At 32.3% G+C, this 51,044-nt stretch overlaps 6 protein-coding genes and 3 pseudogenes across 7 annotated transcripts; 5 read left to right on the plus strand and 4 right to left on the minus strand.

The window, feature by feature from the left end:
- The first annotated feature begins 3,017 nt into the window (after window positions 1–3,017).
- On the plus strand, window positions 3,018–3,555 carry LOC120161154 (nuclear transcription factor Y subunit B-4-like). The gene has a single exon (XM_039171414.1). The coding sequence runs from the start codon at window positions 3,018–3,020 to the stop codon at window positions 3,546–3,548; it is 531 nt and encodes a 176-aa protein (XP_039027345.1). The 3' UTR covers window positions 3,549–3,555.
- A 5,562-nt stretch (window positions 3,556–9,117) lies between these two features.
- Window positions 9,118–10,446, minus strand: LOC120161008 (transcription termination factor MTERF8, chloroplastic-like). The gene has a single exon (XM_039171317.1). The coding sequence runs from the start codon at window positions 10,372–10,374 to the stop codon at window positions 9,175–9,177; it is 1,200 nt and encodes a 399-aa protein (XP_039027248.1). The 5' UTR covers window positions 10,375–10,446; the 3' UTR covers window positions 9,118–9,174.
- Window positions 10,447–11,195: 749 nt separating this feature from the next.
- LOC120161223 lies at window positions 11,196–15,754 on the minus strand (annotated as a pseudogene).
- Window positions 15,755–17,811: 2,057 nt separating this feature from the next.
- LOC120161357 (OVARIAN TUMOR DOMAIN-containing deubiquitinating enzyme 5-like) lies at window positions 17,812–20,123 on the minus strand. 2 transcript variants are annotated; one of them, XM_039171632.1, is made up of 3 exons: window positions 20,065–20,123; window positions 19,202–19,302; window positions 17,812–18,844 (listed from the first exon to the last, which is right to left on the minus strand). In XM_039171632.1, the coding sequence occupies exons 2-3, from the start codon at window positions 19,300–19,302 to the stop codon at window positions 17,956–17,958; spliced, it is 990 nt and encodes a 329-aa protein (XP_039027563.1). In that variant the 5' UTR covers window positions 20,065–20,123; the 3' UTR covers window positions 17,812–17,955. The 2 variants fall into 2 exon arrangements, with proteins under 2 accessions (XP_039027563.1, XP_039027564.1); XM_039171633.1 differs by having other exon boundaries at window positions 19,202–19,312; window positions 20,065–20,119.
- A 3,402-nt stretch (window positions 20,124–23,525) lies between these two features.
- On the plus strand, window positions 23,526–24,111 carry LOC120161016 (glutaredoxin-C11-like). Its single transcript, XM_039171323.1, has one exon. The coding sequence runs from the start codon at window positions 23,571–23,573 to the stop codon at window positions 23,877–23,879; it is 309 nt and encodes a 102-aa protein (XP_039027254.1). The 5' UTR covers window positions 23,526–23,570; the 3' UTR covers window positions 23,880–24,111.
- A 2,579-nt stretch (window positions 24,112–26,690) lies between these two features.
- LOC120161192 lies at window positions 26,691–27,278 on the plus strand (annotated as a pseudogene).
- Window positions 27,279–28,812: 1,534 nt separating this feature from the next.
- LOC120161026 (membrane-anchored ubiquitin-fold protein 3-like) lies at window positions 28,813–31,689 on the plus strand. Its single transcript, XM_039171328.1, has 5 exons — window positions 28,813–28,910; window positions 29,303–29,444; window positions 30,022–30,231; window positions 30,736–30,906; window positions 31,587–31,689. The coding sequence occupies exons 3-5, from the start codon at window positions 30,105–30,107 to the stop codon at window positions 31,640–31,642; spliced, it is 354 nt and encodes a 117-aa protein (XP_039027259.1). The 5' UTR covers window positions 28,813–28,910; window positions 29,303–29,444; window positions 30,022–30,104; the 3' UTR covers window positions 31,643–31,689.
- Window positions 31,690–38,702: 7,013 nt separating this feature from the next.
- On the plus strand, window positions 38,703–39,152 carry LOC120161091. Its single transcript, XM_039171375.1, has one exon. The coding sequence runs from the start codon at window positions 38,703–38,705 to the stop codon at window positions 39,150–39,152; it is 450 nt and encodes a 149-aa protein (XP_039027306.1).
- Window positions 39,153–47,608: 8,456 nt separating this feature from the next.
- On the minus strand, window positions 47,609–49,816 carry LOC120161014 (annotated as a pseudogene).
- Between the last annotated feature and the right edge of the window lie 1,228 nt (window positions 49,817–51,044).

Below are 51,044 nucleotides of genomic sequence, written 5' to 3' on the forward strand. Positions count from 1 at the left end.
TCTAAATTTAACCCTAATCTTATCTAGAATGAAGAGAATGAAGAACTCTAGGAGAATGAAAGAGAGTACTCCGAGTGGGTATAAAACCTATGACCTAAGGGAATATGAAATAACAAAGATTAGCAACTTGATCACCCAACCAAACGCGCTTGCTCAATTTTTAATCTTATCTTTAATTAATTATTTTTAGTTAATATATAATAGTTCTACTACGCTCGGAAAGTTGAATTTAAATAACTCAATTTAAATACAATTTACTACATAAATGATAAGAATAAAATTTGTATTATACATAAATTAACTAATATTTATTATTTAATTTGACTATCTATTTTTCTTTTTGTATTGCAAAAGAGTCACATTAACCTACATTCTTAACACGTCATCTCCTGCGGCATCAGCCCCTAACAGGGGATTAGTTTATTTGGAGGTACAGTTAAGATAGTGAGCTCGTCCGAGGAGTTAGAAAATTTATTTTGAGGTGATAAAATAAAAAATTTTATAATTTTTTTGAGTGTATGAAAATAAATAAGAAGTGTCAGTTTATGTTTACAAGTACCCATATATTTTAAAATATATTTATTTTATTTTTAAATATTTTTATATTAAATTTATAAAAAATATATATTTTCTAAAAAAATTTGGGGTGTCAAATTAATACACTGGCTCTGCCACTAGACGCCACGTTGATCAATTAATCTCCGCACTTGTTTCCTTCGTACCAAATGTGTCTAACTTCATATGCCCATCATTTTCTTCGAAGTTTTTTACAATCGCTTACTAACACATTATTTGATCAGTATTTCTCAATTAGTTTACCGTTCAGGACATCGGCCACCCATTTCATATCCATCTCTAAAATAAGTTTATTTGAAAAAGGTAATGATATTATCATCAACAAAAATCATGAGTATTTTAATAAAATAATCTTTATAAATCTTAAAACGAAGATACCTTAATTTAAAAAAAAAAAAAAACACCAAAGGAGCAAAAGCATACATTTGTTTAGTGAAAAAAATGATGTACAAAATCATGTTCATTGAGTAGCTTTGAAGTAAATTACACACCTACATCATGAAGGGACGTTACTTTTATATTAAAAGATGAATTTTTATAATTTTAAAAAATTAAAAGTATAAAATTTTAAAAATAAAAATAAATTATCAATTAAAAATATATGATAATTTGAAATTTACATTAAAAAAAAGCTATCTCCAATCACTCTTCTATATTCATTCCTAACCATCATGTAATATTGATATATATTATGGTAATATTAAATTCAGGGTCGGATATATTCTCATTGATTATATATTTATTGCATTAGTTAATGAGACAATTGAAGGAATATATACAAAGGTGTGCACATGATTTCGCCTCTTTTCCAAACTGTTGATTCACATTCTTTGCCACTGTAGTTTTATATTCTTTCTTCCTATATCTACTCTAAAAAATTTCATTATATTTGACAAATCTTTGATTATGTACTTGAATTAATATCAAATAACTTTTATATCTCAATCCGTACGTTAACGTCCAACTCATATGACATTTAATTTTTAATAGTCGAGGGGCTCAACAAAGCAACTCCCTATAATCGGAGAACCATTTTATAACTTTTAATGCTCAGAGACTCAACAAAATAATTCTCTATAATATGGGGACCATTTGTGTACTTTATCCTTTCTTTATTAAATTCTACTAGGAAATAGGTAGCTCGATTTATATTTATTTGAAAATTGAAAACTCATTTTTCTAAATGATAATAAATATTATTATGATGTTTTTTCTCATATTTTTATAGAATATTTAAATAGAATAAAAAATAAAGTATCAAACGTGATATTAATAAATATTTATATAAAATTTTTACTACTTCACTTGTAGTTATTCGCAAAGTAATTTTTTTTAAAAATAAAAAATGTTAAATATTATTTAATTATAAAACAAAATATTTATTTATCCTTATTTTATTTTTAAAATTTAAGATTACGTTGATCTAATTATATTTTTACAATAGATTCAGAACTACAACTAAAGATCCGAAAAAAATATTTAAATTCAAATATCTTTTCTAAACTATTCTCTATCCAAGTTTATATATGCAAACAACTTCCATCATCAATCAATAAATAATTAAGAAGATAAATCTCATGCTTAGTACTATAAATAGTATGCATCATCGTGTTGGGTTTGGTGTTCTTATATATATACATATAATAATAATATGATCATCAAGATTAATGATCTTAATAATTTCTGTAGACTTTTTTAAACTTTAATTGGTCTATACGTGGCACTATATACGAAGTCCAGAGTTTCAGGATCGTGTACCCGACCACATGACTTCACAAATTAAAAAGTAAGATAATTTCTTGTCGTGTATTGTGACATAATCTCATGTAAAAAAAAACCTAAATAGAAGGTAATCCAACTTTAGTAGTGTCTTAATTTTTAATTAACTCAGTCTCTTTTTTAGGTCATCAAATTTGGTTGCATAGCACACGTGCATATCTTAAAGTCCACAAGTTTCAAATTCGTGACATTTTTTAAGGTTTTCTAGTTCCAACTTATTGATAGCACTGAGTGTCAAGGACCATGAAGGGGGGCCATTGTCTATAAATGTAAGTTTAAGTCTTTTTCTTGTGCCTTTTAAGGATTAGATTGATGTTAGTAGCCTAGTACTTCAATATATAAATATTTATTATAAGAAAAAGAAAACCCTAGCTCATACCAACATTGATCAGTTATCTTTTATTGTGTCTCATATTGATTGAACTGCCACGTCGAATCGAATAAACTTTATCATATTATTATTTATATATGCATATACATTACATAATGCTTTTCTAGATGCTTATATATGGTTATATGCAATCTCAAGTTAGCAATTAGAAATGTATAATGCTTTTCTAGATGCTTATATATGGTTATATACAATCTCAAGTTAGCAATTAGAAGAGACGTGTCTGAGTTTAAGAGGATATTATAGTTTTTATCTTCTTTTTAATAGAGAGATGTCTGATAACATAGGTATTATTTTAGATAGGGAAGGCCTTGAGTACAACTTTGGTGCAGGCGCAGCAGCTGGTGGTAGTGTGGCCTCAGGTGAGGATGGCATCATCAAGGAACAAGACCAGATGCTTCCGATAGCGAACGTCGGCCGAATCATGAAGCAGATTCTACCCCCGAATGCGAAGATCTCCAAAGAAGCTAAAGAAACCATGCAAGAATGTGTGTCCGAGTTCATTAGCTTCGTCACCGGGGAGGCATCCGATAAGTGCCACAAGGAAAAGCGCAAGACCGTGAACGGGGACGATATTTGTTGGGCGATGGCGGCTCTAGGGTTCGATAACTACGCCGAGCATTTGAAAAGGTATTTGCATAGGTATAGGGAACAAGAAGGGGAGAGGGCTAGCTTGAATAGAGCTTCAGGGAACCAAGAAGAAAAGGAAGAAAGATCGAATTACAGATCTGTGATTCAATCAACGCCGTTGACGTTCAACGGCGTTGAGAGGATCAATAGCGCTCTTTCAAGGCCGTTTTAAAGGGATACCATAACATCATGGTAAATTGTTCACTTTGAAGACTTGAATTTAACATCATGTACTCCTATCTCATGTTTCTGATGTGTTGAGTCCAGTTCTTACATGTTTTTTTTTTCCAATTGGAGGTGTTTTGTTAAATCCCCAGAAGCCTAGATTCTGTTGTGTGTGAAATTTTTAGGGTTTTGTTTATGCTCTTACTTAAAAATTTCGATTTTAAGGTCAAATCTGCAACTGTTTTTTGACTGTTCTTCACCGGCAGCAGAGAGTAAAGATTACCGTTTTTAACTTATCCAAGAATAGGGTTTCTCTCCAAAAGTGGTAGATCTTGGGACCACACTTAGTATTTGAACACTTCTTTGTTTTGTCGTGAAAACCCACATCAGGTCTCGATCATGCTGCCGTTAATATTGAATATATAGTTTTCCAGCAACTGAGGATGACTGGAAGCCAAGGTTTTGGCTGTTACGATAATTTATATATACATCGTTGGCAGAAGATTCAGACAATGACTAAAGAATTAAACAAAGGAGAGAGTAAATAATAAGACTTTTTTTCTTCTGGGGTTTCTCATTTGGAATTTTTTGTTTAATTAGCCGTTTGAAAAGATACTGTTCCGAGGGAAAACGAAAGTGAAAGATACTGTTTGGTTTTTTTTCTTCTTGGAAATTCTTAAAAAGAAGAAGATGCGATTGGATTTCAGACAGGCAACAAATTAGTTGTCAAAACCTAGACAAATAGATCCTTTGGACCCAACACCATCTTTCATTTGTAATGAGATTAATTTCTTAACTAATAGTCAAGCCCTGCCGACCACCTTTAATTTAATCTAATTAAGTTAAACACCATTCATATGCCTTGACAATTAATTTAATTTCCCATTCATTCGAATCTCCCATTAATATGTTAAGCTGCATTGCACAAATCTTTGGTCAAAAATTAATCTAAGATGATTGTAAGATAATATATGTTCTAAAGATTCTTAATAATTTAAGGGTGAAATCTCACACAATTGGAAAAAGAAAACACTATGATATGTTCAACGATAGTGGGAAAGTTCATTTAAATATTTAGCGTTTTAAGTTTATAAGACTTATTGGTCCTTTCATTTTTTTCGTTTAGTTTATAAGACTTATACTCCACAAATAAACAGATGTGAGATGCTGACTGATGCCGTGCGTCTATTTAGCGTTTGCAAATGCCACTTATGTCAATAAATTTTACAAATACACTGACCAAAAATAGTGCACAAAATTGAACATATTTTTTAATCTTAAATAATATGAATAAATTAGGGTAAACTATACAGATAATCACTTATATTTGAGTAATTTTTTATTTTCTCCACTGGAGTTCTAAAAGCAACAAATTGATCACTAATTTTATTAATTTATAACAAATTGATCACTTGACGAACTGACGTTAACATGGATGACAAAAAAACTGAATTGGACTGTTAACCACTTACTTGACTTGATGACTGCTTATTTCTTCAACTTTAAATTAAAATATAATCTCATTTTACTCATTTTTATTTTAACCCACTTCTTCTACCGTCACCACGTATAGTCATCTTCAAGCTACAAAACATCATGGACACTATGTCCTCTTCAGTTTGTGAAACCTGAAACTCTGAACTAAAAAGATAGTTGAACAATAGTTTCAGAACTGAGAACATGATGCTACATGGTTTGTTGCCATTGTTTCAACCTCTATTAACCTTCCAATAAGAAATTAGCAACACAAATAAGCCAAAATATAGGGTAAGGAGAATTTTAATGTCTATTTGACGTAATTACATCTTTGTTGACCTCAGGATGATACTTCAAAGCATGTTTCCTATCAGTCTTTTTTATTTCACATAGAGCTGCAAGAAGAGAAACACACAAAATTTCATAAGTTAATTATTGTAACAAAATTTTATTGTTACGATAAAATGATAATAAACATAATTTTGTTAGTTTTGTTACAATATAATTTTCATGATGAGGTTATTCTAATAAACATAATAACAAGTCAAATTCGTCAAAATAAATATATCGTGATAAATTTAATATTTTTTTAGTGATAAACCAAAAAGGATACATGCATTTATTTTCTTATAATACCTGAAAAGAACTGGTGCAAACGGTCTTGGAGTAAAGCCAAAGCCACCGCCTTGGCAATATCTGAAACTGGGTTTTGATAATTTGTTTTGCTTTTGAACGATAATGAATGATTTTGGAAAAAAGTAAGGGACACAGATAAGAGCATTCAGTGTTAAAAGAATGATACAATCCATGAATATTCATGAATTAACCCTTTTCTATAGTGTCCAATTGCAAGCCAGGATATCATCAAAAGAAAAGTAGATAAAATTACAAAGGAACTGATAGGTACAAAGAACAAAAAATGTAAAGAATAGAAGGTCACATAGGTAAGGTTTTGGTGATAAATTTTAGTTCTAGCAAAGTTGCTTGGGGCCGTTTTGAAAAACTGGAGTTGAGAATGCAGCTCGCCAACCTTCTTACGTACACCTCCACACGAAAATGCAGCACTCACTCCCATACAACACGTGGATGTAATGTAATGGCTTCTCAAATTTTGGGCTTCTTGCAAAACGAAATAAATTACATCTTCAAAATTTTAGCCAGAGTTAAAGTATACATATGTATGTATATGTGAGTGTTATGACCTTGATGAGGTTGTGTTTGATTGAAAATGGTCCAAAAGGCACCGTGGATGTCCAGAATAAAGAAAGAAGTGGAGTTGGTTTGCTTGCTGAGATTGGTTACCACTTAAAGGAGCAGCTGGTTGTGGAGATTAACAAGGGCGTTTTGAGTTGGGTCGCACTCGAGGTCTGGGAGGTGTTAGCAGGGAACCCACCGCTATTTTTCCCACTCCTAACCCACGTATGCATCTCAAATTCATAGTTAATTGCCTCACAACGCTTGAAATGAAGGCCGAAAAACAGTCACTGTTGAAATATCATAATACAGCTTGATATATAATAGCATCCATCCATAAACCTAGCATGGAAGTCAGACTGCCTCCATATTAAGATTTGTTTGCTTTCAGAGCCGGTGAAAACCAACCCTTATGATATTGCAATCGAGTGGATATTATCGTCTTGTCTATGAAGAGAAGCGATGCAGTAGTAGAAGAGAACATGCGATGGAGTTTGAAGATGAGAGAGTGTCCATGATTTTTTGGAGCTTAAAGATGACTTTAAGTGCTATGGTAGATGTGGAAGTTGTGAGTTGAAATAAAAATGAATAAGATGAGATTGAGTTTTTATTTAAAGTTGAAGAGGTGACCAGCCAATGAGTTGGGTAAGCATTTAATGGTCCAGCTCAGGTTTTGTCACCTATATTAACGGTTGTTAATGACGTGTGATCAATTTGCTACAAATCAATAATGATAGTGATCAATTTATTATTTTTGAAACTTCAGTGAAAAAAATAAAAATTTACTCAAACATTAATGATTATTTAGGTAATTCATCTAATAAATTATTTAAACAGCAATGCATCTTATAGTGTGAATTATACAATACTTGTATCATTTAAACATAACGATAACGATCCTCCAATAAGTGGTCTCAATGGAGTGTTGTTTTCTTTTGGATCTTAAATTCTAGAAGTGCATCTGTATAGTATGTGTTATTAATAATTAAAAAAGATTATAAACATATATTATCTTAATCATCTCATCAGATTATATAAAAATACATAATAATAATAAGGTTAAATTATATATTTAGTACATAAACTATTACTTTTATCCTATTTTGGTACTTAAACCTTTTTTCCTCAAAACTATGTCTAACGTTAGTTTAAGTTTTATTTTGGTAATCTTTTATGGGTAAATTACATCATTCACCACTCAACTATCTTTTCACTTCTATTTTAGCAATCGAATTTATTTTTTAACACTTAAATTTCAAATTACTCCTATTTTAATCACTATAACTTATTTTTATTAATATGAGGGGTTTGTGATTTAGAGTTTGTGGTATAATTTTTGGGTTTGGGTATAATTTTAATTTTTTTATTTCTATTATATATTAATAAAATAATAATAAAAATGTCATATCATAAAAAATATTAATAAAATAAATTAGAGTGAAGAAAACAATAATAATTTGAAATTTGAGTAATTAAAGTGAAAAAAAATTAAACTTTAGTGACTGAAATAGGAGTGAGAAGATAATTGAGTGATGAATGATATAATTTATTAATAAAAAAAATACTAAGTACAAAAATTCCGTTACTTTTTTAATGGTAGGATACCAAAATGAAATATAAACTAAATGTTATATATGATTTAAAAAACTAAAGTTTAAGTATCAAAACAGAACAAATATAATAGTTTAGGTACTAATCATGTAGTTTACCCTAATAATAATGAGTAATGGACAATGCACTACGCCCCAATGCCACGCGCATAGGATGGGCTAGCGGAGCAGATGGGACGCCAACCGCCAAACCATATCCACGAAGGTTGTCATTTATTAGCCGCTTTGGATTTTCCGATATATTTTCTACAAAACCTAGAAGACACAAATATATATTTGGATAAACTACAATGAATATCATTACAATATTAGTTTCATCGTTAAATTTTAAAACATTTTAATTAAACATTTAATATTAATTTCAAATTTAATTAAAACGTTAAACTGTTAAATTGTTATCATTTTGATGATATTATAATTTGATGCCTACGTGAAAGTCAACAAATTTTTTTTTTATTTCATCTCATTATCTTTATAAAAATTGTAAATTTTTTCACTTATTTTTCGTCATCATTAGAAATTATCAATCTATGACATCTTTTACGATCATTAGAAATATAGATAATCTCATCTTATTATCTTTATAAAAATTGTAAATTTTTTCACTTATTTTTCGTCATCATTAAAAATTATCAATATATGACATCTTTTACGATCATTAGGAATATCGATAATCTCATCTTATTATCTTCTAACACTTATCAATATAGATTTTTCTAAAATATCTTTAAAACTCGTAAAATTAAATACAAAAAGACTATTATTTTCGAAGATTTAAGGAATTTGTTCAAAAAATTTGAATTGTGAAAAACATTCTTTTAAGAACATAAATTAACATATATTGAAAGAAACTTTATATAAACGTCATAACGGGAAATTTTTAGATAAATGAACATAAATTATAAATGACTATTATTATCGTCATGAGTGATCAAAACATCATAACATCAAATTTTTAGATAAATTTTCATCTTTTTAAAATGGATTTCGTGAAAGGTCGGTCCAAAAAAAAGAAAGAAACGTTTTGATATCACAAACGACGATAGGTGACGAACAACAATTTACTAACAATGACAACAGAAAGAGTTTACAATCTCTACATGAACTAAATTGAAAAGCAAATTGAAATTCAGAACCTTGTTAAGGATATATGAAAATTGAAGACATTTTATATCAGAATTTTCTTCCCCCACAACCATGTTTTTAATCTTAGATTAGCAGTGTCTATACATGAAATGCAAGTTGAAGTGGCACTAATTTGGTGCCTAAATAGCTAAATTCACCAATGCTTCATGGATACAATCAAAGTAAATTGATATTTACTAGCAATTGTTGATAAGTAAAGATAAAACATCAGAATCCCTGAGATTTCACCTTCCCTTGATACACACTCAACAATTCAGGCACATCCTCCTGGTATCTGCTCACAAACCTCTCCAAGAATCGTTTCTCGACCGGCAGCAACACGGTGGTCAAGCTGAAATCTTCTTTTATCAATCCCTTAGACAACAGGATTTGGAAAACAGAACACCTGGGGATTATCCTCTTCTCCAAGCTGAAGAACAAGACCACAGGGCATTCAGCTATGGCTCTCGATGGCCACCCCATTTCATTAACGAAATAATCCATGCTCTTCATGATTTTCTTCTCCGACAACATCATGGAATGAGGGTGTTTCCTAAATGCCGACAGAATATCGTCTTTAGACCAACCCCATCGCTTGTAAACCTCGAAACACTTGTCCCATATCGACTTGTTCCCTTTCCCAGAAAGGGCGTGAACTGCTAAAACAAATGTGGATTTCCTCGGCTCGAACCCCATTTCTTTGACCTCTCTCACGGTTTCGCAAAAGGATTCGTGCTTTTGCATCATGGCCTCGGGGAAATGGGTTAGTAAAAGGGAAACACAATTCTGGGGCACGCCTGATTCTTTCAAATAAGCTGTGTTGGGGATAAGACTCTTTGAAGGATCTTCGAGGAAGATCCATGTAGTGCGCTTTAAAGCAGAAACGATTTTTTCATCGGATAGCAAAACACTCTTGAGAAACTCGTAAGTGGGACTGATTTGGTTCTCTAAGCTTCGTGCCAAAAGGGTTGGGTCGGAGGAAAGAGTCCTCGCAAGCTCACTGCTTGACAACCCGATAGACCGGAAAAACTCGAGCTTTGGCAAAAGGATATTCTCGGGGTGGGCTAACAGAAGCAGCGGGCGCTTCCTGATGAGATTTGAGATCTGGGTTTTCGAGAATCCGTAGTTTCTCAACAGAGCTAAGACCAAATCGGGTTTCTCAGGGGACTGGAACTGTACCTTCTCGGAAACTGCAATGGCGGATTCTAAGGAAAGGCCGCATGAGTTTATAAGGTAAGTGACGGGGAAGGGGCGTTGCTTGGAAGTGGTTTTGGGTTTGAGAGGAGTCTCCTTTTGTAAAGAGACGAGTGTTGTCTTTACTTCGGCAAGGCTGCTTTTGAGTAGACGTGGCTTTCTGGAATGGAACGGTGAGGAATAGATTGATAGATAGTCCAGTCTTAGGGTTTGGAAATTTTGGTAGACAGCCATTGTAGCAGGTATTGAGTGGATGACGAAGACGATAAAGATAACGGTTAGATCAAATTTGGAAGCTCACTTCCAACTTCGCGCTGGGCTTCACTTTCGACAATCAAATCTCTGTCCTTTACAATCTTGTTTTTAATTTCTTTTTTTGAAATTATACGTATTTTTTATTTATTAGATAAAATAAATAAATTATTCACTTATTATTTTAAAAATCAAGTATAAATTATGATAAAATATTATTCGTTATTGTTATTAGGGAAAACTACGTGTTTAGTAATTTAATTATTCTCACAGTTTTATTTAAGTCATTTAATCATTTTTTTAAATCATATATAAAATTACATTTAGTTATGTTATAATTATCCGCCTTAAAAAAACAAAACCATTGAAAGTGACATTATATATATTTTTAATGATATATCATAATAACCGTTAATTTTTGAATGATGAGTCATCAAAATATAACTTTAATTATGATTTTAAAAATAATAATTGAATGATCAAAATAACGCCACAAAAATAATTACATCACTAAATATATAATTTATCCTTCATCAACCAATCAATGGAATATATAATATGAGTTGAATTCAAATTAATTATTTATTCTGTTATTGATTCAAAGAGAATCTTTTTATAGTAGACATTTGCACGCCTATAATATATAATAAGGGGAAAATTATGGTAAAATGTTTTTAAAAGAAAATATATATTTATATAAATTTAAAGATTTGCCTTTCTTTTGCTGTATACTTTTTCGACTTAAAAAAAGGGTAAAGCTGAAAAATGTCACTAAACTATTCTAAAATATTTTGTTTAGACAGAACCTCAGCATATCTAATCTCTTTTACAAATTGTGTAAATTTAGTCCAAATATTCTTATATGGTTTTTATAAGAGGGTGAATATGTTATATCATGTTAACTAGAAGCAATTTAGAAGAAGTTTGGGACCTTGTAATTGTAGGTTCGAATCTTTTCAGCACGAGCAACAGTCCCAACCTTCATATCAAGACATATGAGACCCAAACCAGTCCCTAATGTTTAATATCAGGAACAGGAAAAACAAAAAACAAAAAACAAAACAAAACAAGAAACAATCACAGAAGAGGAAATCCCATTTAGAAGAAAGCAAAAACAGAAAAGCGGTATCAGCATATTTTCAATGCCAGTCTGTCACAACTCCAAATCTACCGACATTTGGAGAGAATGGGAAACAACAAACAAGGAAATGGGAAAAACAATGGACTTTAACCGATGCCACTTCGTCACATAAGTGAGCATGATCATTGGAAGACTTGCAAAAGATTCCCATAGGTTCTCTTGATCATTGTAATGCTTATTTAATGGTATGTTAACTGCTACATAACTCAAAGTTATTAACGACGACGATGATCACCCAAGATTTACCGTACTACCATTGGACACACAATGGATAGTTGTTAATTGGTACTTGAATTGGAGGTATGGGAGTGGAATTGGTGGGGGGGGGGGGTTTGAAATTGGACATGAAAAGTCATCAACATTAACCCCCATGAAACTGCCCCTCATGTAACAAGAATATCAATGTTGAACCTGTGATTTCCGTTGATTCCATATCAACTCTTGCTGCTCCCTTACTTTTATTTCATACCCGTAATGAATGGACCAAAATGGAAGATAAAAACTACTTTTGAGAAAAATATGAAAGCAAGGATACTGATTACTTATCTTAGATAATAATTTATAATTACTGATTAAAATAAATAGCACTCTAAAACAACAAAAACAAAGACCACGAAAGCAGTATATGGTCAAGTTATGCCTGACAGTTTAGCTCGTAGCAACTGCAAAGCACTATTCTTGTTCTGAAGTTGGGCCCTTTCTTCAGTACAGAAGATGCAGATCCCAGTTGGTTTCTGGAAGAGATCAACCGCTGTCTCCACCCTGTTGACATTCTGCCCTGCACAATAATTAAGCATAAAGAAATTCTCCCAAAAATGGGGAAAAGGGAAATGAGACGAAGAACTACAGATTCACTTGATCATAGTTCAATCCATATTCAATGCATTTATGCCTCCAGCACCACCAGATCTTGCAGTTGTGAGTTCAATATCTTTTGGATCAATTTCCACCTCAACTTCATCAGCCTAAGCCAAAATTCATCTCAATCACAAATGAGCTCAAATGAAAAAGAATAAAAAAGGAGTTTGTTGAATGCAGCGACTAAAATGCAATCTAATGTTTCGTTAAACGAAGGCTTGTAATACACATTCAAAAGGCTAAATTAATTTATACCAATTCCTATACTCAAAACAAAATTGAGATGACATCTTTCACACACAAGATGTCTCAAGTCGAATATGATTCAGGTCTGTAATGTAATCTACCTCAGGCATGATGGCCACAGTTGCTGTAGAAGTGTGGACACGGCCCTGTGTCTCTGTTGAGGAACACGTTGAACCCTATGAACACCTGATTCATATTTCAATTTGCTGTAGACATGACTCCCTTTGACCTCTATAACGCAGGTTTTGAATCCTCCTTTCTCAGCCTTAAAAATACCAGAAATTTGACAGCCATGTCGAGAACAACAGCATGGATATTTTGCTGCTCTTCAAAAACACAAAGTATGAAATAGAAATACTTGCACACAATTTTAACTAAAACTTTCTAGCTATAAGTACTAAAAGTCATATTAACTACTATCAGTTGTGATTGGTTGGATAGGATAAGTAGCTAAAGGCACCCACGTATTTTAGCAAGATACTGAAAAGAAGGTACATTTACTATTACTACAGTAAGACGTACCTCAGAGCATGAAATTAGGGTGGATTTCCAAGAGTTCCGCTCACTGTACTTCTGATACATTATGAACTGGATATTGATACAAAGGATATTAAAGGTCCATTAAGATGTGTTTAAAAAAGCAAGGTTAGCTGATCTATGGTCAACATTTTGCAGAAAAATATATAGGTCAAAACAAAAAATCAAAATGAATCATTTGCCTAGTTCCATAAGCTGGTGATGCAGAAAATAAGTAGAAGCAGAAATTAAATGGTTTCCTGTTTCAACCCCAGAATTTTTTAAAAATATTTCCTTTATTTCAGTGTCATAAAGATAATAGCTGCTTTTAGATCACCTTAAAATATTCAACGATAAAAAATGTTTCCAAGCCATAAATCTGAAAGGATAAAAGAAACATGTACCTACAAGATCACCGGCCCATATTCCAGCCTCATCACCACCAGTACCGGCCCTCACTGGAATAAAGACAAGCATAATTCATTAAAGTGGGAATGTGAAGGAAAATTTCTTAAGATAATACATCTACAATTATCATCTATATCACATGAGAAATAAAACTTGTATGAAGACCAATGCTCAAGTAGATAGAAATATCAGACCAAGAGGAATGAATTTCTGACATGGACTACTGCTCAAAATGCAGCACAATGTGAAGTACAGAAAAGTACAGCCTGAATACTGTCAGACTAGAAATTTGTCACATAATTACCTTCTCAACAAGATTAAAAAAGATGATATATTACCTTCAAGCATTATATTTCTTGCATCAAGAAGATCACCAGGAAGCAGCAGCACCTGCCGACATACAAGCAATATAATAGCTTGAGAGACTAAAAGCAAAAATAGCATAATCAGCAACAATAAGACATATTCCACTGTAAGGCTCAAAATTGGTTAATACTCATCAATGAAAAATGTTATATAAATTGTAAAATAAACAATTAGTATCAATCTCATTCCAAACAATTGGAAGCCGATCAATGTAACTATTTTGTAATGCAAAGAAAAGTGATCAAAACTTCTATCATGCACTTGACTAAGTAGGCAATAGACACAAAGTTATTCAGTCGGACAGTGGCTCCTAGATATGGAAAAAAGTTATAGTGGTAGTGATATATAACTGAAGGTAGTGGGTAAAAACCTTAAGCTTCTCCTCAAGCTCTTTCATTTGACCAGATAAAGAGCTGATTTCAGATGATCTCAGCCATATCTTCATCTGTGCCATCCTCTTAAGCTGAAAAAAGAATAATTGCAAAAATACGAAAAAGGATTGACTAGCTTTTATCTTATTGAAAAAACTTCCTCAAAAAAATAATCATATAGCTGAACAATTTAAAATAAGATGATCGTCAAAATTACCTTTGGCCTCCTCTAACTGCTGCTCACAATCCTTAAATCTCCTGAATGTTGATACAACCTATCCATCGAGAAAATAGAACACAAATTCCATGCCAATGGAAACTATAATTAGAGATGAAAGAGATTAAGTGCAGTAGCCAGCTAAGAGGATGCAAGATGAAATCCAGTACCTCGTCCAGTTCTGCTACATATTAAGCCAGTTTTTGGTATTCAGTGGGATTTAAGACAATATCTGGATCAGCAAGCCTAACCTACAGCGTCATTGTTTAGAGAAACAGAAACATAAATAAACAATTGAATTGAGAGACTATAAATGGCATAAAGAACAATATTTTCAAACTTAAGGTAGAGAAACCTTGGATATTCTCCCAAATAATTCTTTAAGCAATCATCAGTACATTATAACCAGCTCATGCCAAAAACGAAAATTGCCTAAAGTGTAAGTGACAACTAAAGCTATCAGTGGCAGTAAAAGATAAACCTTCTAGTTTAGCGAACAATGGCTGGACAAATTTTCATTTATTAAAATGCATGGTTTTGGCCAATTCGGATTTCCGTTTGTTTTTTTACAAGTTGGCAAAGTTTGTCACATAAATACTGGATTAACCTAGTTGACTAACTTTCTCAGAGCAATTTTTATTCTCTGCAGAGCAAACCTACAGAAACTAATTTTGATTCCAAAAACTTAATTATCATCAGGGCGATCAATTTGACTAACACAACTAAAACACTCTCATTTTAACTTAATCGAAACTTATTTAACAATAAAATAAAGAAAAATTAGGAACTCTACCGATAATTCCTTCCAAGTCTTCTCCGCAGATTCCAGCTTCGTTATCAGGTACGGCTCCTGCCAAAAAAATCAATCAAAAAGAGAAAAACGAAACCAGCAAAAGCTTATCTTGAGCGAAATCTCAGCTCTTCTTTCTTCAGTTTAAAACGACAAAGTTCTTGTCAAACACACCGTCATACAAACGATCCTCGAATCTCCGAATGTAAGCCAAGGGCTGGCTAGCCTAAAACATCTCGACTGAGTAGTAAAACGGCGTCGAACAGGGAAGTGATTGAAAGTAGTAGAGAAAATTCGAGTTGCATAGCTCATTGCAACGCAGTTCATGGCTGCGGTTGCTGCCAATGTATCTCTAGATAAAGCCGATGTTTGAATAACTATGGCTGTTGCGGATAAAATGTGAAGAGAAGTAGTGAGGTTGGAGGGCGTCACCGAGGGGCCAAGGAAAAGACACGATGCCTTCACCGAAAACTCATCCAGACCCTTAACTGATAACGTTCCTCGCTTTTACCAAATATCACACGTGTGAAAATAATACCAATTAACTAATTTTTTTCTTGCATAAATTTCTTGGTTTAATTAAAAAATAAATACACAAATTAAATGTCTCGATAATTTTAGATGTCTAAAAGTTTTTTTTATGAATGTATGTGCCTAACATTTACTCCATTAGTATTTTAAGTGTTTGTTAAAAAAATTTATCAACCACTCAAAATAGGATTCTCAACTTATTTATAATTCTTTTAAATTTAAAATTATTATTTAAAAAATATCTTATTTTTTTCTAAAATATAAAAAAAATCCCTTAAAATTCATAAATTCAAAATATCAATTCCGTCACCGATCATCTTGTCGTCAATATTGTCATCGATCGCCTACCCACCAGTCATCGGACCCCACTCCCGACCATCCCTTTGCTGTCGCCCCTAAAAAAGGTTCAAACATAGAGGTATAAGCTTACTTGGTTAGCACCAACTTGAGTTTTTCTTAGTAGCATGGTATTAAAACTTGTGTAGAGAAAATAACTGAGGCTTGGTTCCTAATGAGCAACGGAACAAGTTGGTTCCTCACTTGGAGGGACATGTCTTGGTTAGGACCCCCAATAAGCTGCTGGCCTATAGACACAACCGGTACACCAGACTTGCACCCCATCTGCTGCAGCACTCTTTCAACCTGTCGCCGATTTTGAACTTTGTTGAGGTTCGTACACCATAGCATTGACCCCCAAAGCCACTTATCAGTCTTGAGGTGGTGTGGCTCATGCAACAAGTAGTCCGGCTATAGATCACCACTGGCCTGTCAGCCACCATCCTTGTAATCAGTTCCATTGTTATCTAGCAGAGAAGAGTATCGGAAATGGGTATTCAATGGACTTTAATGGGAGACTTCTGAAGTTTTAAACTGCTTAGCCCTGACGAGGAACCTAATCACCCTGGCGACCCTGTTTATACTCTCCGTGAACGGGAACAGAAAAGGAATATAGATCTTCATTCCTATAAATTGCCACTGATGATTTTGCGTAACAGTGCAAATACACAAAATGTGACAAATAAATACATTTAAAATGGCAGCACTGTCCTTGACATGCTCAGCATTCAACAATACTAAAAAATCAATGCAATTTAAGTGTAGGATGCAAATTTAGAACTTTCTTAAAAGCAAAACATCTTGTTGATATTTGATACTCAACAAGATTCATCACATGGTCAGCTAATGAATTATTTACTTTTCTTAGTGTCATTTGACCTTTCTTAGGACAGATCTTCAAGGACCTAAATGTTTCAAAAAAAAAAAAGGGTCATTTTCCTGTTAGGTTTCACTTTCATCTCATCATCTATTCACCAATGTTTTTAAAACCGAACCGGACCTTAAACCGGTGAAGGTACTGGTTCACTGATTCAACCGGATTAAACCGCGGTTGAACCGGTTTATATAAAATAATATTTTTTTTTAAATTTTACATAATATTCAAAGTAATATATATATAAATAGATATATATAACACTCTTTTTAAGTTCACAATATTAAAAGTTATAAAAATATCACAACTCATAACATATATAAGTTAAATACCATAATATTAAGTGAAACAAAATTATTCAAATCAACTACAACATAATATTTGAGGCTGAAAAAATCAGAAAATAAATTTGGAACTAAAAAAAATCATAACAAACGACGTCGTTAGGTTTAATTTTTTTTTTAAAAAAACAGAATCGTGTGAACCGGTTGAACCGCCGGTTCACACCGATTTTGCCGGTTCCCAACCGGTTTTACCGGTTCTTTAGCGGTTCATTGCAAAACTGATTTTGGAAGCTAATCGAACCGGACAGGCAACCGGTTCCCAGTTCAACCGACCGGTCCGGTTTTGATAACATTGCTATTCACATATGTGCATAGATTTTAGCACTAAATTATTAAGTTCGAGTATATTCACATCTCCAAAATACAGATATTTTAAAGAATTTCACATCACCTCTCACATTTTTCTTATTTACCAAATCATGCTAAAATAAGATAAATAAATAATGCATCAACAATTCAATCAAAACCAAGTTTCAAAGTATAGTTTAGAGCCAAAATTTGCTTGCTCCCTCAAAACATCAAGTTGTAGTAAACATGCACATGGAAAGGAACATTCCACAGATTACTATACTATACCTATCTGTTCAAATTTGGGATGATAGATGATAGAATTATAATGCTCTCCAAGCCCAAAGGCATGCTTATGGTATGACAACCTGAGAGTCCCTTCAGATGAAGAAGACCCTCTATCAGATTTGTACTCCTTTCCCATCTCCACATCAGGAAAAGATCCTGAAAATATCATGATGCGTTTTCTCAGGCAGTGAGTTAAAGCTCCAAGCTCTAACTGCCCTCCCCATGCAGCAGTCGACTCTACCTCTTTACAGTAGTTCTCGAATCTCTCTGCTAGTGAATCACCAGAATCTCCCTCTACGGTATTCTCTGACAGGAAAAAAGGAAGAAAATCGGATGCATGTTTCCTCATATAAGCAGCTGCCATTTCCCGTAGCTCTTGATAGGTATAGGGAGAAGAGCCCCCGGACAGAAGGGCCAGTTGATCTTCAACAGCTCGGTAGAGGCAGTGTCCATCTGGCTTTATTTCATTAATTGTGAATCCCAGGGGCTTGAGTTTTCTCTCCAATTTCTCACCTTCAATCATTCTATCACTCACAATGTTGCTCTGCTCGTCTTGAATCCTCTGTTCTCTAGCCGCCTCTTGCTGAGCTCTTTTCTCTCGTCTCTTGGCACCTTTGCTAGGCCTGGGATGATCCTGCTGCGGAGTTACAGACACCCCAGCTATGGCCTTCACTATGTTGTCGATATTGCTCTTATCATTTCCATTACTGTAGCCTAGTGAAGCAAGCTCTTCAGTGTGTTTTTCCTTGAGCTTGGCAGAGAGCTGAGAGATCTCTTCCTCCACCTGCTTCTTTTTGGTTTTCTGTTCAGCCTTGCTACCCTTTGCTGCTGCCTTTTTCATACTAATTTCCTTGTTTTGTAGCTCTGACATCTCTCTCCTGTAAAATAGGATGAGAAAAAAATAAGTAAAAAGGGGAAAAAAGATATTATTTAAGTTGAAAAGAAGAAGCCCCAACCAAACTTGCAATGGGCTAAACCCCAGCAAGCAATATGCAGTTTTTTTAGGGTTTAGGATTTAAGAATCAAATATGTTAAATCGAGCATATTAATATTTACATATTAGCCTTACTTCATATTAGCATCTAACCTTATTAAACCATCTACATTGTGCTAGGAAACAATCCAGATTACTTAACTAGATTAAATGTAAAAGCAAGGAACACATTAGTCAACCGTCCGAAACCATGAATAAAGTTACAGGTATGGTAAGAATATATGAAATATCATCATATTACCTATGCCTTGAAAGCATTTCATCACGAGTTTCCTGCTTTTGAGGCGTGCAGGCCAAACTTTCTTCACATGGTTTGTCATCTATGCCTTGAACATCCGCCATCTGAGCAAACCTAAAATCATGGTCAATGATAACATAGAGGAAATGGTAATGTTGAACTTGGGACCAAATCTACGCTAGTTTAAGCCACAATGATGCAGCTAAACAGAAGAAATAGCTATCTTTAATTTCAGCTTTCCGAATGCACATATGGTCAATTTTGCAACCAAAATAGATTATCCATGTATCCACAAGAGAACCGACCATTTAGCCAAAATAAGCTTTCTAGATGCTCTTCTAAACTAAACATATAACTCTTTCATTAAAACCAACTTCGAAAACACTGCTTAAAGATGTAACTTTCCTTTTTTGGAACTCTAAATCCATGCATTTGCTAAAACAATTCCAATTCAGTAGATGAAGTTTCCTGTGTGAGATTGATGAATTTCCTGATGTGAGTAAAGTACTCAATTTAACAGAACCCTAAATTCAAATTCCTATCGAAAAAGCAAATGTGGAAAAAAAAGAACCCACAATTTATTCCTTTTGAAACATGAACTAAACTAAAATCAAAGAGCAACTAGTAAAAAAATTCCACTTCGAATTATTTAATTTGAAACAAATCCTAGCAAGAATGGATGATCAGAAACTCAAAAAGTGAAACTCATCAAAAGTGTGATATAAAATTAGAGATTAGTTCCACAGAAATAAAAAAACAAAGAAGCTATAACATGTAATCGGCATTCCTTTGATAATTATCCTTTGTATCCTTCAAATTTTCCAGTGTAAACTAACAATAAAGGAATATAGATAGAAAGAGCAAACCTTTCAAAAGAAGCACGAAATTCGCTGAAGTTGGCTAGGGTTTTTACTTACAACCTATAAATTTTGAAGAAGACATGCCCACATTTTATTTATTTTATTTATGCAGACTTCGGTCCAGAAAAAGCTTAATTATACTTGAGACCCTCAAACTTTTGGAAAGAAATGAATATGGCTTCTGAACTTATTTTTCACCCAATATGTCCCTTAAACTGAGGGGGAAAATCAATTTGACTCTTTCACCAAAGTAAATTATCATTGAATATTATGTGATGATGTGATAATTCATGAAGTTGATATGATAATTTAAAATATTGATATAACAGTCTATAATGGATAATGTCGTGATAAAGAGATTTAATTGATTCTTTTTAAAAAATTAATTGATTAATTAACTTTTAAAAAAAATCAAAGACTTTCTTTAATTTTTAAGAAAAAATTAATATTTAAAACATATGGTGACATATTTCTCTCAATAACTCGAGTTTGAGTAATTTTATTTATAATATGTGCGTGAATTTTATCTAAGTAATTTTTTAAAATAAAATACCACAATCTATAAAATTATAAAATATTTAAAATAAAATCTAAAAATATTTAAAAATATAAAATTTGATTTTTTTATCGAAAAAGTCGTATATTGTTTTTCTAAGCATGAGTTTGCTATTATTTATTAAACATATTTTTAGTCAAAAATAATAATATTTTTATATTATTAATATTTTGAATACTTTGTATATACATTTAGGCACAATGACAATATAAATATAGTTTGTTATATAATCACACCAGGAATGGATGTGAAGAGTTCTCTTGGTAATAACTGCATATTTATTTTTTGTGAAAGTTGTTAAATTTAATTTAATATAAAGAATAAGAAAATCTATATATCCATTTTTTAGTATTAATATTTTTTCAACTTCTAAATGGATTGTTATTTTTGCAATTTGAGTTATGTAATTTTTTTAATAAATATTATAATATCTATTTTGAATTTTTATTTTTTAGTTTCTTCGTCAGTTACTGAATCATTTTTTTTTGACAAATATGAGGTAAGTACAATATAATATCTATTCAAAGAACACTTTCAACAATTTGACACTGAACACTCGTTTATTAATGAATCATACTTATATCATTTAAGTCATAAAATAAGGCAAGCATATTCAATCATTATTGTAGTCAAATCACTTTAAATTTTTTTCATATTTATGATTTAATCATATGTTTTTTTACTTAAGTAAAGAAGCATGTCAATATATATATATATATATATATATATATATATATATATATATATATATATATATATAGTCACTTCAATATATAATTCATATTTTAGACATATTCTATAGACACACAAACATGTTTTCATGTGGTAAATCTACACCTACCCATGGTATATTATACATATTATATATATGTTTTTAATTTCACATATATCAATCATCACCACACATGTCATATATTTTTATGTCATGCGTATACTAAAACATGCTTTCATTATCATACATTCATATCATCAACACTTATATAAAATATTACTGGATTAATCGAGACTTAAAATTTTTGCATCTGAACATAGTTAGAAAACACCATAAGTCATTTAAATCAATTGTATACACATATAATCATATTTAAGATGATTTGAAGAGTTATTCACAATTCCTAATACATCCTATAATAAGCTAGCATATAAAACGTTCTCACATTGCTTCTAAACTTCTGAATTTTTATTATTGTGGCCTTATGTTCAAGGGATATTAAAAAAAAATTAAATATGTAAAATTATTATAATGACTCTGAATCAATATTCGAGCGTTGATCCGATCTATAGATGGATCAATTTATAACTTGCTTTGAGCTTAATAGAAATTTTTTGAGCTTAATTAAGTAAGAATTAAGCTTGATTGACTATAAAAAGAGATCTTTAATCTTATGATGAAATACGACATAAATAATTAAGATATAATTATATTCTATCAGTCAAATAAATTTTAAAAAATAGAATTTATTGTAATTATATGAAGGTATAATTACTAGGATAATGATTTTAAAAGTAAAGCATCTAAATCCAAAAATGATAAACAATCTCCATAATTGAAATATTGGTCCTATGTTATAAGAAAGCACCTCCTATATAAAAGAATAAAAACAAAATAAATATATTTATACTATACATATATTGGGATCTAATACTTAGAATAACATAATGTAGGATGTAGAAGAAAGAAGCGGATGCAGCAACTGGCATGTCCATGGAGATTCGGATGGCAACGAGAGGGTGAAGTAAGTCGTCCTTTTTTATTTGGTCTCTTCAGCTTTTTTCACCAACTGTTGCTATAGTGTGCTGCCCTTTCCATTCTCTTCCAAGACAATTTGTAGGGATATGGATGGACCGAGAGAAGAGCGGGTGAGAAGGCCCCCTACAGATTTTAAACTCTTAAATATTTTAAATATATTTTTGTATATTTTCGATTAAAAATCTATCTTCACCTTCCTTAAAATTTTATTAAATTTTCATTCAATATAAAAATATTGTGTTTGTCCTGTACAGAGGTGGATAAGCCTCAATATATTCCTCTCCCAGTGGCAACGCAAACCTATCCTACATTCACAACTATTCCTTTTCCATTTTGCTTATCTAAGTCAGTTGATTCTATTCCAGGTTAATTGACCTTCAGAATAGACCACAGTGATTTATTTTTTACTTTAATATTTTGATATTATTAAAGTGTCATTATTCTTTGTCTCCTTTCTTATATTTAAAATCCTTTTCTGTAATGATTAATTATATTATATTTATTTGTGATGCCATATACCAGATAAACTTACTGATTATATTCCCAGCACAAATATCTACTTTTATAACATACAGGGTAGTGATCACTATCAAACAAGTCAGGGTTTTCTTAGGCATAATGATAGAGTGTACCTTAACGTTAGATTAAATAGTCATTTTGACATTTATTTTTGTTTTATAGCATTTCAACCACCAACGTTTCATTTTAGAGCAAAAAGATTTTTCTATTGATAAGAATCGTTAATCAATAAACATTCTAAAATAGGGACTTCTTTTATCTTAAAATAGGAGTTTTTTGCCCTAGAATGAAACGTCATAAGGTTAAAATGTTTCCAAAAAAAGAATAAACGCTTAAATGACTATTTAATCAAACGTTATAAGTTTTTTTACCTTAAAATGAAACATTAGAAGTCAAAATTTTCTAAAAAATATGAACAAAAATGATTATTTAGTCAAACATTAGGGACATTTTTTGTTATTATGCCTTTTTTTATCCAAACAAATATCTAAAGGAACTTCCTTCTTTTTATCCTTTTAGATTGCTTTTTGATTATGTTCTTTTTGATAATTTTTTGCATTAAACAAATGAATACAATTCTCTCCCTTGTCCTTTATAAATAAGAGTGTGTGAAATCTCATAGTCCATGAGAACTAAGCTTTGCCACACATATAACCTTCCTACATTGTTATTAACATCTTTTACGTAATGGATAGAGTACGAGAACTGGCATCGAAGAAGGCCGCCGTGATTTTCACCAAGAGCTCGTGTTGCATGTGCTATAGCATCAATACGCTTTTTTACGAGCTCGGTGCTAGCCCTGCGATTCACGAGCTCGACAAAGATACTTACGGGAGAGAAATGGAGAGGGCTCTTCGAGGGCTAGGGTGCGACCCCTCGGTCCCGGCCGTGTTCATCGGTGGGAGATTCGTAGGATCGTCAAAAGATGTCATATCCCTTCACGTTGATGGATCGCTGAAACAAATGCTCATAGATGCAAAGGCCATCTGGTTCTGACAATGATATCGAAAACAACTTTGCCTACTCAAAAAATGGCAAACTTAGTGCCCTACTGTGACAATAATAACCTAATACCTTGTTGGAAGGGAAAGAAATGTTGTATTAGGGGCTTTGCTTTTTTCTTGAGTTCCTTGAATACATTTTGTATGGAAAAAATGACACCTTGAAAATACCTAAACATGAATCTATATATACATGTTATCTTAAATGTTTACTGGTGCTTTCTTCCATTTCCATGGCACATTCGCACACATCAAGAAAATTGCAGACTAATGAAAGTAATGTGGCATTTCACTTTCTGGGATTCTTTCCTTTCAAAAACATGCATGGAATTGCATGGCCTTAATCAACTTTAGGATCAGATGGTGTTAGAGGGAATCCCCTATTGTAGAGGTCCGATATTTTTAGGCTTTAAGTTTTATATATAGTTTATCTTTATTATTTATTTATTTCAAAAAATATAAATGATAACATCAAATATGTATTTTAGTTTTATCATTTTTATGAAATAAAAAATAGAAAATTAGAAATAAAATTAAAGTAAATAATAAAAAATATATTGTACCGGATATACTAAAATTAAATATAAAATCAAATAACTCCAATTAATAAATATAATATTACTTAATTATTTACTTTTATAAATCAAATAGAACTACACTCATACATGCCAATATAAGCATAAATTTTAAAAAGAACTTTTAATTTTTCACAAGAATTGCTGGGACCCTCCTAACTATGCAACTTCATCGGTCTCACCATGAACATCCAATTAAATGTTGTTTTCACTTGCGTAATATTTTCTAATCAATAAAATTTCATATCCTCAAATATCATATTATCTTATCGTTGTGTGCGATATATTAACAATACTCGTATCTTATCATTAATATTCATATTATATTAACATACTATATCATCATGCATATAATATCATTCGTAACATATTATCATCATGCACATCATGTCATCAACATATACCATATTATGACCATGTAATAATTGTTTATTTTAGTTATTCATTTTAGTTGATCTTCATAATAGAATGAACACTCAAATAGGTATATGAAAATGAGTAAATAATATAACTATCCAATTATACCTAACAAGACTCCACAAACTTCCAAAATTATTTTTCTGAATATATTTATTTACTACATAATTTATCATGATCATCATTTTTTATGAATATTTTTCACTTGTTATAATGTCAACAAAACTTCTCATGTTATAAACTCGCATTAACTTATAGTCAATACGCACATCACATATTCATGTATGGATGTATTTCATTCATCATTGTAATATAACATGATGCTTTCAAACAAATGTAATATATACTTTAACATGCCAGAAAATCAATACACATGTTTTGGATCACTTTGATCAATAATTATCACAGAAACATAATGGTGATATAAGTACCTATTATTAAACAAAGTACTTAATCAAGAATTCAAATGCACCAAAACTAATTTCTCACATTAGATAGTATGACCAAATTTTAATTACAAAGCTCATTTACATGTAGATATGTATGTATCCACAATTAATTTCTTTACTGCCATACAAGATCGGGGTCAATATTTTGTCAAAATTCATAAACATATTAAGTCCATAAGTCATTAGTTTAATTTAATCAATCAAAATCAGATTATTACCAATCTCAACTTTAATTCTTTTTACGAGGTGACAGTTTCTCATGACATAGCTCTGTATATCAATTTATCTACCTGATCTTAGACCAAGAGTTACCTTACCTCGGATCAGCCATTGAAAATCTCTAGCTCATTCGGTAACTTAAATCAAAGACTTTTTTTTTTTAAGATGGTACTTTGTATTAAAAGGATAACAAAGAACACCCACCTCAAGGTCCTCATTAAAAAATTTTCCTAATCCTAAACGGAGGAAAAAGAGTGTATCTTAAGGTGGTAAGGAACAAACACACATAACATTGATACAAAGATCAAACCATTGCCCTACCACCAGAGCCAGCCCCAAACCAAAAAGAGGCCAACACACATACCGACAAGGATTAAAGAAGACACACTGAGCAATCAAACACAACCAGCAAAGGCAATGATAAGAGACTAAGTCACTACTAAAACCTGGTCAACCCTACTATTCTAATCTACGTGAATAAATACAATACACTCACCCGTCCCTCGGTCCATCTCTGTGCATGGATACTCATCCAGAAGCATAAACATTTATGTGGCAATGGATATACATGAACATATGAATTCATGCATGCATGATTGCTCTTCTTCTTTGTAAATCAATTTCTTTACCGTATTCTTTGCACTAAGATAGCAAGAAGATGAAGAATCTGTCCCGTTCTTGATGTCATTGCTTCATGTGATCATTCGCCATCCACGGGCTCACTCGCACTTGTTATGGCACAAATACAAAGAGCAGCAGCAGCTGTATGCTATAGAATGATTAATCTGAAGCGAAGCGAGATTATCTGTGTGCTCACATGTGGGAAGAATCATACAAGTTTGTGGGCGCAACAGAATGAATTACAGCCACCGAAAGCCATCACATTCGCAGTACTTCATTTGTTAGCTTTCTGCGCAAGGTTTCAAAGGAGGCAATTAAGAGAATCTGGTGTAAAAGTTAGCTTCAGAATGTTCTATTGTTGTACCCTAACAAGCTGAAACACAGTAAACACTAAATAATCCTTATTTGAACCATCTGTTCTCAACAGTGTTGATTATATCTTATAGTTATAGTTATAGGCACATTTAGGTAAGGGCACATTTTCTTTTGCATGTTCTTCAAACTAAGGAGTCTACTATATGTCGTCCCTATAAATGCTCTAGTATGGGACTTGAGTTCCAGCAACCTTAAGCTTTGAACCCTTTCTCCCTTTTCCCTCTTCACCTTCTCAAAGTCCAAAACTCCGCATCGTTGGATTGAATACCATCTGAATCCGATCCAATGGTATTTAAACTTTAACTGAAACCAACAGGTAGTTAAAACAGTTGGTTGTCCCGATCGACACTACATAACTTTGCATGTGTACAGCGGACATTGTCAATCCGGGTGTTAACATGGACAAAGTGACGAGATTGGCCTCAGAGAAAGGGATAGTGCTATTCAGCAAGAGCTCATGTTGCCTGTGTTATGCAGTCACAATTCTATTTCAAGAGCTTGGGGGTGATCCCAATGACTCACGAGATTGATCAAGACCCTGAAGGAAGGGTGATGGAGAAAGCACCAACGAGGTTGGGGTGTAACGTGCCGGTTGCAGCCATCTTCATCGGTGGAAGGCTCGTAGGTTCGATGAATGAAGTCATGTCCCTGCATCTAAGTGGAGTGCTAATACCTTTGCTGAAGCCCTATCAGACTCTGTCAAATTAAGCACTTGACAGTCAATAAAGGTGGCTCAAATCAGCACTTATTATGAGCTATGGATTAGCACTCCAGCAATAGCATGTAATATGTTCCTATTTCTTTAGTGAAGTTAAATGTTAATAACTTAATATACTTTTCTTGCTTTGAGCTTTGCTTTCAATAGAATCCGATTGATTACTTTATGTTACTCGGATGCTTCGCTTTCTGCAATTATTTTATTCTTCATTCATTCAATTGCAAAGCCATTTATATAATGCACAGTTGTATGTATGTATATGAACATAAACACGCACAGGAACAAACATAGAGCAGTTTATTTTCGGAGGGACCTAATAAGAGTTGATGCCTTCAACCTTGAAAACGCCTATCAAATTTGGATGGGAATCGGATACAAGCGTATATTCAACATAAGTATATTAGTATATTTGAAGAATTGTTTGAATATACATCAGTGACCCATAACAAATACGAATACTTTTAGAATAATGAAGAATACGAGTAACACGTTCCACGTGAAAAAGAAAAGGTTTTAAAAGAAATCTGAGCTTTATCTGATCTGCTACCGCTCATTCTTCTTACTTTATCTTAGATAAAGAAAGGTCTTACATTCCTTGCAATATTGTTTTTACAATGGTCTTGCATATATTTTTTTTATTATTGCAATATTCTTATCTATAAAATAATATTTTCAATAGATTCCTCCATTGTTAATATGGAGACAGGCATTTGGAGTAAAGCAGAGTGAATGGAAAGTGGAGTCATACAATTGGAATCAAACAATATATGAAACTCATCAACTAAGCTTTCTAATATTCAGTCTCACAGTTCAATTGTTCCATCTAATTTTTTGGCATAATGACAAAAAATACTCGTTACATTTTATTTAATAGTCATTTTGATGTTTATTCTTTTTCTGGAATATTTTTGGGGCAAAAAGATCCTTCTTTAGATGGAGATCGTTAATCAACAAACGGTTAACACAAATGAATATAATATACGATCCTCACTTATCACGATTTTGTAAAGAAATCGAAAAATCCCTCAACAATATATATAACCCAATACCCTTTGATGCATTAGTATTTATATTTTAATGTTTTTTAAGTTCAGTAAAAATGTATTTATTTATAATTGATTATTTTTTTCATACTTATGTTTTTTTACTTGTAGTAAAGATATTTTTGAAAAATATTACAGAACAGGACCTTAGTAACAAAATAAATTATTAGATTAATTAATATAAAATAAGTAATATACTATTTTTGCTCATAAAAACCTAAAAAAAACTATAAAAGGGAAGAAAAGGTAGTTGAAAGAGTTTCAGGTCTTCAGGGGAAATAACTAACAGTAACGATCGCCTTCTTTTTCTCTATTTCTTCGTATCGAACTTTAGTTATAAGTGTAGCCAATTACGTAGCGCCACGTAAAGAGTAAGGTTAATTTCTTCGTATCGACCTTTAGTTATAAGCGTAGCAAACAATGGGAAATTCAGTAGCTTCATTTTACGTTCCCTCAGGGTGTAAAATCGTAAATTTGGCTCTGTATTGGATCCACCATTTTTATCAATTTCGATTTATCACAGAGAATTACCACAGTGGCCAGACAAAGGCTTTTTGCTTCATCGACTCTCTCTCACACACACACTGCCCTTCGGTCAATGGCTTCTTGGTTAGCTATTTCATCGATTTTTTGTTTATTTGATCTTTTGCTGTTTTCTGGTACTTTCCTTGATTCGTTTGGTTGGTGAGAAAAATAGATTAAAAAGAAAAAGAAAAGAAATGGAGAAAGAACCGATGTTTGTTGTGATTCCATTTATCGTTTTATGAATTTGATGAACCGGAAACCTGAAATCTTAAGTTTTAATTACGTTTATTTTCTGATTCTTTTTCCTGTTGGTTAATTAGGTAATTTAACAGAAATACTATTGCAGTTCGATTGTAGTTTTCTTCTCCAATCAGAATAGAATAGCGAGATCTTAAACAATATTATTATTAATTATGGTTGTTTCTGGTCTATTTATATGTCTAGTTCTTGAATTTGAGTTCTGCGTTTTGTTGAAGGAACACTAGTTAAGAGCTAGTAACAAGGAACCTTACCGATTAGCAGTCAGATCATATGAAGTCCTCATTCTTTTGGCGAGGCTTTCAGGCGGCTGATTTGAATGCACTCTTACCAAACAAATTTCTTAGAGCATTTACTGAGGTTGGTTTGATGTAATGTAATTCGTATTAGAGTTCGTGTTTCTTTACATGGGTATGGAAAACAGTAGTAAAAGAAGATAATAAATTACGCGTTTTATGCTTTCTAGCTGATATGATTGACAATGTATTAATACTCTGTGCGCCTGCGTAATTTAACTAGGATAGGCGGTTGAGTTGATTATGAGTAGTTTTATTGTAAGCTAGATTAAGGAAATGCGTTATCGAAAATATTAATATTTTTTTTAATATTTTTGGTAGAACGTTACTTAAAATTTTATTTTTTCTATCGGGAATGTTAATTTCGTTACCTAAAATGAATATTTCTAATAAAAAATAACATTTTAGATAGTGTCTTATATTAATATTTCCGGTAGAAAAAAATAATATTTTAGATAGTACTCTACCGAAAATATTAAAAAATATTAACATTTCCGATAACATTTTTTCTTAGCCTTATATTAAGTTGTCTTTCCTTAGACATCCCATTAATTATTCAAGATTGCAGGTGTAACTTTCCGGCAATTTGTATGTTTTATATTTGAGTTTTAGATACGGGGAATTAATTGTTCCTTGTTCAGGTGACTGAAGAGAGACTGAATTCTGGGACTAAAATTGTTCTCTTATCGCATTCGACTTGTAAGCAGAGAAACAGAGAAAAAAGATGGGTGAGGAGCTTATTGAGCTTAAATTCCGCATTTATGATGGGACAGATATAGCACACAGTACCTACGCGTCATCTATGACTGTTGCAAATCTTAAGCTAAAGATTGTTGTGGGGTGGCCCCGAGGTTATAAATCTATTTCTGTTTTCATGTTTCCTCCTCTTAAATTACTCCTTGCTGAATTGTATAATTGGATTAACATCTGAGGTGCTCGGTTTGTTTGTTTTTATTTAGTTTATAAGTACGAATTCAGTATTTCAGGTCTTTTCTTTTCAGTTGATTTTCTATGTTGTCTGTTGTTGAGCCTGTCATTGATAAGGTATCAATTCAGTGATGAACATTGCTTGCATTGTATATTTAAAAGCAAATTTGGGTGTTACCATATACTCATTTGAATGGCATTGATTTTGCTACTATGTTTGTATATGTAAACAGAATAAACCTTTTCATTTTGATGATACCATTCAGCTTTGAAGAGAAAGGCTGGTGTTGGCCATTTTATATGAACTCATGTATGCACGAGTCTTGTTTATGTATTTTATAATGATGGGATTGCAATTTAAATGTCTTGGATGATGCTCCTCCCCAGCAACAGCAGTTTGAGTTAATGGAGACTTCGTGTAATTTCAGACAAAACAATAGCACCAAAATCAATAAAAGATTTGAAACCTACACATGGTGGTAGAGTTCTGGAAAACAACAAAACTCTCGCTGATTCCAGGATAACAATTGGCGACCTTCCTGTTGGTTTTATCATAATGCACGTGGTACTACAGCCAGCTAAAGGAAAAAATAAGACAGGTTTGTCAAGTTCTCTTTCTTGAAAAAACATTTTTGGAAGGATGTATTTCATGAAATCTTCATGGTATTTAAGTTCGCTTAGAATTAAGATACCTTTAATCTCTTCATCACATACAAGAGTTGCATTTAGATCCTTGCTGAATCCATGACTTGCAAAACCCTCCAACCAATTCCTGCTACATAGTTCTCCCGGAAAAACGTAGTTACGAAGCTAGAAATTGAACAGGACCAAGATTTTGTCGTGTTGTCTATTTCTAGATCGAGTGGAGTTGGCGGGGCGGTCGTCTTCCTAAAAATTTAAAATTCTCAAATAATTTAGATACTTTTTTATAGTTTTTTATTGTTAATTTATTTTTATCTCTCTAAGTTTTTATAAATTCGTCCCTTAACATTAAATTTTGCATCTGTCCTTACCTCCTTCAGTTGCTTTCGTCCTTACCTACTTCAGTTGCATTCGTCTATATCATCATCTTTCATTTTACCTAAACAATTATGGGGACTTATTTTTGTGAAAAAACACAGATGATGCAGTAATGATCTTAAACTTTTAGCTGTGTTCATGATACTTGGTACATGCTTTTGAAAAGGAAAACATGAAAATAATACTTGGTTTAGTCTCGCTTTATCATCATTGGAAAGAACACTTTATGATCTAAACTTGTGTTTTTGGTGGACTGCAGAAAAGAGCCAGGAGGATAAGCAGAAGCTGAATTCATGCGGGTGTGTTATTCTTTAATCCGTAAGCAATTTCCCTAATGGGTGTGTCAACTTGTCATCGGAAAACAGATCTTTCCTTTTCACATTTAATTCTCAATTGGTTTTTGCTTTTGAAATGGTTTTGATCTGTGTAATGGGTACCGTGTTAGTATGAATCCTATTACCATTCTCTTATCAGGTATTGAAGATGACTGTTCAATATGCTCTAGGTGTTATATTTATAATCATAATTCCGTATCTGTTTAAATATGTAACAAACATAAATACTTTTAAAATATTAAAAAAAATTAAAGTAACGATTTACGGATAAAAGAAGGTTATTTGTTATCACATTCTGCATTGTACAGAAGAATAGAACGCATTTCAACTAGAAACAAATAAAGGGATGATAGAGATGATGTTGGAGCAAATTAACTTTCTCCATATATACAAAGAAATCTAATACTTCCGTATTGTTTAGTAGAGTGCTGAAGATTTTAGAATTCCCACCATTCGCATGGTATTCGTTCCTTTTTCCCTTTCGTAACAAGTAATAATTAAGTTTAAAAAAAGGCCTCGTCTCCCCATAGAAAAGTATTTTACTTTTAGTGCAATGTATTATGGTTAGATGTGAAATTAGTACCTACATAAATATCTTGACATAATGACGAAAACACATCCAAATCCAAATAATTGCACAAATGATCACATTGCTCTTTATTTGTTTTCTAAAGAATTTTATTCTCCAACATTTTAATTTTTGATTGAAACAAACTCTATTTGATGATAATCGTTAGTTGATTAACGATCAATTCATGTAGAGTCTTGGATGGAAACCGTTAATTGACTAATAGTGAACTAATGTTGTTGATGTGGTATATGTCATATCATCCAAAGTAATAATGTAACATGTGTCATATCAGTAATTGAACACATATAAAAATGTCACGTTAACAATATGAGTTAATTGTTAATCAACTAACGATTTTCCATATAATTGAATTTTATTAATAAAAATAATTGAAAGAATCAAAATTGCAAAACATTCAAAAAGAAAATTGGGGAAAATAGTCACCAAAAGTTAAATTCAAATATGGGGAGGGGAACGAAACATTCTATTAAAAATGACGTCCAACATCAAAATAATCCAAAAACCTTCATAAAACTTTTTGTCTCTGTTGAACGAGACGCTTTACAAAGTGATGAAGGACTAGTGAGCTATCTAAATAATTTGGCAGACTACTTCGTTACACAATTATGATTATATAGACAAACAACCTTTTACCAAATAGGGGATCTGAAAATATGTGACCACCAACAAACCAATCAGAAAACAAATGTCGTGAAGATTTTTATACGAGCACCAACACAACCGCAGAGGTATGAGAAAAAGGTACCAAAAGTCATAAGGAATATGCTGTAATAGCATAGAAAAATGTGTCACAAGAACAGAGAAAAATGTGTCACAAAAGCAGGGAAAATTGTGTCACAAGAGCAGGGAAAATTGTGTCACAATGATAGAGATTCTTATTTAAAATTTAAAAAACTTGCGGGAAAAAAAGAAAAAAAAAATAAAGAACATAGTATGAAAAAGAACAAGAAAAATAATAATCATCGACAACCAACAACTAATATTAAGATTGATGTAGTCGTCGACTAAACAAAAATTAAAGAAAAAGACGATACAAAAAATATTGACAGGAAACTTATGTAAGAGAAAAATCGATAAAACTCAATTATTCAAACTAGAAGAGGTGAACCAACCACGGTTGACGAATTAAATTTATTCTCATCAACAATTGGTACAATGAGCGTAAAACACCTCATATCAAAAAAAATCGGTCGAAATGCACCCCAAACCAATGGGTAAACCAATCGAGTTGCAACATACTTGGTTGCTTCTGGTCGACGCCTATGACCTCCTAAGCCAATCGAGTTGCAGTCGCAACGAAAAAGTTGGGTAAACCTTCCAAGCCAAAGGGTCGCAGTGCAAGGAGAATAAGAAATAAAGGAGGACAACGCGAACGATACACTGTGCCAATACGTTGTGCCATCCTCACCCGAGTCTCTTCACTTAGAGGATGTTTTCATACCACCAACTTCAGAATCTGCCAGGTCTGTCAGCCAAGAAGCGAAGGATGCAACTTCCACAAAGCGTCGCTTCTGAAGCATCAAATGTGACATCAAGAGAGAACCAACAGAATAAGTGAGCAACACTTAATTGTTAATGGAGGATAACGTTTTCCTTCTCCTCAACCACTCTCCTTAAGGGTAGTCCTGGTAAGTTAGACAAATAACTTTGATCATTGATGAGCTGCTAATAGATACGAGAATTGTCTCTCCATTAATTTATGAATTAGGAATTAGTTTAGGAGAAACCTACTAGTTAGATCTTCGTCAAGTTTCATACTTAAATAAGGCCTAGATTAAAGTTTATTTACTTCCCAAACAAAGTTAGGAAAATTTTCCTTTTAGTGCACTATATAGTACTTGAACATTTCTAGTACACAAAAAGATTAGAGTTCTTTTTCTTCCGTTTAAGTACCAAGACTTTAAAGACACTTCTGCAGTACTAGGACTGGGTATTTATATCCTCTGTCATGATATCATGACGTTGAGGTGTCTCCAATGAATTGCTACGATGGAAATACCTTCACTCTACGACTAAAAGAGCATCGAGTTTCTTCTACACTAAGTGTTAAGATGCCTCGACTCACTCCAAATGTTAATTTTTATAAAAGAAATAAAAACAATTTTAATGTTATTTTTGTCGATGTTATAATAACTTCTTAGCTTGACCTAGTAGTTAAGTGTTGTATCCCAACCCAAAATCTCTTGTTTGATCCTTATCAAGTGCAATTCAAATTAATTTATTAAAATTATATGTGGGTATCCCATGTCAACTTCTCTTCTGAAATAAAAGTAAATTAAAAATTTAATGATCACTCTAATATAAATTTTAAAAGTTTAATCATCAAATTAAAAATATTATAAAGTTGAAGGACTACTAATGTGGTGAAACTTACAAGACTCGTTTATTCAATATTATTTTATAATCCTAAATAGGGATGGGCATGGGTCGGATTTTTGGTCTACCTGACCCGACCCGAGAGCAAGAGAGCCTCCACCCGAGACCCGACCCGACCAAAACAAGTTTTCACTCGACCCGAATATATGACATAGAAACCCGACCCGAAATAATAAAAAAATTATTTTATTCAATAAAAATAATGACTTGATTGAAAAAAATTATATAGAGAGGGGTATTATTGTAATTATACCTAATTATATAGGGTAAAATTATATATTTTTTCGAGTCGAGTCAGATTGTTTTCACCCTAAACCCAAACCCGACCCGACCCGATCGGGTCGGGTTTAAATGCCCATCCCTAATCCTAAAGTAAGTATAATGAAGAATTAATCATTTTGCTTTAATGTCAAACCAAACAGTCGATAAATTTGGTTGTTTACTTCCACAACATCCATTCCTACCAATTATATTATTTTTAATTATTTTCTCAAATATTTGCTTATATAAAAATAATAGGCATAATGATAAAACTACTCCCAATATTTGCATAAACGATCATTTTACCCTTATTTCTTTTAACATTTTAGCTTTTAACGTTTTAATTTTTTATTAAAACATACTATGTTTGATGGAAATCATTAGTTGACTAACAGTGACAACATGTTGCTAATGTAGTATTTTCAAATGTGATCAATTATTGACGTGACATGTACCCCATCACCAAAAATAATGACGTAACATGTGTTACGTAACCTAAAGTGATGTTGTGACATATGATACGTCAACAATTGAACATATGGGAAAATCTTACATCAATAATATGTGTTGATCGTTAGTTAACTACTGATTTTCATTCAACATATATTATTTTAACAAGTAAATAAAATATTGGAGTTAAAATACTCCAAAAGAAAAATAAGAGATAAGATGATTATTTTTATAAATGCTGAATATAATTTTATTATTAAAAAATATTTCTAATATTATTTTTGAAAAAATTTAGAAAGACAGAAAGAAGAGTTGAATTTAATGTTTTGAGTGATGGGTGGGCTCAACCTAAGAAATATAGAGCCTTAAAAAGTAGGTCATTTATTAATCACCGTAATGTGTTTGCTTAAGCTGGTTGATTTTGAAGCACTGAATATTATTAATTTTTTAAATCATACATAATATTATATTTTAATTTTATTTTGATCATTTATCGTTAAAAGAATAATAGAATTGTTGATATGACCACTTTTAATTAGGTGACTAAAATCATGTTAATTCTTTAACCGTAGGTGACTAAAATGAAACCAAAACGTAAATTAGATATAATTTTGAAACAAAAAATAATTGGCTGACCAAAATGGAACGAAAGTGATAGTTGGAGTAGTAAGCATGTTGTTTACCCATTCAAATAAGAATAGTACCAACAACACTAGGGTTGTCAATTTGGTGAAAAACAAAAAAGAAAAAACAATCAAGCAGTCTCCGGTGGTTGCAGGCTTGGATGATTGTAGATCATACCATAACACCCAAACCCACCGTTTAACATTAAAATTCCTTTATTTTTGTATTATTTATTTGGTTTATAAAATTTAATCTTCACACTATTTTTTTTATAAATTTAAGTTTATATTTTATTTCTTATTTGGAAATTTTATTTCTTTCTACATTTTTTTCATTTTCACTGATAGTTTTTATTTAACGATTATAAAAAATAAAAACAACTTTTAAATTCTTTAGGTTTATCTTTTTGTCAATTTAAATCATAATATTTAAAGATAAGTATAATAGATATCATTCATTTAATAGTATATTTTCTTAATCGTCAATGTTTCTTAATGGTCAAATTGATAATAATTTAAGAAAAATAATATTTTAATATTGGGTAAAAACTCCAGTTTCAAAATATTAAAAATATGTCATATTATTCAGAAAAATAATTTTAATTAGATGAAAACATTTAGAATGTTAAATATTAAATTATAATATTTCAAAAAATATAATATAATATAAACTGATAAAAAACATATATAGTTATTAACAAATATAAATAAATGTAAACAAACATAAAATGTATTATTTCTATACTCGAATCCGACCTAATCTATCCACACTTCTACTCCGCACAGGGGTAGTTTTGTTGTACGGCAGTCTAATTTAAGACTAATGAAAGGCACAATCGAAAATGTTACTTTTTTTAACATTTCCGGTTGAATACAACCTAAAATATTAATCTTTTAACATTTTTGCAACCTAAAATGTTAAAAGAGTTGCGCTCAACTAGAAATGTTAAAAAAAATAATATTTTTAATTACGTCTTTCTTTAATCTTAAATTATGCATTTTTCCTTAAATATTCCCTTGCGCACAACCTTCTAGATAATTATGTCTGACAGTGTTTTTGAGATATTTTTTAGTTAAAGTTAGGAAGATTAAGAATCTAATGATCTCGATTTTATGGCTTCTTTTGATCTGTTTTATTTTTTTAATTTAAACATTTGTATTCGATTTATTAATCAATTATTTTAAATCAAATTATATATATATATTATAAAGATAATCTAATTACTCTATTCGTAAATTTCCCATCTTCTAGATTAGCTTATAATTTATTTTGAGCTGTTTTATTAGTAATAGTTTTATGTGCTACTAATTCACGTGGATTATGTTGAATATTTGAGAGCAATGGGTTGTCGCTATTGACAGCAGTAAATAGTGCACGTTTTAGACGTTGAAAATAACATTCACCTAATTGTAGCCACTTTTGTTGATGATTCAAAACGCTTATTCTCCTTTTTTTTTAATTTCTTTCTTCTTTGGGCGGTGCAGACAAACATGGAAAGTTAAAAGATGTCGAATTTCGATTTCATCCTCTTACTATTACTAAATTTCATATTTAATCTCTATTTTTTTTTCCGATGCACACCTAGGTAGGCGTGCGCGTATCATTAAATAGAGTAAAAAAATTTGAGTTATTTGAATTGACTAATCATATTTGTAATTCAAACTTGATTTAAAATAAATTCAAGTAATTCGAGTTTATAAAGTTCAAGACAATTTTTCACGTTTATGTTTAAATTTAATTGTAAATATTTATAATATTATGATACTATTTAATTTCAATTTAAATAATTTTTATAATCATATAAAATATATATATTTTTTATACGTGATATACATATATCAGAGATAGTTGATGGACTCGTTGAAAATTAAAATTCAATCTACTAATTACTAAAAGTTTTAAGTTATTTGAGTTATATTTTATAACTCGACTTGAAATTAAATTTTTTAAAGTTAAATTTATGAAATTATAACTTAAAATTAAATTTAAAAAGTCAATTGTTTTAATCGAATATAATTTTACTTGCTTCGGCATGCGGTGAGATTACAGGACGAAAAGCATTATTCAACAAAAATAGAATATCGAAGGAGCGTGGGCGTCGACAGTTGCTTCCAGAAGATTTGGTATTATATTTGTGTTGCGGGTGGGTCTATCAATTCCATGTTGTTTACGTATATATTTGCTTCTAGAAACAGAAGTGGACGTCATTTCCATTATTTTGGATAAATTATATATTTAGTCACTCAATTTTTATTTTAACTATTCAACTATTTTATAATAATTATTAATGTCACGTTTTGATTTTATTTTAATCATTCGACATTAAAAGATAAATATAATTATTGACGTGATATTTTTTAATGATGATGTAATATCATCTTACGGTGATATATCAACATCACATTATGATGATACATCAGCATTACCTTAAATTTTTAACAGTATATGATCAAAATGATATTAAAACATAAAATTAATGATGATTTTAAAAAAAACAATTAGATAACTAAAACAAAATCGAAATAATAGTTGGATGATTAAATACTTAGTTTACCCTATTGTTTTAATTCATTTTCTTTGCAATTCAAAATAAAGTATAAAAGTTTCCAATGCGTCAAACGCGGCAGCAACAGTAGCCCCCTTCTTTTTCTTTTCTTTTTTTTTATATTTTATTTTATTATAATACAACAGAGTGGTAATAAATCTTTCTTTATTTTCTCTTTGTTTAATTAAAGATATGGGTATTATTAGAAGTAAAGCTGTTGATGTGTCTTCTTTCTTTCTCTTCGAGGCTACCGGCGATTCGGAATCCGGTGGTAGTTTCGATGCCGCCATGGCGGATATCAACGGTGAAGACGATGACGATGATGCAGAGTCGTGTAGCTGTGAAACTGTTCTTCCTGGTGTTATAGAGATTGATAGCTTAAAAAACAAATTTGCTAATATTGGTGGTGATGATGTTTATGTTGGTGTTGATTTTGATGATGACGACGAAGACGACGACGGAGTGGTGGAGCAAAGGGAGGTTCAACTGTATAAGAAATGTTGCAGGAATGATCAACGTGTTGGGGTTTGTGTGGCGAAAGAAAAGAAACCCTCGACGGATGTTTCCGTCGAGAACTCGAACGAAACCATGAATGAGACGGAAAAGAACAGGTTGTTCTGGGAAGCGTGTTTGGCCTCTTAGAAAATCTGGGTTTTTCTTTCCTTCCTTTTTCCGGACTCCTCTTTATGCGTTCTTCTCCATGTTCGTATTTTTTAGTTCTTTTGTTTGAAATTTATGCAAATTGTGTATAGATAAACATGATTGTATCTATGAGAAGAACACTTACAATGAATCGATGGATCTTTGTTTCTATAATTTCTTTTCTTTTGCAGTTAATAATCTCTGGGCCTTTTCTCTTTCTCCAGGAACGATTAGATTATAGATTAATGTCCTGCGAATGATTTTAAGTAATTGGTTTATTATCTTAATAATTATAAAAATAATTTTATGCTTAGTTTACAATTATAGTTATAAATATTTATTTTAATTTAATATATTTTTTCTTTAATAAAATTAGTGATTTATATTAAAAAATAGAGAAAATAACCTCAGTGACCGAAAATGTCTTATAATATACGATTTTAACCAACTTTTTTCCGATTTGCCAAAATGACCAATAAAATCGAAATGCGATCTCCAGTGTCACAATGCGATCTCTAGTATCGCAATGCGATCTCTAGTATCGCAAATCAGTTTCCAGATTCGCAACGCGAATTTAACTATCGCATTACAAATATGTAAATCGCATCGCGTTTCTGACTATCGCAATGCGATTTTCAAAGCGCCATTAATATCGCAACGCATATTTTATTTTCAAATTCCAAACACGAATATTAATATATCCAGTAATCGCAACTCATTACCTAAAACCCTAAATCACAACTCAGTCTCATCTCCATCTCTCACTCTCTACGGCGACATCCGTCCCCATCTCCGACGAAATCCGTCCCCACATCCGGCGAAATCCGTCTATCTCCATCTCTCAGAGACACCCCACAATCATTCAGAAAAAAAGCAACCAATCAACCACCGAGGGTTAATTTTTTAATTTTTTATTTTAAAATTTTTGCATTATTATTAGGTTTTTCATATTGAAATTAATGATAAGTTTACTGGTAATTTCAATAATAGATTAACCATTTCACTTAGATTACTAATTAAATTCATTCGATTGCTGTCAATACTGCTAAACTGTTTAGTCTTTAACCCTGTGAAGTTAGTATTTGTCTTAGTTTTGTCTTTTGACTGAAGTAATGCAATTCATTCAAGTTTCAATTTTAGACAATGACTATTTGAAACCGAGAATCACAACGCGAAATGAAAATCGCAACGCGATTTTAGTTTCGCGTTGCGATTTTAGTTTCGCGTTGCGATTTTCATTTCGTGTTGTGATTATCTCGTTGCGATAGTCAAATTCGCGTTGCGATAGTCATTTTCGTGTTGCGATTTTGATTTTCGTGTTGCGATTTTAAGTTTCAGAAACTATTCTTCTTATGCAAATTGAAACTTGAATGAATTGCATTACTTTAACCAAAAAACAAAGACAAATACGAAATTCACAGTGTTGTAAATTTAAGTTTGAAGAATAAACTACTACTACTATTTATGTTTATTATTGTTTTTTGTATATCTTCACAGTGTAGTTTTTGGTATATCTAACTTGGTATGTTTATTGTTTTTGTAGAACTTTTTTTCAGCTCAATTGACCTTAAGGAATAAAATAAGCATAGTCACTACAATTGCGTCGAAGCTTTCACCTGTACAAAGAAAATTGTTTGAAGATACTTGCTTCAGGCCACCGGCGTATACGTGTTAAGGGCGGGAGGAGTTTTGCTTAATCACTGGTCTACGCTTCGGACACGATGATGTAGGTCAATACACTAGTCATATTACCCGCCTATCATGGTTATCCCAGGTTTTTCCTGAGCTGTCAATAGAGAAGCCGAATTTACACGTCGACGACTTGATGAGATTAATTAATAAGAAAGATGGTTTTACTCGGATGGATGACGTCGATGTTGTCCGAGTATGCCTTTTAGTACTTTTGCATGCCGACTTTTTAGGCAGAGAGGCCAGACAACCTATTCCTAAAGACCTAATATTATTGGTAGTGGACCTAAATGCATAGAACTTGTTTCCGTGGGGTTCGTATCTATGGAAAGCTACCTGGAATAAGTTATCGCTGCCTTTGATGACCGAAAAAGTTTGCGTGGCGATGGTTCCAATACACTTTGTCAGCTTTATTTGGGCCTTTAAGGTAAGAATTTCTATATAATGTTTCCAAAATTATAATTAATTTTTAACAATTACTAATGTTTGTGTATTATCTTGTTTGATTTGGATATTTGAGGCTTTTCCCGACATGCAAACATGCATTAAAACTTCAAAGATATTCCTAGGGCTATTTCCTGGAGAGGAAACGACGGTGTTGGATTGGGAAGAGTTACTATGGTATACGACAATAAATGATGTAAGTTAACACAAATACTACCATATATAAACAAGTTATTACTAGTACACGTTTAACTTTGTTTGAGCTTTTATATTGTTAGGAGGCCGCCAACACTCCATTACAGAGGCTGACACCCACGGAGGCTGAGCTTGCCACTGATTGGTGGCAAGCTAGTAAGCATTTTTTTGATGGCACGGATGATGAGCAACCTCCACTTCGAGAGCCAATACCTCACCCAGAGCCATCACCTGATCGACCACACTATACACCTCTACAACGAGAGCCATCACTTATTCCGTCACATCATCGAGCCTCTTCTCCACCATCACCTCATGATAGGCGACCGACAAAGATGCCACGACATTTATCTCCCTGTTCTCCACCTCCACGGGATGAGTTAGGGGAGTTACGTGATGAGGTCAATGCCTTGCGGGGGGTCAGTACTTACGTGATGACAATGGTGCATGGCGTGATGAGGTATCTACTTTACGTGGTGAGTAGCCGCTCTACGTGAGATGGTAGCATCGTTGCAAAGAGTTCTACTCTACGCAACGAGATAAGTTTAAAATATTTCATATTTAACTTGATTTACTCGTAATTTCACTTAGATTAACCATTTCACTTAGATTGCTTAGTAAATTCATTCGGTTGCTACCAATACTGCTAAACAGTAATAACCCTGTGAAGTTAGTATTTGTCTTTTGGTTGAAGTAATGCAATCCATTCAAGTTTCAATTTGCAGAAGAAGAATATCCGCAACACGAAACTTAAAATCGCAACGAGAAAATGACTATCGCAACGCGAATTTGACTATCGTAACGGGATAATCGCAATGCGAAATAAAAATCGCAACGTGAAAATCGCAATGCGAAAATGAAAAAATTCGCGTTGCGATTTTGGTTTCGCGTTGTGGTTTTCTCGTTGCGATTTTTATTTCGCATTACGATTATCCCGTTGCGATAGTCATTTTCGCGTTGCGATTTTAAGTTTCGTGTTGTGATTTTAAGTTTCAAAAACTATTCTTCTTCTGCAAATTGAAACTTGAATGGATTGCATTACTTCAACCAAAGACAAAGACAATACTAACTTCACAGTGTTGCAAATTTAAGTTTCAAGAATAACTACTACTCTTATTTGTCCTTGAACATGCACTAAACCTATGTTGTCCTTTTAAATGTTTATAAGTGCTTACTTCTGGAATGTATCTGATGCATTTGTGAACTATGATAGAATAATGACTTGGTGAATACCGTGCATGTTTGAAAATATGTCTTTGTTTTCACTGTTTATATCATGTCTATTTATTGATTTATGTATTAATTTATTTTTAATGACCCGATAAGGTGGATGCTTTACGTCGGGTTTTTCTTGCACGATGGGGTTCACGCATAACACGGCGTGCACGTGCCATTACGTATCCGTTCACCCCAATAGTGCAAAGACTCCGTAAGAAGAAGCCCAACTCACCTGTCATCGTTCAATAGGGCTCTCCTATCGTTCAAGAGGCTCCTATCATCCCTCAAGAGTCCCCTCCCACCGTTCAAGAGACCCATGTCATCGTTGAAGAGATCTCTTCCACCATTCAAGAGCCCGATTCACACGGCGTAATATGTCAAATTATTGAGAAACCCTCTCACGTGCCGGACATGATGGATGAGTGTTGGCTTTCGTATGAGTTACCGGCCAGTACCATTCCGGCAGATGAAGTGGATAGGAGAAAACTACCGGAAACAATTCTGGATAATACCCTTTGGGCTAAGACCGCATTTGATTTTTATCTACATGAGCGGAGCCAGGGGTGTTACGCTGATATATACAAACTCAACGATGATATGTATTTGTTGCTTGATCGGTCTTGGTGGGGTGTGTTATTAGAGGTTGAAGACATTGGCTATTTCGATGGGGTAAGTCTTATATTTTCTTATATTTCTTTTGATTAATTTTTTTAAATTTATGTAATTCACTAATATGTCTTTTTTTGTAAAACAACATATTGATGCATGGGTGTCACGTCTTCTAATAATGAGGAAACTGAGGAAAAATAAAAAAAATACGCGATATACAATTATGCCGACGTCTTTTCACGTAGTTCACTTGAAGAATCAACGAGATGAATCATATGTGTTGGGTAATGGACAAGCTAAACTTTATCCTGCATGGTGGGAGGTCGATAAGGTTAGTATTTATTTTTTTAAATATTTTAAAGGTGTTCATAAATAAGTGCGCAATTGAATTATTACTTATGATTACAGGTGTTTATCCCTGTTTTGGAACATAATCATTGGTTTCTCGTCGAGCTTTAGCTCCCATCCCTGAAGACAATAGTATATGACAGCATGATAAATTACATATCATTGTCTGATTTGAGAGATATTATTAAGGGATAGAGCTCTCATTTTGCTAAATTCTTGGATGCGATTAATTATTGGATTTATTCTGGAAACAAGAAGCCAAATAAGTTCAATGTTACAGTTATCAGAGACGAGACCGCGCCACAACAAACGTAGGGAGCCAGAGGGGATTGTGGTCCTCTCGTATGCATGTGCTTGGAGCGTTTGACGACAGGAAGTATACAGTTTCTACCTCCCACCGATAGAGATAGAGGTGCAATAGGCTTGTGGTTTCGGCATTTTATGGCTAGAGCGATATATGCGAGACGTTGCCTACCTGCATCCACGTTATGAAAGTGTCCATAAACAATTGGTAAGTCAAATGCAAGTGTTGTTAAGTACCTAGAATTCAATAATTTGCTGTTTGTTGGTTTTAGATGTGTAGAAAATGTTGTTTGAGCAAATGTTTGGTTTCTGCAGGTTAATCCTGAAGTAAGCTGCGTGAAATTGATGTATGAGTGCATAAAGAACTGTCTGGGGTACACTTTTTTTTATTGTTTAATTGATTCTTAAAAGTTGATTTGTTTAATTGATGAGGAAAATAAGAATTATTATTATTTTTTGCTTGTTTAATTGATTTGTAAAAGTTGATTTGTTTAATTGATGTGTAAATAATTCTTATTTGTGCTTGTTTAATTGATTGAAATGTAAAAGTTGATTTGTTGATTTCAATCTGCATCATATTGAAGGCAAAAGACCTGTTGAAGGTACACTTTCGCAACGCTAAACTCAAAATCGCAATGCTAAAGTTAAAATCGCAATGCGAAAGCCAAAATCGCAACGCGAAAGTCAATTCGCGTTGCGATAGTCTAATACGCTTTGCGATTTTCTCGTTACGATTGTCAAATTCCCGTTGCGATAATCAAATTCACATTGCGATAGTCAAATTTGCGTTGCGATAGTCAAATTCGCGTTGCGATATTCAAATGAATGTGTAATAAGTGATAACAACTGAACATATCATAGCAATGTTCAAACTCAAGTTACTAATACATGCCTAACTGAAAATGTTAAAAGTTTATACATAAAATACACATAATACAACGTTTGCATTTAAAAATCACCTAAGTTAATAGTCCAAAAAGGTGAAGCCTGTTGTGATTGGGATTTTGATTTTGATTGCGATTTTGATTGCCTTTTGCTTGACACCATATGAGCGATATGGTGAAGAAAAACTTGGGTTCTTGAACATGTATGTTTATCAATAAAAGTCCTAACTTGAAACATTTCGCAATCTTTTATCCTCTTTGCAATCATACACCACGTACAGTTTGTCAATCATACACCTTGTTTCGAAACGATCTTTGCTTGATTTGTTAACTTTTAGTTGATAGCCATCTTCCCACATTTCGTATACAAAGCTATTCAAGTCTTCCTTTGTATCAAAACAATCATCTTTCTTGATACGAATAATTTTTGTGTAACAATCAACTGATATCTTTACCAACTCTTCTTCCGGTATCTGAAGTAATTCTGACATATTCCAGTTATACTCCCGTGGCACTTTCTTCGGGGATTTCTTCTTCTTCTTTTTCTTCTTCAGGGTTATATGAATTGCATAATGGATGTTCAACATGTTCATTCACAGTCGTAACTTCCTCCTCATTATCATCAACAGCATCTTTCTCGGCAGTGGCTGTTTCATCATCAAAATTCGGGTATTGACCAATATCAAAATCATTACATGCATGGTCTGTTTCTTCTGCTGAAACATCATCAAAATCTGAGTATTGACCAAGATCAAAGTCCGGGTATTAACCAAGATCAAATTTCGAATACTGACTAGTACTCACAATTTTTTCTGTTGGCTCATCATCGTCTAACTAGTCAATACGAAAACCGAAATTTGGTGCTGAAAGTTGATTGGGATTTGGATTAGGGAAATGTTGTGGGTTTTGAGATTGTGTTTGGTATTGGAAATGTGGTGAAACAAAATTTGCTTGGTGATGAAATTGTGGTGGAACCATTAAATTTTGAGCACCATAAACTGGGGTTGAAAAACTTAGTTGATTACTACCCGCTACTGACCCAACTTCACTACTTCTAGGTTCAACAACATACAATGTAACATTATCTTGCGAAACACTAATGTAAGCAATGAATCGTTCAACATCTTCATTATCGGTTAACAAATAAACTTTACCTTTTCTCTGATAAGATAGCCTAAATCCACTTAGGGGCTCTAAATTCAATTTATTTGCAACACGTAACATTAGAGTTTCATAAGTTAACTTTTTTAATGCCAGTTTTAGTTGAAGATTCATGGTAAAGCATATTGTAAAACACCATGAACATTCTCATGACCCTCCAAAAACACAAATCTATCCAAACATGATCAACATTAGATGATTTCATTACTGTAAATTAATTTACTAAACAAACGAGCTGCGAAACTAAAACCTGTTGCCGGATGGGGAAGGATGTCGTTGGATATAGGATGTCGTTGGATATAGGAACGGATATCGCCGGAGAGAGTGATAGATGGAGATGGAATGAGTTACGATTTATGGATTTAAGTTATGAGCTGATGCTGCTGCGTAGTTATATACCCAAAACATTTGTGTTGCGAAACTAAATAAGTTGCGAATTTGAAATTCAGTGTTGCGATAGTCAGAATCGCGTTGCGATTTACATATTCGCGTTGCGATAGAAAATCGCAACGCGATAGTCAAAATCGCGTTGCGAATCTGGAAACTGATTTGCGATACTAGAGATCGCGTTGCGATTTAGAGATCGCATTGCGATTTTGTTGGTCATTTTGGCAAATCAGAAAAAAATGGTCAAAATCGTATATTATAAGGCATTTTCGGTCACTGAGATTATTTTCTCTAAAAAATAAGACGTTATAAAGTGAAAACCACGAAGAAAAGGTTCATTATTTATAATAAAATATTAAATGAAAAACAAATATTTAAATTATATTTTTATTTTATACATTTTTTAGTCATCCAAAATATCACATTGGCTCCATTTTGGTCAGTTAACCATTTTTATTTTCAAAATCATCACTAAAGTTATGTTTTTCTTTCATTTTGTCACTCACCCTTAATTTTTCAATGATGACATGTTATTATCTTATGGTGACATGTTAACATCATCTTAATTTTTTAACGACGAATGACCATGAAAACAAAGCATAACATTAGTGATGATTTTGAAGAAAAAAATAATTGAATGCACAAAATAAAATCACAAATAATTGACTCACTAAATACATAATTGTCTGCTCAGTTAAAAGAATATTCTTTAATCTTTAACCAATAATATATTGATAAATCATGTATAATAATCTTACTAATATTTTGATATAAAATTAAAATATAATTAATTTTAATTAAAAAATAATATAATAAATTTGTAATCCATCTTCTTCTTTACATACCCATAAGTCTAAAATTCATCGATCTTCTTTTTCATTCACTATTTCCTCCATTAATCTAAAACTTACAAACAAATCACCTCCGTTATTTTTCTCACTACTTTTACCATTAATCTAAAACTTATCATTTTTCTCCACTCACCTTTTCTTCCATTAATCTAAAACCAAACAACATATTATAATAACTTTCCAACATCATGCAACCAAAATACCTCGGTTTCCAAAACAACCAAAATATTAAACTTTTATATTTTTTTAGATATTTTCTTTATATTTTTTATTAAAAATATATATCTATCAATACTAAAATTTTATAAATACACCTCCCCTTAAAATATTAACATAAAATTATGCATTCGTCATTCATTCGTTATAAGACAATCAAATAGTCAACTTAGTGTGCACAACTAAAGTCTAAATGACTTAAATTGGAACCTTAACACTGAAAATAAACCACAGCTTCCCCTATAAAGCTGAATCTAACTCCCTAATTTTGCACATCTGCCTACATGCATCTAAGAGGCTTGACATTAACATCGGACCCAATTTTTTTATCTTCAAACAAATCGATGTTATAATTTCGGGACATGCACACACAAGTTCAGGCTCACCCCTTGCTGAACCAGTGATTCAAGCAAACAATCCAATGCATTCCCCTACCAGACTTTCAACCAAAACCCGACCCAACTTTATCGATTTACCAAAGAAACCGCCTGATGGAAGAGACACCAATATTGTTCTAAACATAGTCAGCCTACAGTACTCACTGGCGTGTCATCTCCAAATCATCAATGCTTTCTCTATCACTCGTATTCAAGCTCGAATTCTCGTTCTTGCTGCCAGTAAACATAACAACATTGCGGCCTGAACAACTTCCTGGAGGAGTACTCGCATGTTATTCACCAGCTGGTTCCTCCAAAAAAACTATACGTGACATCCTTCTTCTTCTCATCATGCAGTTCCCTCGAGAAACACACCGCTATTTCACCTAATGGCTCGATTTCATTTTCGTCTTCATATTCATTGTCATCTCCACTAGAGTTAGCATAAAGGGAATTATCGTAATCTGTCATAGGCTCTTCACAGCTCGTATTTATCTCTTGCAGACTACGACAATCAAACTCATCATCCGTGGGGCCATCAAATGCATACGATGAACTTGCAGTCTCTTCACGCTCCCGTAGTGTTTTCACAATCAAGGTCTGTAGTAAGTTCATAACTTGAACAGCATGCATCAGAGCCGTCAGTGGATCAGACATCTGTTTCAAGAGACAAAAGACAATCAACCTATTATGAACATTTAAAGCACATCTTTGATCAAACAATCTCCCAAATATTTACCTTAGTCATATTCGGAGCAAAAACCATAGCAATATTCCTTGCATTCATCTTGTTTGATCCCTCCTCTTTAACAACATCCGCCATAAGATCAACCGCCCAATCGAGCAGTCCGGCTTCCATCGACTTTAGTTGCTTCACGAGTTCAACATATTTATCCTCATTATCGCAACCGAGAACCTGTTCCGGGGAAAGCCCATCCAACACCCCTGAAGGAAGCTCCCTAAACCAGGCTTTTATAAGGCCTGCAAGGCAGTGAACATTAATGTCATCCGGCACGATGCCCCAGTTCAGCTGATCTCTTACAAGCTCCTCTTGGCTATTCTCAGGATTTATCCTGAAAATCCCTTCTGCCTGCAAATAAGAACAATTAAACAGTATTAAAATCATAACCAGATAATCACATATAGAAGTGAATATTACATTGGAATATAATGAAATTGAAAACCTTAAGTCCTCCTTGTGAATAAAGCCGCTCCTGCATCAGCAACAGTATAGTAGGGATGCTATTCCCTTTTGAATCCAATGAGCATTGCATTGATCCGGCTGAGATCCCAAATACAGTCGCACTGCCAGGAAAAAATACATTTAAAAAAATCACGATTATTCTTACTATAATTTAGTTTAAAATGCAAGAAATCAGAAAGAAATGTACTCATTAAGATCTAAAATGCAAAAAAACACTAACATTTCAACTTTAAGCAACTAAAAAATTAAAAACCCAGCTGAAATCTTCTTTAAACAAACAAAAAATATGGGAGGAAGACGAGCAACAGTGGGGATTTACCTTGCACTTGGAACCCTACATGGTACCTCAAATTGGAATTCAACGGGAAGGCCCAAGAACCCATTGAACCGATCAAAGGTCACATGGCTTACGTGTCGAACATTGGTTGGCCACCCAATTTCCATGTGATGAACGACGGAGGGGGAAATCGCTTCATCTTCCCTATCAACACGACAAGAAACCATGGATTTCCTTAAAGCGGATAAAAGCAACGCAGCGAAGGAAATCTGGTTCTGCTGCTCTTCCTCTTCGCAGCTCTTGACGCCTCCTTTAGCAGCTCGCTTTCTACCACTTCCACCACCGCAGCCGCCTCCTTTGGTCACCACTACTGGACCGGTCATTATCTCTATTGTGTTTGGATTTGGTCTCTCTTTCTCTCAAAGAATCACGAGGTTTTAAATTTTGTAACGAGTTTTTTGCTGTTGTGCTGCATTCAAGGTATAAGAGTTGGGGTTTTCTTCTCCAAGAGAAAGAGCTTTTATTTATTTATTATTTGTTACTAAACGGCCACTTGCTTTTCTTCTTTAAAAATTTTATATTTATAAAAACTTTTATGGGTAAACTACCTATTTGATACTCTATCTGCTCATACATTTTGTTTTGTCATCCAATTATTTTCTTTAAACCATGCATATAATTACGTTTTGTTTCTATTTTGACACCTTATCATTAAATATAACTATTAACTTCATAAAAAAGATAATGTGACATATATGATAACAGTTTTATTCCCAAAACTTACATATTTTATTAAATCGATCTTAATTTAAAATAATTCAATAAATTTTTAATATTTAAAATTATTATAAATTATTAAAAAATAAAAAAATAATTAAAATTTTCAAACTAAATGAAGAATAAATTGATAGATTTTTTATATACAATTTTTTATTAATTTTTTAAATTAAGACCGCATTGATAGGATATATAAAATTTTGAAACTAAAATTATTATTATATTGTATCATATCATCATTTCCATTTAGTCAGTAGTCAACTCTGATTGTTGATTATCATAATAGAAACAAAATCTAATATTAGATATAATTTCTTTAAAAACAAATTGGTGACCAAAAAAATATAAAAATAAATAAATTACCACATAAGTAGTTTACCAAACTTTATTTACATAAGTTTGGCATTGTGGTTGACGTAATACTTCAATAGTGTCACATTGGGTTTCATTGTTCGTTTTAATTAAATTAATTTATAAAATTAAATTAAATTAAATTTAAATTTGTTGAAAACTAATTATTTTTAAAGTTATGTTATTAGACATTTTTGTTCAAAATCGATTAATTAACTGAATTAATAAAAAATATTAAATATATTATATATTAAACTCAAACACATTAATAATCAAGAGTCAGTTATCTTTTAGCTACACAAGAGCCATTACACTATTAAGACCCATTAAACTTTATTCAAATGAAAAAAATATATCTATTAAACTCAAATTAATTTAACTAAAGGATTACAACAAATTTCGATCGATAAAAAAACTGATTGAAATAGTCAAACTTTGTTCAATTCAATTAATAATTTTTAAAAAGTGATTAGAGAAATAAAAAATTGATTAATTCAGTTTTGACTCATCCATTTAATATGTGATCAAATTAATTGTTTAATCATCCACTATTACCATAACAAAATGCACGGTGTACACAAATCAGCTTACCTCAGTAGTT

This window comes from Hibiscus syriacus, unplaced genomic scaffold (assembly GCF_006381635.1).
Source record: "Hibiscus syriacus cultivar Baekdansim isolate YM2019G1 unplaced genomic scaffold, ASM638163v2 tig00111398_pilon, whole genome shotgun sequence".
Taxonomy (NCBI): domain Eukaryota; kingdom Viridiplantae; phylum Streptophyta; class Magnoliopsida; order Malvales; family Malvaceae; genus Hibiscus; species Hibiscus syriacus.

What these genes read in the sequence shown, in the direction of transcription:
- LOC120161154 (XM_039171414.1), top strand. Translation starts at nt 3,018, where the DNA reads ATGTCTGATAACATAGGTATTATTTTAGATAGGGAAGGCCTTGAGTAC.
- LOC120161008 (XM_039171317.1), bottom strand. Translation starts at nt 10,374, where the DNA reads ATGGCTGTCTACCAAAATTTCCAAACCCTAAGACTGGACTATCTATCA.
- LOC120161357 (XM_039171632.1), bottom strand. Translation starts at nt 19,302, where the DNA reads ATGGCGGATGTTCAAGGCATAGATGACAAACCATGTGAAGAAAGTTTG. An exon ending in GAAATGCTTTCAAGGCATAG is followed by an intron (nt 18,845 to 19,201) that starts GTAATATGATGA and finishes CCTATTTTACAG; the next exon opens with GAGAGAGATGTCAGAGCTAC.
- LOC120161016 (XM_039171323.1), top strand. Translation starts at nt 23,571, where the DNA reads ATGGATAGAGTACGAGAACTGGCATCGAAGAAGGCCGCCGTGATTTTC.
- LOC120161026 (XM_039171328.1), top strand. Translation starts at nt 30,105, where the DNA reads ATGGGTGAGGAGCTTATTGAGCTTAAATTCCGCATTTATGATGGGACA. An exon ending in TGTTGTGGGGTGGCCCCGAG is followed by an intron (nt 30,232 to 30,735) that starts GTTATAAATCTA and finishes GTGTAATTTCAG; the next exon opens with ACAAAACAATAGCACCAAAA. An exon ending in TAAAGGAAAAAATAAGACAG is followed by an intron (nt 30,907 to 31,586) that starts GTTTGTCAAGTT and finishes GGTGGACTGCAG; the next exon opens with AAAAGAGCCAGGAGGATAAG.
- LOC120161091 (XM_039171375.1), top strand. Translation starts at nt 38,703, where the DNA reads ATGGGTATTATTAGAAGTAAAGCTGTTGATGTGTCTTCTTTCTTTCTC.